The sequence below is a fragment of the Bos indicus genome, chromosome X (assembly GCF_029378745.1).
Source record: "Bos indicus isolate NIAB-ARS_2022 breed Sahiwal x Tharparkar chromosome X, NIAB-ARS_B.indTharparkar_mat_pri_1.0, whole genome shotgun sequence".
Classification (NCBI taxonomy): domain Eukaryota; kingdom Metazoa; phylum Chordata; class Mammalia; order Artiodactyla; family Bovidae; genus Bos; species Bos indicus.
Window position 1 is genome coordinate 96,270,280 of NC_091789.1, and position 72,089 is coordinate 96,342,368.

The 72,089-nt window shown below is 45.0% G+C and overlaps 1 protein-coding gene and 1 long non-coding RNA gene across 3 annotated transcripts; one reads left to right on the forward strand and one right to left on the reverse strand.

Moving 5' to 3' along the window:
* Positions 1-24,692: 24,692 nt before the first annotated feature.
* Positions 24,693-34,408, forward strand: LOC139180983 (uncharacterized). The gene is made up of 4 exons (XR_011565144.1): positions 24,693-24,779; positions 26,083-26,132; positions 28,434-28,673; positions 33,802-34,408. It is a non-coding gene; the product is annotated as an uncharacterized lncRNA (long non-coding RNA).
* Positions 34,409-52,747: 18,339 nt separating this feature from the next.
* On the reverse strand, positions 52,748-58,045 carry LOC139181440 (X antigen family member 5-like). 2 transcript variants are annotated; one of them, XR_011565397.1, is made up of 5 exons: positions 57,941-58,045; positions 56,958-57,037; positions 56,361-56,526; positions 55,834-55,959; positions 52,748-52,860 (listed from the first exon to the last, which is right to left on the reverse strand). XR_011565397.1 is itself a non-coding variant. In XM_070784898.1 (5 exons), exons 2-5 carry the CDS (start codon positions 57,027-57,029, stop codon positions 52,838-52,840), a joined length of 354 nt encoding a protein of 117 aa, XP_070640999.1. In that variant the 5' UTR covers positions 57,030-57,037; positions 57,941-58,045; the 3' UTR covers positions 52,748-52,837. The 2 variants fall into 2 exon arrangements, 1 of the variants encoding a protein (XP_070640999.1); XM_070784898.1 differs by having other exon boundaries at positions 56,361-56,493.
* Between the last annotated feature and the right edge of the window lie 14,044 nt (positions 58,046-72,089).

Genomic DNA, 72,089 nt, shown 5'->3' on the forward strand with positions numbered 1-72,089 from the left:
TTGCCAGCATTAGGGTCTTTTCAAATGAGGCAGTTCTTCACACCAGGTGGCCAAAGTATTGGAGTTTCAGCTTCAACATCAGCCCTTGCAATGAACACCCAGGACTGATCTCCCTTAGGAGGGACTGCTTCCACTTACCCCCCTTCTATTTGCCATGAAGTGATAGGACCAGATGCCATGATCTTAGTGTTTTAATAGTTGAGTTTTAAGCCAGTTTTTTCACTCTCCTCTTTCACCCGTATCCAACGGTTCTTTAGTCGCTCTTCACTTTCTGCTTTAGAGTGGTATCATCTGTGTATCTGAGCTTGTCGAGATTTCTCCCAGCAATCTTTATTCCAGCTTTTGAGTCATCCAGTCCAGCGTTTTGCATGATGTACTCTGCGTATAAGTTAAATAAGCAGCATGACAATACACGGCCTTGCCGTTCTCCTTCCCCAATTATGAAGCAGTCATTTGTTCCAACTCTGGTTCTAACGGGTGCTTCTTGGCCCCCATACAGGTTTCTGAGGAGACAGGTCGAGTAGTCTGGCACTGCCCTCTGTTTAAGAATTTTCTCTATTTGTTGTGTTCCACGCAGTCAGAGGTCTTAGTGTAGTGAATGACACAGAAGTAGATGTTTTAGAAAAAGTAGATGCATTAGATGTTTACGAAGTAAAATGGACAGACCTCAGCAAGAATTTGGACTTGAGGTGAGGGAAAGGGAATTGTAAACATGGTTAAGACTAAGTTTCCTGTCATAAAGTACAAAACTGTCATGGTGAATTCTGGAAGTTGTCCAGGTCTGGGAAGAATTCCAAATTAGATTTTTATGTTTTTGAGCTCATGGTCTACATGGATACAATAACCAGTATTTAAATACTTAAAATTTCCTTTTCCTTTAAAAAAAGTGTTGTGGTATAATTTATATACAATAAAAGCCAACACTTTAACGTATTACCGTTTGTAGATTTTTGACAAATGTATACCGTGGTGTAAATGCTACCACAATAAAAACGTATAAAACATCTCAATGTTCAAAAATGCTCCCTTGGGGTATTTGCCGTCTGACTCCTTCCTCCACTCCTGTACCCTGGCAACCACAGATACATTTCTGTGCCAACAGTGTGCCGTTTCCAGAAATCCATTGACATGAAATCATATAATATGTAGCCTTCTGTGTCTGGTTTCTCTCATTTGCACAGTTGAGATGCATCCTTGCTCTTACATGCATTAGTTACTTTTTTTTTTTTACTATCGTGTAGTATTCCTTTGTACAGGTATACTCTTTTGTTTTTCTTTCATCTGTATACCAGTTGTTGAATAACTGGGTTGTTTCTACATTTGGCTCTTAGGAATACACGTGTGGAATATTTGAGTGCAGCCCACTGTGTGAGCATGTTTTCATTTCTCTTGGGAAAACTGCCAAGAGTAGAATTGCTGGGTCATATAAGGCTTCCCAGGTGGCACTAGTGGTAAAGAACACATCTGCCAATGCAGGAGACTCAGGTTCAATCCCTTGCTCTGGAAGATCCCCTGGAGTAGGAAATAGCAACCCGCTCCAGTATTCTTGCCTAGAAAATTCCGTGAAGAGGGGTCCTGGCAGGTTACAGTCCATGGGGCCCCAGAGAGTTAAACACGACTGAGCGACTGAACACACACACACATACATGGTAATTTGTGTATCTTAGAATCTAAACTGTGTCCTCTGTAGACCACATACACATGGATGTTTTTTTAACTGTTCTCTTAATGTCTGCCTTTTGGTTGGATTGTTTTATCTATTTACATTTAATGTTGATACAGACTTACATCTGCCAATGTATATTTCTGTCTCATGTCATTTTGTTCTATGGTCCTCATTTTACTGCTTTCTTTTCCATTCAATGGATATTTTCTAATGTAGCATTTTAAACCCTTTACTGATTTTCCACTACTTTTAAGTTGTTTCCTAGCTGTATGCCACCGTAAACATCTTACTTTATCACAATCAGCTGGAAATTTACACAAATTCTAATGAGATACAGAAAATTATTCCTATATCGCTCTATTCAGGTTTCCATCTTTTCCTCATATTGTCACATATATAATAAATCTATAAAGGGTAAGCCCATTAATACATTCTTCTTATTATTACATTATATATAACGTTATGTGATGAAAAGCTGATATACGGCAGGATATCAGGTATCTGTAACTTCTGTTATATTCACCCTCTTTGTCATGATTTCTGATACTTTGCATGTGTTTGTATGGATTTGACACCATCCAGATTTGTTTCCTTACCTAATACAACTTTGCTCCAAACCACCTCCTTTGTGCTGCTACTGCAAATATATTACATTCCATATGTTCTTGGCCCAACGATAATTGGGCTTCTCTGGTGGCTCAGACAGTAAAGAATGTGCCTGCAATATAGGAGATGCGGGTTCAATCCCTTGGTCAGGAAGATCCCCTGGAGAAGAGAATGGCTAACCTCTCCGGTATTCTTGCCTGGAGAATCCCATGGACAGAGGAGCCTAGCAGGCTACAGTCATGGGGTTGCCAAGAGTCAGACATGACTGAGCAACTACTGCTTTCACAACAATAAATTATGTGATATTGTTTTAGACAGTTGCTTTTTAAATACAGGAAGAAAGGAGGGAAATATGTGTCCATAAAGAATTTTTCTTCATATAATTACCTTTACCTGTGCTCTTTGCTTTTTCACATGGATTCAGATTAACATCTGAATTCACTTATTATAGCATGAAGAACTTTCTTTAGTTTTTCTTGTAAGCCAGTTCTACCAACACATTCCCTAAATTTTTTTTTTAATTTGGGCATACCTTTACTTTGTTTTCATTTTTATTTTCTTAAACCTCTTTATTGTGGTATGTGTGACATGTAAAAAGCTGTGTATGCACCTGTGAAATCATCACCAGCTTCAATATACAAAACTCAACTGTATTTCCATACTAGTGGTGAATACTCCTAATAAGTAAGAAAATTCCAGTTACAATATAAAAAGAACTTAGGAATTAGTTTAACCAAGGAGGTGTAAGTTTTGTACATTGAAAATGACAAAACCAGTTGAACGAAATTAATGAAAATTTCAGTAAATAGTCGCTGACTATCAATGGGCACTAGAGTTTCCCCTAGAAATTTGCTGTCATTGTACACACATCTCTGAGCATGTGGGAATATTTCCTTACGGCACATTCACAGCAGGGACACCGCTGGATCAAAGACTTCCTTGGCTAAACACACATCTGTGGAGTACCTACTATGTGCATGTGCCTGACACTGTTCTAAACCCCAAGGAGGCATCACAAAATAGGACTGACACTTGTCCCTCTTTCATGAAGGCAAATGGTGCCGAGGGTGAGGGCAGGATGCAATGTAAATTCTGATGGGTGCTGCCACATACCCCTGCAAAGGTGTTTCACCAGTTCACACTGGCCTCAGTGGGGCAGGGGAGTGAATGTGCCTTTACTGGCATCTGGGTACCATTTGGAGGGTGGGAGGTCTTGGCAGGAGGCTGGACACCTTGTGTCCAGTTCCTTAGAAGAGCTTTAGGTCCACAACTAGGATTGATCCACGTACGGATTTCAGGGGATGTGAATATCCTAGGTGTCCATACCCTTGGTTGTGACATCACAAAGTGTATTTGTCAAAGCATGGGAGGGATCTGACCCATCGGTGGCTCTGCACCGTGAGTGTGCCATCTCTGACCTGGAGATAAGTCTGTGAACCAGGGATTGAGGGTGGTGAACCCTTGAGGGGTTTACTACGTCTTGGGCTATGAACTTTGGGGTTTGTAGGATGCGGGGTACCATGGTCTGAGTTCTCTTTGTGGTGGCTGCATGGAACAAACACTGTGAAAGGGCTGTATGCATTCACCATACCAGTGCTCTGTGCAATTGGATTTCTCCATGGCAGCTTATGAAGTTGCTAAAATGCATGTCGGCCTGTATTCGAATTTCATCTCAGCTGATTTCATGTGTCTTGCCTCATTTACTGAGTCTCTAGAGTTTCAGTTTGGTGGATTGTTTGGTGTTGGGTGTCCAGTGCAGTGAGGTCTGCCAGCTGCTATTTCCTTGGTCCATATCTGGTCGAGTGTATCATTGATATTTGGGTTTTATGACCCATAGTGTGAGGTCCTTTCCTTTCCCTTCCCTAGCCTTTCCCTTCTCCAGGGGAATCTTCCCAACCCAGGGATCGGACCCAGGTCTCCCGTTGCAGGCAGATTCTTTACCAGGTGAGCCATAAGGGAAGCCCAAGATACTGGAGTGGGTAGCCCATCCCCTCTCCAGCGGATCTTCCCAACCCAGGAATCGGACCATGGTCTCCTGCATTGCAGGAGGATTCTTTCACAGCTGAGCTATCAGGGATTGAAACATTTCACATTGTTGTTCAGTGGCTCAGTCGTGTCCAACTCTTTAAAACCCTGTGGACTGCAGCATGCCAGGCTTTCCTGTCCTTCACTATATCCCAGAGTTTGCTCAAACCCGTGTCCATTGAGGCAATGATGCCATCCAACCATCTCATCCTCTGTTGGTCCCTTTTCCTCCTGCCCTCAATCTTCCCCAGCAGCAGGGTCTTTTCCAATGAGTCGGCTCTTCACATCAGGTAGCCACAATATTGGAGTTTCAGCTTCAACATCAGTCCTTCCAATGAACACCCAGGAATGATTTCCTTTAGGATGGACTAGTTGGATCTCCTTGCAGTCCCAGGGACTCTCAAGAGTCTTCTTCAACACCACAGCTCAAATGAACCAATTCTTTGGCACTCAGCTTTCTTTATAGTCCAACTCTCATATCCATACATGACCACTGGAAAAACCATAGCCTTGACTAGATGGACCTTTGTTGACAAAGTAATGTCTCTGCTTTTTAAGATGCTGTCTAGTTTGGTCAAAACTTTCCTTCCAAGGAGTAAGCATCTTTTACTTTCATGGCTGCAGTCACCATCTGCAGTGATTTTGGAGCCCAAAAAAATAAAGTCTGTCACTGTTTCCACTGATTCCCCATCTATTTCCCAGGAGGTGATGGGATCAGATGCCATCATCTTAGTTTTCTGAATGTTGAGCTTTGAGCCAAATTTTTCACTCTCCTCTTTCACTTTCATCAAGAGGCTCTTTAGTTCTTCTTCACCTTCTGCAATAAGGGTGGTGTAATCTGCATATCTAGGTTTATTGATATTTCTCCTGGCAATCTTGATTCCAGCTTGTGCTTCCTCCAGCCCATTGTTTCTCATGATGTACTCTGCATATAAGTCAAATAAGCAGGATGACAATATACAGCCTTGATGTACTCCTTTTCCTATTTGGAACAAGTCTGTTGTTCCATGTCCAGTTCTAACCGTTGCTTCCTGACCTGCATGCACGTTTCTCAAGAGGCAGGTCAGGTGGTCAGGTATTCCCATCTCTCTCAGAATTTTCTACAGTTTATTGTGATCCACACAGTCAAAGGCTTTGGCATAGTCAATAAAGCAGAAATAGATGTTTTTTCTGGAACTCTCTTGCTTGTTCCATGATCCAGTGGATGTTGGCAATTTGATCTCTGGTTCCTCTGCCTTTTCTAAAACCAGCTTGTACATCTGGAAGTTCGCAGTTCACGTATTGCTCAAACCTGGCTTGGAGAATTTTGAGCATTATTTTACTAGCATGTGGGATGAGTGTGATTGTGCGGTAGTTTGAGCATTCTTTAACATTGCCTTTCTTTGGGATTGGAATGAAAACTGGCCTTTTCCAGTCCTGTGGCCACGGCTGAGATTTCCAAATTTGCTTACATATTGAGAGCAGCACTTTCACATCATCATTTTTAGGATTTGAAATAGCTCAACTGGAATTCCATCAACTCCACTAGTTTTGTTCATAGTGATGCTTTCTAAGGTCCACTTGACTTCACATTCCAGGATGTCTGGCTCTAGGTGAGTGATCACACCATCGTAATTATCTAGGTCGTGAAGCATAGTTAATGAATTTTTTCCTGGAATTCCTTTGCGGTTTCTGTGATCCAATGGATGTTGGCAGTTGGATCTCTGGTTCCTCTGCCTTTTCTGAATCCACGTTGTACATCTGGTACTTGTTTGTTCACATACTGTAGAATCCTAACATGATGGATTTTGAGAATGACCTGGCTAGCATCTGAAATGGGTGCAGTTGTGCAGTAGTTTGAACATTCCTTGGCATGACCCTTCTTTGGCATTGGAATGAAAACTGACCTTTCTAGTCCTGTGGCCACTGCAGAGTTTTCCAAATTTGGTGGCATATTAAGTGCAGCACTTTAACAGCGTCATCTTTTAGCATTTGAAATAGCCAGGATTCCGTCAACTCCACCAGCTTTGTTCACAGTAATGTTTCCTAAGGCCCACTTGACTTCACACTCCAGTATGTTTCACGTTGTTTCACATTGGCACAACCAAATTCATCAAAAATTGTGACCTCGTGTTTCAGAAGCCACAACAATTCGTACTCAATGTGGGTGCCAAAAAACTTGAGGCCCAAAGTAAAGTCTAAACATTGAAAATATCTACATTCCTTTAAAGACAGGCGTTTACACTTTGAAGGGAAGCCAGGTGACTCCTGAGTCCCAGGTCACGGAGCTGCTGGGCTGGAGGTGTGGCTGAAACTGAGGAAGCCACACCTTGAGGCCCTCTCCCTGTCTGGAGGGAGGGCCTGCCCCGAGGATGAGAAGAACAGGACCCTCAGGGGTCTCACAGTCTAGCAAGGAGGCAGGCACATTGCTTCAGGCAGCACATATTCATCGAGGCTTTTCCTGGCTCTCTGTGGTGGATACAAGTGGCCAGCCCACATAAAACCCTGTGCTGGACTTACTGTCCCCAAAGGGGAAGGTGTAGGGGTAGGAGGCACCCTACCTCATAACAACCCAGGACATTCTAGAGTGTGTTAGAAGGGGGTGGTGCTGTGATCAGATACATGTAAGTCCTGTAAGGGACTGGTACTGTGGGCAGCAAGGGGGAAAGCTGCAAGTCTCAGTATTGAACAGAGCAACCAGGGCGGGCTTCACTGAGGAGCTGATATTTTAACAAAGAATTGAAGGGGGAAAGAGCACAGCAGACATCTGGGGTCAGGATATTGCAGAAGAGGGAACAGTGAGGTTAAATGCGGGGGCAGACACTGCCAGGAGGCCAGGGCAGCTGGGAGCAGGGAGTGAGAGTTGAACAGAAAGCGGGGACTAGATACCACAGCACTGGGTAAGCGTCTGCTCTGTTGGCGAACCAACAGGGACAAGCAGGGGTCATAGGTGCTGATGGACATGCCTGTGCCAGGCCTGTGAGGGAGGCAGAGGCAGGATAGGGGGAAAGAGCAGAGACAGCTGAGGTGGGGCAAGCAAGGAGTGAGGAGGATGCACGAGGTGCAGCTCCGAGTGAGGCTGACGGCCTCCCCTGGACTCGACAGGCCATTCCTACCTGTACTGGTGTCCCCAACTCCATAGACGCCTGTGCTCCAGGCACAGTGTCAGAGACTTCACTAGCAGCCTGAGTTCATTCAACAGTCCATCGTCTGGACACATAGTTGCGGGGCCTACATTTCCACTTGGTCCTTGGGAAACATACAGTGACCTGAATTGTGCTCTCAGGATCTTGACCCCAGTTCCACTGTGAGGCTACAACTGTGGCTGATGGGGCAACAGAGTGACCCACACGTGTGTAATGAACCTTCAAGCTGCTTTGATCAGGAGTTTCCAGAATTAGGGGTCATATGAAACATGCACTCCAATCCCCACCCCAAAAGGGAAGATAATCTGATTCCACAGATGTCCTGCTTACTCCATTCTCCTGTGTCATTATTAACACAAAAGTAACTGGTCCACGAAGAGCTACGCTTTATTGACTGAGAATTTACCTTGAGTCCCGGTCCTTCATTCATTCAGGAAGTCGTTCAAAGCAGGGACCAGACACTATGTCTCCTCCTACTGTGGCTAGATTGGTTAGGGATGATCGGGACTGTCCCCTGCAAGGAGATGACTGCCACGTGCTGTGTGAGAAAAGCGATGGCAGGATTTAAATTATAGAATTCTGGGAACACAGAAGAGAGCATCTGAACCCTGCCATATGTCCGGGGGTGGGATGTGGTGTGGATCCCTAGTCAGGACACATTCTCGGGGGGACGGGGAGATTTCTTGAGGTGGCACTTTGACCTTCCACAGTTTACACACACACGAGCAGAAGAGCACAGACCTGGACACAGGTGATGCCAGACAGACTTTCATTCCCAGTTGTCTCCAGAGCACCATGGCAGCTGGGTCGTCTCCAGTGCTGTCTTACAGCCACTAAAAACACTTCCTGTGCTTTGGCGTGCCTCCTGATTCCTTATATCTGATAAATAGAGTGAGACTGGTGGAGACATAACTGGGGTGGGGGCTGGTTGCAAAGCCTCTCTGATATGGCAGAGTGCCTCCCCACCAGGGAAGTTAAAGTCCTGCTTGGTGTTGCCTCTGGAGCAACCCTTTCCTACCAGCGGACTCCAGTTTCTTGGCTGCAAGGCAGCTCCACCTAAGGCGCACACAAAGGGGCTTAGGACCTTTCAGGGTGGCTTTGCCCTACTGGGTACGCAGGTTTCACAAGCGGACAGGAGATTGAGACACTGATGGCTCTCCTCTCATGGAACAACATCTGCATCTTGGTAACTGAAACACAAGCCACGTGTGTTGTTGTGACTGCAGAGAAGACTGGCTTTGCACTCAAGAGAAACTAGGGCGTGACTCCCAGATTCAGCTTTTACTGCATCAGCCACCTAAGCTCTTTCAGCTTGCTTCCTTGTCTATGAGATGGCCTGGGTTCATCCATACCCCTCTGGGTCTGAGGGGAATAAAACCCCACATACCTGGCTCCCACAAGCTCCATAAGTAGGCTCCAGGTGAGCCATTTACACTGCCCCCCCTCCCCGATACGGACACGTCAGTGGGGAGGGTGGCATGCCAGAGCCCCTGAGAGTCTACTCCATCCTCTGGCTGGGGTGGGGGCTTGGGGTGAGGTGGTGGAACTGGTGCCGTGTCCAACTATTGAATTGGCTTTACATACCACAGGCACACACTTCATTTCATATTTAGGTGTGTTCTGCTCAGAGGAGTTGTAGTGAAGGAAGTCAGTCGTCACAGTTGAATCTGTAGCAGGTAGAAGCAGCAGTGGGGTCGCTCCCTCCACTGGGCATCACAGGAACTGGCAGTTCCCTCCGTGGGTTGATGGCACCAGGTGGAGACACCTGAGGAGTTGCAAGAAGGTGCTGTGACATTCCCTAGGAGGGTCCCCATACTGAGCTGGCAGCTCGTCCTTGCCTCCCTGATGACCACAGGGACTAGTAAATCAAACCCCCGCATAGGGAGGACGTGTCAATATACTTCATCTTGTCCTAACAGGAACTCAACACTATAGAGTGAAAAACAGTGAAAATCTCATCAACACACAGTGTGTGGGTAGGGCAGCTCAAGTCCTGTTCCGTGTACTGGGTCACAGAGACCGTAAAGTGACATTTTGAAATTTCCATGCTTCGGCTTATCCCTCCTCACTGTGAAGCAGGTGGTCACCCTGGATCTCTTTATGCTTCCAACGCTGTGACCAAATTCAAAAGGCCATATTCAAAGACAACAATGGGCCCATATAAAGCAAGAGGAGAGCTTTTCTGTCTGTATCCTATTCTTAGCAAGGAAGCCTTTCGCAGACAAACTCTGCCATCAGATTGCGTTTCTTATCAGTTCATCATGCACCGGGGATTCATAGTGAAATCTCCACCACCTTCCATTTGGTAAAAATATCAAAACTGTTAACTGTGACTTTTCTCCCAGGTACTCCCCAGGAAAAACGGAAACTGATCTACCCAGCCTGACAGCTGAACCTAAGAAGGAATCAGGCAGATGAGGAGGGAGGAAGGGCATGTAAGATGGAGGCAAAGGTAGGAGTGAGATTGTGAAATGGGTTGGTGGGGAGGAGGAGAGAGGGGGCGGAGGGGCTCGCTAGGGAGTAGGAGTGTGAGCACACCGGCCATCTGATGAACAGAGAGAGGACTGGGTGGCTGGAATATCAAGTGGGGGGTGGAGCAGAAGGAGGGTGTCTGGTGAAGATAGGGCATTTGGGGGAAGACAAGACCTGCTGTGCCTAGTCCAGGAGGCTGGACAGTATCCTAAGAGCAGCAGGCAGCCCGTGCAGAGTTTTGAGCAGGGGTGTCATGTCCAGATTGCACTGAAGAAAGCTTCCCTTCCTCAGGCAGCAGGACAGACCATTTGTTGGAAAGCATCAGGGTTGCTGGTGCTTGTCAAGGAGAGAGACGGGGGTGACCTGGCCTAGGGAACTCACTGTGTTGATGGAGAGAAGGAATAGGATTTTACTTAGACTTAGGAGGCCGAGAGGTGAGGGTTGATGATTGAGAGTGTGGTGAGAGAGAGGCAGCAGGCAAGGATGGCTTTAAGCATCTCTGGCCTAAGCAGCTGGGGAGAAGGCTGCCTTGCACTGAGTCAGGGGACAGTAAAGGAGGTGCAGCTGTGTGGGGCGCGGGGGTTGGGGGGGATGGGTGCAGTTTGGACATGTTGAATATTCCTTGCCTGGGGGACTCAAACACGTACTATCAGAACAACTTGGGGGAGCTGACCTAAGTTCTCTGTGCCCATGATGCCTCATCTGTGATGGGAGAATGAGGCTAAGTATAAGAAAAAAGACTAATTTCCTGTTTCATTGCTTTAGTCTAGGAGAATGTTCTCCTTTTACAGAGAAGTGCTGTCTTACTGTCAGGTATTCCGTCAGTAAAATGGGAATGTATCTGCTTATCCATATATCCGCTTGGTTTTACATATCTGCTTTGTGTATTTTCACCATGTGGTATGTATTGTCAACCATAAAGAGAAATAAACTCAAAGGAACAAGTGTTTCTTGTCACATGCATGCAGAACGGCAGTCCATCAGCCTGTCTCTGAGAGAAACAGCCCCCTTTAGAACCTCCTGTAGCTCCTCACTCCCCCCAGGGGGTGGGTAGAGGCCTGTGGGACCCAGCGTGTCTTTCACTTCTCTTCCCTGTGAAGGCATCTCCAGTGTCCCAGAAGTTGCCCAGCACTTGTTGAGTGCACTCTCCCTGCAGCCCTGTCAGTTGACTAGGGGAGTCTGTAGTCAGGAAGAGAGTGCTGAGCCTGAAGTGTGGATCTGGAAACCATCACCCTGTGGTGCCGAGCTGGGAGGTGATGAAGCCACAGATACCTAGATTTGAATCAAGGTCCCACCACTTATTCCTTCTGTGACAGTGGGCAAGTTACTTACACTCTACGTGAGTTAGTTTCCTGAATTGAAGAGGATGATGATCCTACTCTGCGATAATGACTCCTTTTTGCTGCCTTCATTTAGATTACCAAAAAAAAAAAAAAACTTTTGAGAACTATACAGTGATGTTCAAGTGTCGATTATTTCCAGAGTAAAAACGGAACCTGTCAACAAAGATATGAAAAGATGCTCAACCTCACTCATCGTCAGAAAAATGCAAATCAGAGCCACAATTAGGTATCTTGTCACAGCGGTCAGAATGATCATCATTGGAAAGCTACGCACAATAAATGTTGGAGTGGATGTGTAGAAAAGGGAATCCTCCTATACTGTTTGTGAGAATGAAAGCTGATACAGCCACTATGGAGAACAGTATGGAGATTTCCTTTAAAACTGGGAATAAAACTACCACGTGCTGTGCTGTGCTTAGTTGCTCAGCTGTGTCCGTCTCTTTGCAACCCCATGGACTGTAGCCCACAAGGCTACTCTGCCCATGGGGATTCCCCAGGCAAGAATACCGAGGTGGGTTGTCATGCCCTCCTCCAGGGGATCTTCCCATCCCAGGGACCGAAGCCGGTCTCCCGCAGTGCCAGCAGATCCATTACTGTCTGAGCCACCAGGGAAGCCCATAAATACTGGAGTGGCTAGCCTATCCCTTCTCCAGGGGGTCTTCCCGACCCAGGATTTGAACTGGGTTCTCCCACACTGCACATGGATTCTCTACCAGCTGAGCTACCATGGAAGCCCATAAAACTACCATATGACCCAGAAATCACACTCTTGGGTATACGTCCTGAGAAAACTATAATTCAGAAAGACACATGTACCCAACAGTTCCTTGAACCAGTATCTACAATATCCATGACATGGAAGAAACATAGATGTCTGTCAATGAATGGAGAAAGATGTTGTGGTACATGTATACAATGGACTGTTTTTCAGTTACAAAAGGGAACGAATCTGAGTCATTTCTAGTGAATTGGATGAAGCTAGAGCCTGTTATACAGCGTGAAATAAATCAGAAAAACAAATATCCTACATCAACACACATATGTGAAATTTAGAAAAACGGCACTGATGAACCTATTTGCAGGGCAAGATTAGAGTCTCAGTCATGGACAAGAGAATTATGGACACAGCAGGCAAGGAGAGGATGGATTGAATTGAGAGTATAGCACTGAAATATACAGATTACCATGTGTAAAATAGATAGCTAGTGGCAAGCTTCTGTATAGCACAGGAAGCTTAATTTGGTGCTCTGTAATGATCTAGAGGGGTGGGGTTCAGGGGTGGAAGAGAAGTTCAAGAGGGAGGGGATATATGTATACACTTATAGCTGATTCACCCTTGTCCTACAGCAAAAATTAGCACAACATTTAAAGCAATTATAATCCAATTTAAAAAGGTGAGGGTGTTCGAACCTCTCTGCCTTTATACTTCTCTACCGCGACCGGCATGAAAGATGCTCATATTTACCATGCTGACAAAGTTCAACTTCACCTGAGCTGTTAAGAAAAGCCACAGTAAAGAAATCTCTGCAGACTTTCATGTCCCCAAAATGACTTAATGCAAAGCACCACCCTTCCCCGTCTGAATTCGGTAAGACTCATCCAAAGTACCCAGTGACTCCTGGGTTTACCTACCACAAGGTCAAGTACAGACCTTCCTCCTTGTCATTAAAGGGCAGACACAGACCATCCAACTCCTTGTTTTCTGTCTCATGACTAGCAATGGAGATTAAAAGTCAGTTCTCCTGAAACTAGCTAATCACAAAGATAATCATTTCCTCTTCTGTCGACGGGATTTGCCCCTAAATGTTTTCCCCCCTGCAAAGGTCCCCACTGTCACTTCTCTACTACTCTCTGTGGAATGAAGTACAGTGCAAAACCACCTTGCTGGCAGTCTGTTCTTCAGGGCTGTGGTGCTCTCCCATTTTCAATCGGTAGAAATACAGCCAGTGTCTCTAATAGTTTGCTTTTACTCTTTCCTAGTGTGTTACTAGTAACAATTGGTAGAAAAACATGCAAATAACAGGAGCTGCTCCTCACGTGGACAGGCGACAACACAAATTACCAGGCATCAGGGAGAAGCCCCCGCTTTCCGACCCCAAGAGCCGACCATCACCAGCTGTCATCTGTGTGGAAGGAAACTTCTTGCGACTCTGGCAAGGATGGTCCCTCCTAGCCTCCAAGCTGCTGGGAGAGGACCTCCGGGCACGCGGTCGAGAGGACCCGGCACTAACTCCTCTTCTCCGAATGCCCCTTGCCCTACTGCCATCGTCCCCGTGGAGGAACCTACTTGTCTTCAGGCCATTCCAGGCTCCCTCTCAATCCACTACAACCCAGGGAATACGCAGGAAGATCCTTCTATAAGGAAGGGAGGGGTAAATGTCCCATCTTTGTGACGTCAAAACCACGCCTGCCAACTCCTCACCCCTGAAGGCGGGTTGGCTCTATAGGATGCTGGAGGTCTCCTCTTGGTGGTCTTTACCCTTCTATTCCACACACACTATGGATGGTAGGCCGACCGCTGCCCACTCCTGGCTTCTTCCACGGGCGGAGGATGGGAGGCACTGCATTGGCATCCTGCTGTTGAGAACCTGATCCTGAGAAGGAATGTGTGACCTCGAGGGGTAGAGAGAGGGACAGACACGCAGAGGAAGACATCTATCTCTCTAGGACCAACCAGGTGTGCCTTAGTGTCACAGGACCAGAATCCTCTTTAGCCAAGGGGGATCCGTGTTCTCTCAGAACAGTTATTTTACCCAGATGCCCCACCTCTTCAGTATCAGATGGCGGTTGGACAGTCTTCAGTTGAGTTCAGTTGCTCAATTGTATCCGACTCTTGGTGACCCCATGGACGGCAGCACCCCAGGCTTCCCTGTCCGTTACCAACTCGAGGATCCTACTCAAACTCATGTCCATCCCATCGGTGACTCCATCCAACCATCTCATCCTCTGTTTTCCCCTTCTCCTCCTGCCTTCAATCTTTCCCAGCATCAGGGTCTTTTCCAATGAGCTGGTTCTTCTCATCAGGTGGCCCAAAGTACTGCAGTTTCAGTTTTAGCATCAGGCCTTCCAATGAATATTCAGGACTGATTTGCTCTAGAATGGACTGCCTGGATCTCCCTGCAGTCCAAGGGACTCTCAAGTTTTTTCCAACACCACAGCTCAAAAGCATCAATTCTTCAGCATTCAGCTTTCTTTATAGTCCACCTCTCACATCCATACATGACTACTGGAAAAAACCAAAGCTTTGACCAGATGGATCTTTGTTGGTAAAGTAATGTCTCTGCTTTTTAATATGCAGTCTAAGTTAGTCATAGCTTTTCTTCCGAGGAGAAAGCGTCTTTTAATTTCATGGCTGCAGTCAACATCTGCAGTGATTTTCAAGTCCAAAAAATAAAGTCTCTCACTGTTTCCATTGTCTCCCTATCTGTTTTCCATGAAATGATGGGACTGGATGCCATGATCGTAGTTTTCTGAATGTTGAGTTTTAAGCCAACATTTTCACTCTCTTCTTTTACTTTCATCAAGAGGCTCTTTAGTTCTTCTTCACTTTCTGCCATAAGGGTGCTGTATTTTTCACTCTCCTCTTTCAAGTTCATCAAGGGGCTCTTTAGTTCTTCTTCACTTTCTGTCACAAGGGTGGTGTCATCTTCATATCCGAGGTTATTGATATTTCTCTCAGCAATCTTGATTCCAGCTTGTGGTTCATGCAACCAGGCATTTCCCATGATGTACTCTGCATATAAGTTACATAAGCAGGGTGACAATATATAGCCTTGATGTACTTGAGAACCCCATGAACAGTATGGGCAGTCTGTATGTGACTTATTTCTCTTTCTCTCTTTGCAAATTGCCATTTTAAACTGATATCGAAACATCCTATGGACATTAGTCGATGACCAGGATACCTGGGCTCAAATCGGTGTTCACCAGGTTCAGAAGTAGGCTCTTTCCTTGGCATCAGCTTCCTCCTCGTCTCCTGTCCCACGTCACAAAATGAGACAAAATAATGAAGTATTTTCAAGGGAAATGATTTTCCCATATTGAAATCATCACAGGTGTTCTTTCTCAAGAGTGTGTGAGTTAGAGCTTGATGTGACATAGGAATAAGTACATACTTGTAATAGGCTCCTTGAGTCCTGCCTTGCTGTGCAATGCCTTTGAAAACTTTTATCTCCTGAATCGACCAGTAGCAGTGCATAGTAATTTAAAAAGGAAGGCATCTTTGGTTGTCTGGTTTCCTGGAGCACAGCTGATCCTGGGCAGTAGACCTCTGCTGAGGTCAGAAATTTGGATATATGATTAGTTAGGGGTTTCCATTTGTATTTCCATTGTTGTTGATTAGTCCCTAAGTCATGTCCCATTCTTTTGTGATCCCACGGACTGTACCCACCAGGCTTCTCTGTCCATCGGATTCCCCAGGCCAGAATACTGGAGTGGGTTTCCATTTCCTTTGTCAGGGGATCTTCATGACCCAGGGATCAAACCCCAGTCTCCTGCATTAGCAGGTGGATTCTTTACCGCTGAGCCACCAGGGAAGCCCTTGTATTTCCGATACCATTGCCTTATATTTGAAACACCTCTATTGGCTGTATTACATACGTCTATGCGCCTGTGTGTTAAGGTTGCTTTGCTTGTTTGTTTTGTCAGAAACAGAAAAGTGAAGTGGCATTGCTTGCTTAAGTCTCTCAGGGAACCAGCAACAGTAAAAATGTATTTAAAAAATATTTCCATATCTTAAGGAGATGAATTTCCACAACTCCCTATGGAGGGGTTTAGTCTCCTGCCTAGAACATACTGACATTGAATGAACTCTTTTATGAATGGTCATTTTAGGAAAGAAGTGGTTCTACTCTTTTTAAGTGATTATTGGCTACATTTAAAATTATGCTTGAGATTGTGTGAAATAGGTAAGTAAAACTGCAGATCCCAGTGATCCATTTTCTTTACCCTGCATGTGGATGCAATACAAACTCAGTGTAAACCATCAGTTTCGGTAGAGCCAACATGCCCTGCATGGACATTTTGTTTATAAAGTGGACAGACTGGATGTGCTAACAGGAAAGCTACACTTTGTCCAGAAGATTATTTATCTAATAAAGGAGGACCTAGAGCCAAGGGAATGTGTAACGTGGTGATTGTGAGCTAAAATAGGTGACAACATTGAGAGAGTGGTATTATGAATAGCGCAGAAACCTTCACATTTCAAACCACACAGATGAAAAATGGTCAGGACCACTACCAAGCAGTGTGACCTTGAGTAAGATGCTCACCCTCTCTGATCCTCGGTTCCCATGTCTGCAAGTGGGGACAATAATATTATATGTTATCCCACCCCCAGGTGAAGCCCATTCCTGATGCTCTGATCCCAGCCTCCGCTGGCTCCTGAAGCCAAGGCTCTCATCACACTTGTTTCACCATTTGTCGGACAGGAGTGTCTAGTGTCCATCCCTTCCCACTTGGCTTCCCATTTATTCTATATCTTGGACAATCCATTACCTCCTGAGACTGAGTTCTGTCCTAGGCTATGGCTGTTTTCAGCACTGTGCTGAGGGCACTGATGACTAGGTGGGCGCTGGGGGGATACTTGTTGGATGAATACAGCTCGGAGAGCCAGGCTACTTTATTTCACAGGTGAAAGGGGCAACTTCCACTCACCCTGCCATTAGCAGGATGGACGCTTTGCTCCTGCTGATCAGTGTCCTGGGCAAGTCCACAGGAGCCCTGTCACCCTGCTCTCCTCTCTTCCTCTTGCTTCCATAGCTTCTTCTACTCCGTACCTTTCCTGTCCTCCTCTGTGCTCCCACTGCTCTCCGTGTACATGTACACTGTGCTTGAGCCCATCCATTCCCCTGATTTCATGTTGTGTGCTGTCAGTTACCTTTCTGATTAGGTTCTTTGAGCAGTTTTCTCTTTACTCACAGTCCAAGGTAGATGCCACAATACAGTAAGCATCATGGGTCTCCTTTTATTCTTTTTCTTTCATTTTCTCCTTTTTTTTTCTTCCTTTTTTCCCTTTTATGAGGAAACAATACAGTGTGTGGGTACGGACACTAGCTCTGATTCTAGACAACCTTCCTTGCACCCAGTTCACCCACTTGTTATCATCACACCTTGAGAAATTAAATTGGCTCACTGTGCCATAGCAGCCTCACCTGAAAACGGGTGAATTATTCTGAATAATGACATGAACTGAGCAGATTGTATTTGTGAGTATGGAATGAGGTTAGTAGCGATGTGCTGGAATATTCCCTGGTGTAACAACTACTGAGCTTCAAGGTCACATTAAACATCTGTGTCCAGCCCTAGAGGCTCCTTCCTTCTCAGCCACAGTCCTCGAGCTTTTTCTTCACAGCTAGACGAACACTCACCAGGAGGCTGGCTTTTCTGCTACACCTGTTCCACCTGGAAACCACTCACAGACTTTATCTTCTGTTGCGTGCATCATTCTGTTCCTGGTAATGTTGTCCTCAGATGGATTGAGGCTCCTCCTACTGCAAGGGGATGCCCAGTGTTCTTGCCTGGAGAATCTCAGGGTCAGGGGAGCCTGGTGGGCTTCCGTCTATGGGGTCACACGGAGTCGGACACGACTGAAGCGACTTAGCAGCAGCAGCCCAGGACTGAAAATAAGGGTGTGATGTTTCCATGCTCCCCCATGGCATGGAAACTCTCTGGGACCTGTGCCCAAACTCCTCTCTCTCCCCATGTGGTCTCCCTCCATACCAGAGTTCACAGTTTACACTCAAGCTGGGTTCCAGTGCAGGACCTACCAGCCCAGGCACTCTCCTTCAGCCTCAAATTCCTTATCTTTAAAATGGATATAGGTCCACTTGTTGGTGAGGTTTCTTGGGAAACCTGCTGGGGATCACAGATGTAAAACCCCTCGCGCCCATGACCTGGCAGGTGGAAGGCACTAAATAAACGGCTGTGTCCTCTATCTGTCAGCTTCTTTAATGCACAGCATCTGGTGTGGAATAATACTGTGTCTCAGCCAATGTTTTTGGATTGGACAGAGAAAGATGTGACATATTGGGGGTATATTAGGCTTCTCCAGAGTAACACAGCCAATAGGGAGAGACTTATTTTAGGGAATTGGATCATGGGCTTGTGGGTGCTGACAGTTCTGATGTTCTTTGGGCAGGTCGGCTGACTGGAAATGCAGGTTGCACTCTAGAGACCCAAATCTGCAGAGCAGGCCAGCAATGTCAAGTCTCATGCAGGGTTTCTCAGGCTGTAGTCTTGAGGCTAAATTGTTTCATCCTCAGGAAGCCTCAGTCCCTGCTCTTAAGCTTTTTCAACTGATTGGATGAAGAAACTGCCCTCCCCCCTCCCCCGCTTCCCCATTATGCCAGGTAATATAATTCCCTTAAAGTCTACTTGGAGAAAAGTTATGACCAACCTAGACTGCATATTAAAAAGCAGAGACATTACGTTGCCAACAAAGGCCTGTCAAATCAAAGCTATGGTTTTTCCAGTAGTCATGTATGGATGTGAGAGTTGGACTATAAAGAAAGCTGAGTGCCAAAGAATTGATGCTTTTGAACTGTGGTGTTGGAGAAGACTCTTAAGAGTCCCTTGGACAGCAAAGAGATTCAACCAGTCCATCCCAAAGGAAATCAGTCTTGAATATTCATTAGATGGACTAATACTGAAGCTGAAACTCCAATACTTTGAATACCTGATGTGAAGAAAAGATTCATTGGAAAAGACCCTGATGCTGGGAAAGATTGAAGGTGGGAGGAGAAGGGGACAACAGAGGATGAGATGGTTGGACGGTATCACCAATTCAATGCACATGAGTTTGAGTAAGCTCCGGGAGGTGGTGATGCACAGGGAGGCCTGGCGTGCTGCAGTCCATGGGGTTACAAAGAGCTGGACATGACTGAGCAACTGAACTGAACTGAACTGAAAGTCTACTGATCAAGTATCCAAGTACCTTACTAGCCCGCCATCAAGTAGCTAACATCTGAAGAAAGGGGCACCAGATCCAAGCCAAGATGATTTGTACTTTATTCATCACAGTGGGGAAGCAGTACACTGAGACATCACCTCCCAAACAGAATCTCTGGCCAATGGGTTGTCTCTCTAGCTTTACTCATCTCAGCTAAAATCTGTTCCCTGGCCTCAGAAGCCATGTAAGATAACGAAGGAAACTTGAGGCAGTGGTGATTTAGGGAGAGATTTGGTATGATATCTTTTTTCATTTGGGCCCAGTGACTGCAGGGAATGAAATGGGGTGGGGTGGTGAAGGAAATGAGATGATGAATTCATTGCCCCAGCCACCTCCCTGCCCCCAGGTAGCAGACTTCAATAGGTCTAACTGGTATTAATGCCTTTGTGTATAGGCTCACTATTAACACCACGTGTGTGGTATGAGAAACTTGGTGGGCAAAGCAGATAGCATGGCCAAATATTCACTTCTCAGAGTGGATAGAGGGAGAAGAGAGAAAAGAATGTTGATCCATGGGTTACTTGTGAGTCAGTTTCTAAAATCTTACTATTTCTTCACAAGGTGTGTGTGAATTCTTTTCTTTATCTGAGAATTGGCTTTCTAGGTGAAGAAATATCATTGTGAGAGACTCCTTGTGACATGTGAAAAGTGGTTGGGAGTGAATTGGGTTGAGGTCATTTTCCAAATGTTTCACACCAAGTGTTTGTTTAAGGGGAGAGCAGTGGTCCTGAAGAACTGAACTAAGTGGTTGAAATACAGGATGAGTTACTGAAATGTGAAGAGACTCTTTCTGGGATGTGTGTTCATCCTAGCATGTGGTCACAGGCAACTCACAGGATTTTAACCATGTCTTCCTAATGAGTTTTGTTTCCTACCCTTGAATGTGCTGGAGGCTGCAGTTGTTACTAAAGTTCTGAATTAAGTTCTCTGACAAAAGTAGTTTCTAGAAACAAGCAGTGCCTGGGAAGCTGCTCTAAAGTTCTAATATAGCCTGTGATGTAATTTTTGTTAGCTGTACCCAGGATATGATTATTCAAAGAATATAGCGATGCACCTACTTCAGTATCTACCACTGGATTTGTCAAATGAACATACAGTAAGATCGGCCTCGTTTTCTTTCTTTTTCTTTCTGTATTGTGGCTGCACTGAGTCTTTGTTGCTGCACAAGGGCTTTCTCTAGCTGTGGAGAAGGAGCACTACTCTCTAGGGGTGGTGCACGGGCTTCTCATTGCAGAGACTGCTCTTGTTGCAGAGCATGAGGTCTAGGCTCGTGGCTCCAGTAGTTGGAGAAGGCAGGTTCAGGAGTTGTGACACACAGTCTTAGCTGCTCTGTGGCACGTGGAAACTGCCTGGACCAGGGACTGAATGCCTGCCCGTTTCATTGGCAGGTGGATTCTTTTATTTTTAATCATTAGTTTATTTTAATTGGAGAATAATTCTTTACAATATTCTGATGGGTTTTGCCATATATCAACATGAATTGGCCACAGTTATATATGTCCCCCTATTCCTGAACTGGGGGTCCCACCTCCATCCCCATGCCCTGCTTCATGTGTTGAACTTGTTCTGGTCATCTGTTTTACATATGGTAATGTAAATGTTTCAACGCTATTCACTCAAATCATCCCACCCTCCCCTTCCCCCACTGAGTTGAAAAGTCTCTTGTATAGGTCTCTGTCTTCTTTGCTACCATGCATGTAGAATCGTTGCTACCGCCTTTCTAAATTCCATATAGACGCATTAATATAAGTATTTGTCTTTCTCTTTCTGACTTACTTCTGTCTGTATACAGGCTCCAGGTTCATCCACCTCATTAGAACTGATTCAGGCGTGTTCCTTTTCAATAGCAGGGTAATATTCCATTGTGTATATTTACCACAACTTCCTTATCCATTCATCTGCTCATAGACATCTAGGGTGCTTCAACATCCTAACTATTGTAAATAGTGCTGCAGTAAACATTGGGGTACATATGTCTCTTTCAAATCTGGTTTCCTTGGGGTGTATGCCCTGCAGTGGGTCGTATGGCAGTTCCATTCCCAGTTTTTTAAGGAATCTGCACACTCTTCTCCATAGTAGCTATACCAGTTTGCATTCCCACCAACCATGGAATAATGTTCCCTTTCCTCCCTACCCTCTCCAGCATTTCTTGTTTGTAACATTTTGATGATGGCCATTCTGACCTGTGTGAGATGATACCTCATTGTGGTTTTGATTTGCATTTTTCTAATAATCTGTGATACTGAACATCTTTTCATGTGTTTATTAGCCATCTGTATATCTTTGGAGAAATGTCTGTTTAGGTCACTTGCCCACTTTTTATTGGGTTGATCATTTTTTTGATATCGTGCTACATGAGCTTCTTGTACATTTTGGAGATTCATTCATTGTCAGTTGTTTCATTTGCTATTATTTTCTCCTGTTCTGAGGGCTGCCTTTTCACCTTACTTATAGAATCCTTCACTGTTCAAAAGCTTTTAAGGATAATTAGGTCCCATTTGTTTATTTTTGTTTTTATTTCCATTACTCTGGGACGTAGATCCTAGAGGATTTTGCTGTGATTTATGTCACAGAGTGTTCTGCCTATGTTTGCCTCTTAAGAGTTTTATAGTTTCTGGTCTTACATTTAGGTCTTTAATCCATGTTGAGTTTCTTTTTGTGTATGGTGTTGGAAGGTCTTCCAGTTTCTTCTTTTACACATAGGTGACCAATTTCCCCAGCATCATGCGTTGAACGGACTGTGTTTTAGCTCTTGCATATTTGTGCATCCTTTGTGAAAGACAAGGTGTTCATAGGTGCAGGGATTTATCACTGAGATTTTTGTTTTGTTTCATTGATCTATATTTCTGTCTTTGTGCCCGTACCATACCATCTTGATGACTGTGGCTTTGTAATATAGTGTGAGTCAGGAATGTTGATTCCTACATTACACTCTTCTCTCTCAACATTGCTTTGGGAATTCGGAGTCTTTGGTGTTTCCATACAAACTGTGAAATTATTTCTTGTAGTTCTGAGAAAAATACCATTGGTAGTTCGGGATTGTGATGAATCTACAGATTGCTTTGGGTAGTAGAATCATTGTCAGTATATTGATTCTTCAATCCAAGAACATGATACATTTCTCCATCTATTTGTGTTATCTTTGATTTCTTTCACCAGTTTTTTTTTTTATATTTTTCTGTATACAGGTCTTTTGTTTCTTTACGTAAATTTAGTCCTAAGTATTTTATTATTTTTGTTGCAATGGTGAATGGGTTTGTTTCTTTAATTTCTCTTTCTGATTTTTCATTGTTAGTGTATAGGAATGCAGGGGATTTCTGTGTATTAATTTTATATATGGCAGTCGGATGCTTAACCACTGGACCACCAGGGAAGTCCTGGCCTGCTTGTCTTTGGGTGTGAAGCTTTCTGAGCTCTGACACATGGCAAATTCCAGTGATCACCACCATGACCAGGAACAGGCCACGCCCATCACCTTGAAAATGCCCAGGAGCTGCCACTTTCTTGTTTATCCTTCCACACCTGAATTCCTGACAAAAGGATCTGTTTGCCTTCACTACATTTTGTCCTTTGCAATTTTCCAATTCCTTATGTATTCTGAATATAAGACCTTTCTCATACTTGTGATTCACAAACATCTTTCCCCTAATAACAATAGCTTCCCTTTTCATTACAGGAGACATGAGTGATGAAATCTACTTTTCCTCCCCACCCTCAGAGCTCAGTGTTGTGGACCCAGCAAATGCCCATGAGATTCTTCAGAAGTGAAAATGAATTCTGCTGTCTGTCCATCTGTCTCTCAGGTAGTCCCCAGAGCTATAGTTCTCATCTCTGATCCCCTACCTGAATGGGAAATATAATAGAACTGTCTAAGGACAGGTGCTGTACCTTTGGCTGTGTATTTCCTCACACTAGTATTTCCATTATCAACCAAGAAATGACCCGCAGTCTGTTCTCAATATAAATCTGGTCAAATATAGACCAAATGAAAAGTACCTGATTTGTTCCAGGTGCTTTACTTTATCATTGTGTTGTGCCATGATACTGATACAGTACATGAATTGTTTTCTATGTGGCACCCTCCCTTTTCATTTAGCATCTTATTGTAATAACTATGTTATTATACATTTTAAAAAGTTTTGCAGGCTTTTTACATTCATTTGGGCTTCCCAGAGGCTCAAATGGTAAAGAATCTGCCAGCAATGAGGGAGGCCTCGGTGCAATCCCTGTGAGACCGAGGGTCAATCCCTGGGTCAGGAAGATCCGCTGGAGAAGGGAATGGCAACCAACTCCAATATTCTTGCCTGGAGAATCCCCATGGACAGAGGAGCCTGGTGGGCTACAGTCCAGGGGGTCTCAAAGAGTCAGACAGGGCTGAGCGACTAACACTTTCACTTTACCCTCATTCCCGTTGTTTTATTTCATCCTTCTCTTGGGGATAGGAAAGCATCCTGCAAACCAGTGTGCAAAATACAATCTGACAGACTTGAGAGCTGAACATAGGGACACTCTTGGAGGAACCTGGAGAACCTTGGCAGCTGATTCTTCCTCTGTGTGCCACAGTTCTCAAAGGCAAAATGACAGAAGTAATACCACCTGCTTCCTGGGTGGTGTCCAGAATCAATTACCCAGCAGGATGTTAGCTTCGCACGTGTCCCTGACATGTTATTATTGTAGGTGGCTTGGATCCTAAGGAGTCAGCCTGCAATGCAGGAGACCCAGGTTCAGTCCCTGGGTTAGAAAGCTCCGCTGCAGAAGGAAATTACAATCTATTCCAATATTCTTGAATGAAGAATCCCATGGGTAGAGGAGCCTGGCAGCCTACACAGTCCAAGGGGTCTTAAAGAATCTGACAGGACTGAGCAACTTTCATTTCCACTTCACATAAACATTTTCAAGTCAAAACTCACTGTCATAATAAAGTTCTTTTTAAATATAGCATTTCCTCTAGGATCAGAAGCAAGATAAGGGAGCTCACTCCCTCCCCAATTATTCAGTCGATCAGCTTATATTATTTTATTGTAATTTTAAGTGTCAATGGGTTTGTTCAAAGTTTCCACAAAGGGCTGTCTGAAGGGCTCAGCTGCAGTTTGAACCAGCCAACCCCTGCAAGCAGAGAAAAATATACAACACTTCTTGTGGCAAAAGGCTTCGTCGCGTTTTTTCAACGGCGAAGGGCGGGGGAGAAACAGAATGTCGATACTTGGAGCAACACTGCCACCTGCAGGTCACAGAAACCAGAACGCCACAAGGCCGAAAGAAAACCCATCCTTTCTGTTGGGTTTTCGCGCAGACAGCGCGGATGCGGAAGTTGAGGGGAATGCCCATTAGGACCAGAGAAAGGAAGGTGCCTTCTCGAAGGGGCCCGGCCAAACCACCCGTGGACCGCCCGCGAAACCAAGGCAACACAGGCAGGAGGTCAGGGAATCCCGGAAATCCGGAGCTTGGTGGGCCCAGCTGCGCTCCAATTGGCTGGTTCTGGGCCTGCGCGCAGGAACCCAGTGAACCCTGCGCCAGTCTCCTGGCCCGGGTTGGTTGGGAGTTTTCTCCTGGACCCTGTATGAAAGTCTTCATTCACTGAGCAACCTGACCGGGTATGTCCGGGTCCTGTCGCCCACTGCTGAAGCCCCCAAAGTGCGGGACCGGTAAAAGTCCCCTGTATTTCTCCTCCCGCCCACCCCAGGCCTGTGAACGTGTTCCTACCGTGGTACACTCACTGTTCTCTCAGCCCTCACTCTTCTGATCCGTCCTCAGTGCCCACGAGGCTCACCCGGTCATCCTGGAGACTCTCCGTTCTCTTCGATGTTCCCCTCCTCCTCACCTGAGCATCCCCCTGCCCATGGTCCCGCCCGGGGCATCAGGAACGACCGCGCCCCTCATGGTGTCCTGTTTCTAGCCTTCCTCCCTCTCATCACCCTCAACATGATGTCCTGTCCTCCAGCTCCCTTGCTCTAGTGCCAGTGCACTGATACCAGAACCTCCTGGAAACCCCCACCTCACTTACCACACGTCCTTCAACACTACCTTCCAGGCCCCTCCTGGATCCCCTGAGCCAGGGCTGGAAGCTGTCCCCTGCAAACACATCTCTTGTGCTCCCTGCACCCTCCTGCCTACCCATGCCCTGCCTGTGTCTGAGCACCAGAGCGTTGAGAAGCAAACTTTACAACTTTACAGAAGTGTTTTATCTTAAATCCGTGGCCAGAGAGGAACTGCTGTTCGTTTTCACTCTCACCTACCTACACTACTACACTACACAGTAGTGACCTTCCTCCATCCTAATGACCACCAGCCCCACCTGGCAATAATTCCTGGAGAAGAAACCTTCCTCCATCCTAATGACCACCAACCCCACAGGCCAATAATTCTTGGAGAAGGAAGAAGCAATCCCGTGGGATTTCTCAAGGTTCCCAGTCCCAAACTCCATGTTTCTGCCCTGGCAGTCAGCTGCCCCTCTGCATGTGTGCTCCTGACTACACCCAGCCCCTCACCTCTGCTCGGGATCCCATGCCTTGCACCTTCCCAGGGACTTTGCACCTGCAGTTATCACTCCTCTGTCCTGAACCAGAACCTGTTCCCTCTTCATCCCAGCATTCCACAGCACAGGGGGAAACCCACCATCTTCCACCCTGTTCTGCAGCTACTGGCACATTACCGGTTGCCCTTCAAAGTAAAACTGCTTCAAATTTTGCAGAGATATTGTCTCCTCAGCCCACTTCCGTGGAGCTTTTGTCCCAGTCACTCCGCTGTAACTGGTCTCGTCATGGCCATCGTTAATATCCTGATATTAATACTTCCTGATCCCACAGACACTCTTCAGTGCTCATCTAAGCCAACATCTCAGGCATCTTTGGCATATTTGACTCTTATATTCTTTATCCCTCTGTTTTTATATTTCAGGGGGCGTGGGGCTGATGTGACACCAAAGTATCCTAACTGAACTCCACAAGGTACACATTCTACACTGTGCCCCCTATGACCTGGGTATTGTTTGGGAAGTCTTGGGTCAAATGAAAGACAAGCCAAAGGAAAGAGCGTCCCAGTCACAATGGGGAATGGCCCACAGAGGCAGGTGGCAGGCAGAGGTGAGAGAGCTCAGACAAGGGAGGTGTGACAAGAAATGAACACCAGGGACAGGAGGGTTCCATCCCATTCACACTTGGGACTCCAGGAGCACACTGTACAATGACCAAACGGAGTCTGGGCAGAAGGGTGGCTGCAGTTTAGGAATTTCTTTTTCTGGAGCTGATCTTGGTTCCTGCTGTGGTGCAGGTGAGATCCAAGGGAGGGATCTTTATCACTTTAGGGAGAAATGTGGAAAGGGACTGAATCCAGTTGAAGCCTAAGCAGGCAATGGGCTAGGGGACCTGGTGGCCGAGGAGTGGACATCCCTGCCTGTTGATGGGCTGGACGATGATACCCAGATTCAGAGGAGTCTGCTGATGCCAGCAGGGGGGCTGAGGCTCAGCCAGGGAGCACTGGGTCCACAGCAAGAGGAGGGAGACAAAAATGCAAGTTTCACCACCCCCACCCATGGGCGGTACAGGTCAGCATCAACAGCTGGAGCCAGGAGAGGACAGTCATTTTTCCCTCAGGGAGCACTGAGGCCTCTGTGAGGAACAAACCTATGCCGTGTTATAGACTCCCTCTCCCACATGACTGCGAGCCTTGTAAGTGACATATATCCTTGGTCCATCGCTGAAAGAAGTAGAGAGCATTTTCACCAGAATAGACTGTGTATTTGTATCTGTGGATATTCAGTTGGTTGCATGCAACCACACTTTCAAGTCAGAAGCAACTTCAGTGGGGGTTTTCCCGTTACTAACCATTATGAAGGGTGAACACTCATGAGGAAGATCAGATCATCCAGGGAGAAAAAATACATTAAAGTGTCTGTGGAGTCTAAGGAGCATACATTGAGATGTGATCTCAGCAACCCATGTCCCCCACCACCACCCTGGCTCTTCCTGTGACTATGGGTTGCAGAGGCAGAGTGGGGTCCAGAGGGAGAGGAAGGAGGTCTTCCTGGAACTCCACTGCTGCTTTGAAAATACCACACTCCCCCCTCAACATGAATACTCACCTGTGAAGGTCATTCCAATTCCCCACTCTGTCTTCTAGTCAAGAGTCCTGATGAGCTTTTGGAACTGGCTTCCTGGTCTCTTTGGTTGGGGAATAGAAAATAGCATACCCTGCAAGCACACAGGCCTCTACTTCCAATACCCTGAGTCTGTGATTCCCTTCAAGCCATGCTTCTTGAAAGTATAGACTCCAGGAGCATCCTTATCTGGTTACCTCTTGATTCCTCCACTGAGTGCCCATCCACAGAACATCCCCTTGCTAATGTATCCCAAGAGCTCCATGGGCCAAACCATAGTACGCAGTGCTGTATTGTCCACAGGCACATTCTGTCTTCAAAAACACTTTCTTTGGTCAGAGTCTGTGACAGCAACCATCCTGGTTTTCCTCCTCCCTCTCAGTTCATTACTTCGAAGTCTCCTTATTGTCCATTTACTTTGCTGCTGCTACTGCTGCTAAGTCGCTTCAGTTGTGTCCGACTCTGTGCGACCCTGTAGACGTCAGCCCACCAGGCTCCCCTGTCCCTGGGATTCTCCAGGCAAGAACGAACATTGGAGTGGGTTGCCATTTCGTTCTCCAATGCATGAAAGTAAAAAGTGAAAGTGAAGTCGCTCAGTCGTGTCCGACTCCTAGCGACCCCATTGACCTCAGTGCACCAGGCTCCTCCATCCATGGGATTTTCCAGGCAAGAGTACTGGAGTGGGGTGCCATTGCCTTCTCCCCCATTTACTTTGATCCCCTCCTAAATCTTGATTTTGCTTTCCTCTGGTTTTCAACCTGTGCCCTGTGCTCTTCCATTCTATACATGATCCTTGGGTGACCACGTCACCCCCCAGAGCTTTTACCCATCTGACTTGTTTTCATCTGTATCCCTCTGTATGCTGATGGCTTTCCAAATCACCAAATCTACCTAAGATGTCTCAACTGGGCCCCACTTCCCCCACAGGCTGAGACGTATGGGCTATCTGCACTCAGATGTCCCATAAGCCCTGCAGACCTGCTAGTAGCCCCAGGCCAATGTTCCCTGGGGTGTCTCATGGATGGGCACCGCCATCCACCCAGTTCCTTAAACCACAATCCAGGACATGCTGCTGGGTGTGATCTTCACTGTGCCGTAACTCCCTTGGAGCAGCTCTGGAAAAGGCTGACCTGAGATCTTCCTGTTGCCACAGGTGGGGATCCGTTCCTCTCAGAGGCCCTGTTCCTACAGACACACTGTGAAGGTGTCTTGAGCACAGGTCATCACCCTCTTTTGGATCTTCGAGAGAACCTGGCCACTGTAATGCACCTGAGAGGTTGAAAGCCCTGTCTTTAACAGGACGGTGAGTCAGGGCACAGCAGTGTAAGCCCGTCATTGGGGAACATGCCAAAGAATATCCAGAAGAGATCCCTAAAGCAGAATATTTCAAGAGGTGAGTTTTCATGGGTGTGCTTCAAACAAGGGATTCCTTAACTGTATTTTTCCAGTAAACATCCTGTTCTTATTTGGTCTTCATCTGAGCGCGGGAGTTAATTTGATATCACAGGAAACAGTTTAAAACTGCAGCTGAGCACAGGCAGCAGATACACTGACAGCCGATTCTTCTACATCAACATCAACAGCTACAATTCTCAGCCATCTTTGATCTCTGAAGCACTATTCTGATCTGTCGAATGAAGTTATCTCCACAGTGTTTTAGAAATATATTCAACTAGGCACAAGGGGTCCTGACAAGAACTAAAACGTACTGAGTTTCACTGACAACAGCAGGGTTTTAACTGTAAAATTTGGATTCAGGAACACACAGCAGGGCAAGCACAAGGTGAGTATTCAAACTAGTATTAATTTGGGCAAGTCGACCCTTTGCTCAGCCTAAGATAGCTGTAAAGTAAGTATGGCGAGTCATGATGAAAACCTGCTTTGCTTGTAGTGAGGAGTCGCAAGTTTTCGATGTTGAATTTCTTCCTGTAAGAATGGGTTTTGTTTCCACAGCTACAGTCTTGGCTTTCATAAGAGAACTTTTTCAGATAATGCTCAGGCCAGGGCCGCATTCAAGAGCTACTACTTCAGATTCTCTGGGGCTGTCCTGCCAGCATCAGCTCTTCTAAAGCCTCTCCAGGGGAGAATTGATGCACAGTTAAGATTGAGAAGCACAATCGCATGATGCTTCACCTTTCATGGTTTTAAACAGATTCCTGAAATGAAGAGCCATGTTTGCTACTAATGAAATTTCAAAAAATTTGTAATTACATGTCTTCCGTTCTGAGACGGATTTTGACATATTTATTCACAGCCATATTTAGAATACTTTCAATAACTCAGTGGTGTATTATGCTGCCAAGTCCCCTTCCTTACCGGACACTCAGGCAGACGGAGGGGAGGGAATGCACCTCAGCCCTGGCGGCAGAAGGAGGATGGATGGAGTTCCGTTGTCCTGGTTACTGCTCTGCTGAGCATGCCTCCCGGGTTGCTGAGCTCAGGCAGGGGGCCTCACACCAGGATAACAGGTACTCCTGTGACCAGAGGTTGGAGCTAAGGGCTGAAACCCGTTACTGAATCTGGGAAACAGAAGCTGGGTCCACGTGATTTGAGAAGAATGGGAAAACAACTAAGTAGAATTTCAGTTGCAGGGTGGGTTCTGGGAGCCTGTCCAGAGCCACTGACTTGTGGTCACCCAATGGGCGCCTGTGCGTAAACACAGAGACACACTAGACGTGTGCTCACTGGGGATTCTGTCCTGACGTGCACAGCGACTGTCTCTGGAGGGAGCATCTAGCACATGTGGAGGAGGCCGGACCCAGAACGTGGAAGGAGCAGGGGCACTCCTCGCTGTTACAAAAGCAATGGCATATCTTTCCCCCCATGTCTCACTTGGACATCTGCATTACCTTCCTAAACTGCTTCACTGAGGTATAGTTACACACCACAAATCACAGCCATTCAATGCATCCAGTGCACTGTCTTTTAGTAACTTCACAAAGTGGTTCAACCACCACCACAGTGCACTTGTGGAACACTGCCAGCACCACAAGAAGCGTCCATGTACCCATCAGCTGTCAGCCCCCAATAGGACCTGCAGGCCCAAGCATCCTCTCATCTAATTTCTGTCTCTGTAGATTTGCCCTTTGTGGGCATTTCATATCAACGGACTCCTGCAGGAAGTGGCCTTTTGTGTCTGGGTTCTTTCACTGAGCATAATGCTTTGGAGGCTCACCCATGTGGCAGCAGAAAGCAGAAGTTCATCACTTTTCATCCATCTATGCTGTTCCACTGAATGGCTACAGAATACTCTGTTTACCACTCTCCAGCTGACAGACTTTTAGGCTGCTCCACTATTTGGAGATTACAGACAATGCTGCTGTGAAAGACATGTAAAGGACGAGTATTTGTGTGGACATAGGTTTCATTTCTTTCTTTCTTATTATTCCACAATTTCATTTCTTGTTTTGCCCCTTGCACAGGCTAGACCCTTCAGTCCAAAGACATCGACTGAGTCACAGTATTATCCCACACCAGATGCTGTGCATTACAGGAGCTGATAGAGGACACAGCCGTTTATTTAGTGCCTTCCACCTGCCAGGTCATGGGCGCTAGGTGTTTTACATCTGTTATCCCCAGCAGGTCTCCCAATAAACCTGACCAACAGGTAGAGTTATTGCCACTTTACAGATAAGGAATTTGAGGCTGAAGCAGAGTGCCTGGGCTGTTAGGGCCTGCACTGGAACCCAGCTTGAGTGTAAACTGTGAACTGTGGGATGGAGGGAGACGACATGGGGAGAAAGAGGAGTTTGGGCACAGGTCCAAGAGACTTTCCATACCATGGGGGAGCAGGGAAACATCACACCCTTGGTATCAGTCCTAGGTATCCACTTGCAATAGGAGGAGCCTCAATCCATCTGAGGACAACATTACCAGGAAGAGAATGATGCACACAACAGAGATGAAGTCTGTGAGTGGTTTCCAGGTGGGAGAGGTGTAACAGAAAAGCCAGCCTCCTGGTCAGGGTTCGTCTAGCTCTGAGGAAAAAGCTCGAGGACTGTGGCTGAGAAGGAAGGAGCCTCTAGGGCTGGACACAGATGTCTAATGTGACCTTGAAGTGCTTCGTGAAGCTTGAGGGTAAGGCCTGACCTGCAACCTGCCCTGCTGCAGCTCAGTATTTGTTACAACAGGGAACATGCCAACACATTCCTATGAACCTCATTCAATACAAAACCCACCTGCTCAGTTCATGTCGTTATTAAGAATATTTCACCCATTTTCAGGCGACTCTGGTGTGGCCCAGTGGGCCAATTTAATTTCTCAAGATTATGTGTTAATAAGTGGCAGAACTAGGTGGAAAGGAAGGTTATCTGAATCAGAGCTAGTGTCCTTACAATACCATATTGATTCCTCAAAAAAGGAAAAAAAAAAAAGGTTGGGGGAAGGGTAAAACAAAGGAAAAAGAATAAAAGGAGACCCATGATGCTTACTGTATTGGGGTGTCCACCATGGACTGTGAGCAAACAGAAAACTCCTCAAAGTGGTCTAATTAGAAAGGGAACTGACAATCACACAACATGAAGCTGGGAGACAGGGTGGTCTCTGGCACGGTGTACATGTACACGGAGAGCAGAGGGAGCACAAAGGAGGGCACGGGGAAGGTACGGAGTAGAAGAAGCTATGGAAGCAAGAGGAAGAGGGGAGAGCAGGGTGACAGGGCTCCGGTGGACTTGCCCAAGGACACTGATCAGCAGGCTCAAACCGTCCATCCTGCTGATGGCAGCCTGTGTGGAAGTTACACTTCTCACCCGTGAAATAAAGTAGCCTGGCTCTCTGAGCTCTATTCAACCAACAAGTATCTCCCCAGGGCCTACCTCAGCACAGTGCCTTCAGCACAGTGCTGAAAGCAGCCATAGCCTAGGACAGACCTCAGTCTCAGGAGGTAAAGGAGTGTCCAAGATGCAGAATAAACGGGAAGCCAAGTGGGGAGAAACGGACATTAGACACTCCTGTCAGAGTGGGGAGAGACGACAGGATTCCCCTCACCAGCTCAAAGGAACCAAAATTTGAGCTGAGGACTTTCAGGGTTCACTCACTGACAATTCAGTTGAGAAACGGCTGTTATAATTACTATGCACTAGGAAGGGGAAAGGAGGGCGTTTCCCTCATACAATAAGCTTCTGGACGATGTGGGGATAAAAAAACACAAACGGCCCTGGAGCAACAGAAACCTGAGTGGAGAGGTTTACTCCAGCCACTCGTTTCCTATGGGATGTTTGCAACGAATTGACAGCATAACAGCAGCTGCACTGCTCTGTGTACCTGACTTTATCATCACTCATAAGATGGTAAACGTGTTCTGAGCCCCTGTGGTTAAAAGGTCCTCAAGGAGCTCATGGTGGGGTGGGCAGGAAGCCAGTCTGAAGACCATGGTGAAACAAGTGTGATGAGAGCCTTGGCCACAGGAGCCAGTGGAGGCTGGGATCAGGCCGTGAGGAATGGCTTTGCCTGGGGGTGGGGTAATATATAATATTATTGTCCCCGTTTGCAGGCAAGGGAACTGAGGATCAGAGATGGTGACCATCTTACTCAAGGTCACACTGCTTGGTAGTGGTCCTAACCATCTTTCATGTACATCTGTTAAAATGTGAAGGTCTCTGCACCATTCATTACACCACTCTCTGTCTCTCTCAATGTTGTCACCTATTTTCACTCACAATCACCACCTTATACATTCCCTTGGCTCTAAGTCCTTGTTTACTAGATAAATAATCTGCTGAGCAAAGTATAGATTTCCCGTTAGCACATCCAGTGTGTCTACTTTATAAAAAATATTTCCTTGCAGGGCACATCGTACTCATCCAATCTGATGGTTTTCATTGAGCTTGTACTGCACCCATATGCAGGGTAAAGCCAATGAATCACTGGGATCTGTAGTTTTACTTATCTATTTCACACAATCTCAAGCATAATTTTAAATGTAGCCAATATTCAAGTAAAAACAGTAGAACAATTGCTTTCCTAAAATGAGCAGTCAAGAAAGTTTTCATTGAATATTAATAGGTTCTAGTCAGGAGACTAAACCCCTTTCATGGGGAGTTGTGGAAATTCTTTTCCTTAAGTTAAGGAAACCCTTTCTCTTTATACATTTTGTCTATTGCTGGTACCCTGAAAGACTTAAGCAAAGCAAAGCCACTTCACTTTACTCTTTCTGACAAAACAAACAAGCAAAGCAATCCTACACACAGGCACATAGACGTATGTAATACACCCAATAGAGGTAGGTCAAATATAAGGCAATGGTATCGGAAATACAAGGGCTTCCATGGTGGCTCAGTGATAAAGAATTCACCTGGTAATGCAGGAGACTGGGGTTTGATCCCTGGGTCATGAAGACCCCCTGAAAAAGGAAATGGCAACCCACTCCAGTATTCTGTCCTGGGAAATCCCATGGACAGAGAAGCCTGGTGGGTACAGTCCATGGGGTCCCAAAAGAATGGGACACAACTTAAGGACTAATGAACAATTGAAATATAAATGGAAACCCGTAACTAATCATATATCCAAATTTCTGACCACAGCACAGGTCTACTATCCAGGATCAGCTGTACTCCAGGAATCCAGACAACGAAAGATACCTTCCTTTTAGAATTACTATGCACCGCTACTGCGCGATTCAGGAGATAAAAGTTTTCAAAAGCATTGCAAACCAAGGCAGGACTCAAGGAGCCTTTTAAAAGTATGTTCTTATTTCTATGTCACATCAGGGCCTAACTCACACACTCTTGAGAAAGAACACCTGCTGAGATGATTTCAATACGGGAAATGCATCTCCCCTGAAAATACTTCATTATATTGTCTCATTTTGTGAAGTGGGGCATGAGGTGGGGAGGGAGGTGATGCCAAGGAAAGAGCCTACTTCTGAACCTGGTGAACACCGATTTGAGCCCAATTATTCCGGATCGACCAATATCCATAGGAAGATTCAGTATCGGCTTAAGAGTGTCAATCCCCATCGAGAGAAAGAGAAATAAGTCATATAGACTGTCCAACTGCCTTCTGATCCTGAAGAGGTGGGGGTGTTTGTGGAAAACAACAGTTCTGAGAGAGCTGGGATCCCACTTGACGGAAGAGAATTGTGGTCCTGTGGCAGTAACGCACACCTGGTCAGTCCTAGAGCGATAGATGTCTCCCTCTGTCTGCGTGTCTGTGCCTCTCTCTCTCTCTCTCGCTCTCACGCGTTCTTTCTCAGGATCAGGTTCTCACTAGCGGAATGCCAATGCAGTGCTTCCCATCCTCAGGCCAGTCGAGAAGCCTGGAGTGGTGGGTCAGCCTCCCATCCTGTGTGTGTGGAAGAGAAGGGTAAAGACCACCGAGAGGAGGAGTCGTCCAGGGTCCTGTAGCGGCTACCTGCCCTTCACAGGGGAGGAGTCTGTGGGCCTGGCTTTGACAGCACAAAGATGGGACATTTACCCCTCCCCTCCTCATAGAAGGACCTTCCTGAGTATTCCCTTGGTTGTGGTGGATTGAGAGGGAGCCCGGAGTAGCCTGAAGAAAAGTAGGTTGTCCCCTGGGATGGTGGCACTAGGGCGGGGGTGATTCGGAGGTGAGAAGGTAGTGCCGGGCCCTCTGGACGGTGTGCCCCGAGGGCCTCTCACAGCAGCTTGGAGGCTAGGAGGGAATGATAACATCCGGGGTCACAAGAAGAGTTTTCGGGTACTGGAGTTGCCCTCACAGATGACACCTTGTGATGGTCAGCTCTTGGGGTTGGAGGTCCGGGGCGTCTCCCTGATTGCCTGGTAATTTGTGTTGTCATCTGTCTACGTTAGGAGCAGGTGGTGTTACTTAACATTTTTTTTTTTAATTAATTGATTTTAATTAGAGGCTAACTGGAGAAGGCAATGGCAACCCACTCCAGTACTCTTGCCTGGAAAATCCCATGGATGGAGGAGCCTTGTAGGCTGCAGTCCATGGGGTCGCTAAGAGTCGGACATGACTGAATGACTTCACTTTCACTTTTCATTTTCATGCATTGCAGAAGGAAATGGCAACCCACTCCAGTGTTCTTGCCTGCAGAATCCCAGGGACGGGGAAGCCTGGTGGGCTGCCATCTATGAGGTTGCACAGAGTCGGACATGACTAAAGTGACTTAGTAAGCAGCAGCAACAGCAGCAGCAGCAGAGGCTAATTACTTTACAGTATTCTGGTGGTTTTTGCCATATATTCACATGAATCAGCCACGGGTGTACATGTGTCCCCCATTCCGAACTCTCTCCTACCTCCCTCCCATCCCATCCCATCCCTCTGGGTTGTCCCAGTTCACCAGCTTTGAGTGCCTTGTTTCATGCATGGAACTTGGACTGGTCATCTATTGCATATATGGTAAAATACATGTTTCAATGCTGTTCTCTCATATCATCCCACCCTCGCCTTCTCCCACAGAGTCCAAAAGCCTGTTCTTTATATCTGTGTCTCTTTTGCTGTCTCGCATATACGGTCATCATTACCATCTTTCTAAATTCCATGTATGTAGGTTAGGATACTGTATTGGTGTTTTTCTGTCTGACTTCACTCGTACAAAAGGCTCCAGTTCCATCCACCTAGTTAGAACTGATTCACATGCATTTTTAATAGCTGAATAATATTCCATGGTGTATATGTAACACAGCTCTCTTATCCATTTGTCTGCCAATGAACATCTAGGTTGCTTCCATGTCCTGGCTATTGTAAACAGTGCTGCGATGAACATTGGGGTGCAGGTGTCTCTTTCAATTCTGGTTTCCTCGGTGTTTGTCCAGCAGTGGGATTGCTGGGTCATACTGGAGCTTTATTTCCAGTTTTTTAAGGAATCTCCAAACTGGTCTCCATAGTGGCTGTATTAGTTTGCATTCCCACCAACAGTGTAAGAGAGTTCCCTTTACTCCACACTCTCTCCAGCATTTATTGTTAGTAGACTTTCTGAGAGCAGCCATTCTGACCAGCATGAGATGATAGCTCATTGTGGTTTTCATTTGCATTTCTCTGATAATGAGTGACGTTGAGCATCTTTTCATGTGTTTGTTAGGCATCTGTATGTATTTTTTGGAGAAATATCCATTAATTTCTTTGGCCAATTTTTAATTGGGTCATTTATTGTTTTGTTATTGAGCTGCATGAGCTGTTTATATATTTTTGAGATTAAATCTTTGTGATTTTTTTTCTACCAATGATTACCAGTAAGACAAAGGGAAAGAGTAAAAGCAAACGAATAAAGACACTGACTGTATTTCTACCAATTGCAGTTGGAACAGCACCACAGACCTGATGATCAGACTGTCAGCAAGGTGGTTTTGCACTGTACTTTATTCCACAGAGAGTAGTAGAGAAGTGACAGTGGGGACCTTTGCAGGGGGGAAAACATTTAGGGGCAAATCCCGTCGACAGAAGAGGAAATGATTATCTTTGTGACTAGCTAGTTTCAGGAGAACGGACTTTTAATCACCGTTCCTAATCATGAGACAGAAAACAAGGAGTTGGATGGTCTGTGTCTGCCCTTTAATGACAAGGAGGAAGGTCTATACTTGACCTTGTGGTAGGTAAACCCAGGAGTCACTGGAAACTTTGGATGAGTCTACCGAATTCAGACGGGCAAGGGTGGTGCTTTACATTAAGTCATTTTGGGGACATGAAAGTCTGCAGAGATTTCTTTACTGTGGCTTTTCTTAACAGCTCAGGTGAAGTTGAACTTTGTCAGCATGGTAAATATGAGCATCTTTCATGCCGGTCCCAGTAGATAAGTATAAAGGCAGAGAGGTTCGAACACCCCTCACCTTTTAAAATTGGATTATGATTGCTTTAAATGTTGTGCTAATTTTTGCTGTAGGACAAGGGTGAATCAGCTATAAGTGTATACATATATCCCCTCCCTCTTGAACTTCTCTTCCACCCCCGAACCCCACCCCTCTAGGTCATTACAGAGCACCAAACTAAGCTTCCTGTGCTATATAGAAGCTTGCCACTAGCTATCTATTTTACACATGGTAATCTGTATATTTCAGTGCTACTCTCTCAATTCAATCCATCTTCTCCTTGCCTGCTGTGTCCATAATTCTCTTGTCCATGTCTGAGACTCTAATCTTGCCCTGCAAATAGGTTCATCAGTACAGTTTTTCTAAATTTCACATATATGTGTTGATGTAGGATATTTGTTTTTCTCTTTCTGATTTCACTCTGTATAAAAGGTTCTAGCTTCATTCAATTCACTAGAAATGACTCAAATTCATTCCCTTTTATAACTGATGAATATTCCATTGTATACATGTACCACAACATCTTTATCCATTCATTGACAGACATCTACGTTTCTTCGATGTCATGGATATTGTAGATATTGGTGCAAGGAACACTTGGGTACATGTGTCTTTCTGAACTATAGTTTTCTCAGGGCGTATGCCCAAGAGTGTGATTTCTGGGTCATGTGGTAGTTTTATGGACTTCCGTGGTAGCTCAGCTGGTAGAGAATCCATGTACAGTGTGGGAGAACCCAGTCCAAATCCTGGGTCGGGAAGACCCCCTGGAGAAGGGATAGGCTAGCCACTCCAGTATTTATGGGCTTCCCTGGTGGCTCAGACAGTAATGGATCTGCTGGCACTGCGGGAGACCGGCTTTGGTCCCTGGGTTGGGAAGATCCCCTGGAGGAGGGCATGACATCCCACCTCGGTATTCTTGCCTGGGGAATCCCCATGGGCAGAGTAGCCTGGTGGGCTACTCTGGGGTTGCAAAGAGTCAGACACAGCTGAGAAACTAAGCACAGCACAGCACGTGGTAGTTTTATTCCCAGTTTTTAAAGAAATCGCCATACTGTTCTCCATACTGGCTGTATTATTTTCATTCTCACAAAGAGTATAAGACGATGCCCTTTTCTCCACGTCCACTCCAATATTTATTTTGTGTAGACTTCTGATGATGGCCATTCTGACTGCTGTGACAAGATAGCTAATTGTGGTTCTGATTTTCATTTCTCATGATGAGCGAGGCTGAGCATCTTTTCATGTCTTTGTTGACAGGTTCCGTTTTCACTCTGGATGCAATCGACACTAAAACATCACTGTATAGTTCTCAAAAGGTTTTTTTTTTTTTTTTGGTAATCTAAATGAAGGCAACAAAAAGGAGTCATTATCGCAGAGTAGGATCATCATCCTCTTCAATTCAGGAAACTAACTCACGGAGAGTGTAAGTAACTTGCCCACGGTCACAGAAGGAATAAGTGGTGGGACCTTGATTCAGATCTAGGTATCTATGGCTTCATCACCTCCCAGCTCGGCACCACAGGGTGATGGTTTCCAGATCCACACTTCAGGCTCAGCACTCTCTTCCTGACTACAGACTCCCCTAGTCAACTGACAGGGCTGCAGGGAGACTGCACTCAACAAGTGCTGGGCAAATTCTGGGACACCGGAGATGCCTTCACAGGGAAGAGAAGTGAAAGACACACTGGGTCCCACAGGTCTCTACCCACCCCCTGGAGGGAGTGAGGAGCTACAGGAGGTTGTAAAGCGGGCTGTTTCTCTGAGAGACAGGCTGATGGACTGCCGTTCTGCATGCATGTGACAAGAAACACTTGTTCCTTTGAGTTTATTTCTCTTTATGGTTGACAATACATACCACATGGTGAAAATACACAAAGCAGATATGTAAAACCAAGCGGATATATGGATAAGCAGATACATTCCCATTTTACTGACGGAATACCTGACAGTAAGACAGCACTTCTCTGTAAAAGGAGAACATTCTCCTAGACTAAAGCAATGAAACAGGAAATTAGTCTTTTTCTTAATTCTTAGCCTCATTCCCCCATCACAGATGAGGCATCATGGGCACAGAGAAGTTAGGTCAGCTCCCCCAAGCCGTTTTGATAGTACGTGTTTGAGTCCCCCAGGCAAGGAATATTCAACATGTCCAAACTGCACCCATCCCCCCAACCCCCACGCCCCACACAGCTGCACCTCCTTTACTGTCCCCTGACTCAGTGCAAGGCAGCCTTCTCCCCAGCTGCTTAGGCCAGAGATGCTTAAAGCCATCCTTGCCTGCTTCCACTCTTTCACCACACTTTCAATCATCAACCCTCACCTCTCGACCTCCTAAGTCTAAGTAAGATCCTGTTCCTTCTCTCCATCAGCACAGTGAGTTCTCTAGGCCAGTTCACACTCGTCTCTCTCCTTGACAAGCACTAGCAATCCTGATGCTTTCCAACACATGGTCTGTCCTGCTGCCTGAGGAACGGAAGCTTTCTTCAGTGCAATCTGGGCATGACACCCCTGCTCAAAACTCTGCACAGGCTGCCTGCTGCTCTTAGGATACTGTCCAGCCTCCTGGACTAGGCACAGCAGGTCTTGTCTGCCCTCAAATGCCCGATCTTCACCAGACACCCTCCATCTGCTCCATGCCCCACTTGATATTCCAGCCACCCAGACCTCTCTCTGTTCATCAGATGGCGGTGTGCTCACACTCCTACTCCCTAGCCACCCCCCGCCCCCTCTCTCCCCCTCCCCACCCACCAATTTCACAATCTCACTCCTGCCTTTGCCTCCATCTTAACATGCCCTTCCTCCCTCCTCATCTGCCTGATTCCTTCTTAGGTTCAGCTGTCAGGCTCAGTAGAGCAATTTCCATTTTTCCTGGGGAGAACCTGGGAGAAAAGTCACAGTTAACAGATTTGATATTTTTACCAAATGGAAGGTGGTGGAGATTTCACTATGAATCCCTGCTGCACGATGAGCTGATGCGAAATGCAATCTAATGGCAGAGTTTGTCTTTGAAAGGCTTCCGTGCTAAGCAAAGGATACAGACAGAAAAGCTCTCCTCTTGCTTTATATGGCCCGTTGTTGTCTTTGAATATGGCCTTTTGAACTTGGTCACAGAGTTGGAAGCATAAAGGGATCCAGGGTGACCACCTGCTTCAGAGTGAGCAGGGATAAACCAGAGCATGGAAATTTCAAAATGTCACTTTACACTGTCTATGACCCAGTACACGGAACAGGACTTGAGCTGCCCTACCCATGCACTGTGCGTTGATGAGATTTTCACTCTTTTTCACTTTATAGTGTTGAGTTCCTGTTAGGACAAGATGAAGTATATTGACACGTCCTCCCTGTGCAGGGTGTGATTTACTAGTATGTGTGGTCATCAGGGAGGCAAGGATGAGCTGCCAGCTCAGTATGGGGACCCTCCTAGGGAATGTCACAGCACCTTCTTGCAACTCCTCAGGTGTCTCCACCTGGTGCCATCAACCCATGGAGGGAACTGCCAGTTCCTGTGATGGCCAGTGGAGGGAGCGACCCCACTGCTGCTTCTACTTGCTACAGATTCAACTGTGACGACTGACTTCCTTCACTACAACTCCTCTGAGCAGAACACACCTAAATATGAAAAGAAGTGTGTGCCTGTGGTATGTAAAGCCAATTAAATAGTTGGACACGGCACCAGTTCCACCACCCCACCCCAACCCCCACCCCAACCAGAGGATGGAGTAGACTCTCAGGGGCTCTGAATGCCTCCCTCACCACTGATGTGTCCGTACCAGGGGGGTCAGTGTAAATGACGAACCTGGAGCCTACTTATGGAGTTTGTGGGAGCCAGGTATATGGGGTTTTATTCCCCACAGTCCCAGAAGGGTAAGGATGAACCCCAGCCTTCTCAGAGACAAGGAAGCAAGCTGAAAGAGCTTAGGTGGCTGATGCAGTAAAAGCTGGATCTGGGAGTCACGCCCTAGTTTCTCTTGAGTGCAAAGCCAGTCTTCTCTGCAGTCACAGCAACACGGGTGGCTTGTGTGTCAGTTACCGAGATGCAGATGTTGTTCCATGAGAGGAGAGCCATCAGTGTCCCAATCTCCTGTCCGCGTGTGAAACACGGGTACCCAGTAGGGCAAAGCCACCCTGAAAGGTTCTAACCCCCTTTGTGTGCCCCTTAGGAGGATCAGCTTTGCAGCCAAGAAACTGGAGTCCACTGGTAGGAAAGGGTTGCTCCAGAGGCAACACCAAGCAGGACTTTAACTTCCCTGGTGTGAAGGCACTCTGCCATATCAGAGAGGCTTTTCAACCAGCCCCCACCCCAGTTATGTCTCCACCAGTCTCACTCTATTTATCAGATATAAGGAATCAGGAGGCACGCCAAAGCACAGGAAGTGATTTTAGTGGCTATAAGACGGCACTGGAGACGACCTAGCTGCCATGGTGCTCTGGAGACAACTGGGAATGAAAGTCTGTCTGGCTCCACCTGTGTCCAGGTCTGTGCTCTTCTGCTCGTGTGTGTGTGTAAACTGTGGAAGGTCAAAGTGCCACCTCAAGAAATCTCCCCGTCCCCCCGAGAATGTGTCCTGACTAGGGACCCAAACTGCATCCCACCCCCAGACATATGGCAGGGGTCAGATGCTCTCTTCTGTGTTCCCAGAGTTCTATAATTGAAATCCTGCCATCGCTTTTCTCACACAGCACGTGGCAGTCATCTGCTTGCAGGGGACAGTCCCCATCATCCCTAACCAATCCAGCCGCAGTAGGAGGAGACATAGCATCTGGTCCCTGCTTAGAACTAATTCCTCAATGAATGAAGGACAGGGACTCAAGGTAAATTCTCAGTCAATAAAGCGTAGCTCTTCATGGACCAGTTACTTTTGTGTTAATAATGACACAGGAGAATGGAGTAAGCAGGACATCTGTAAAATCAGATTCTCTTCCCTTTGGGGACGGGGATAGGAGTGCATGTTTCATATGACCCTTAATTCTGGCAACTCCTGATCAAAGAGGCTGCAAGGTTCATTACACACGTGTTGGTCACTCTGTTGCCCCATCAGCCACAGTTGTAGCCTCACAGTGGAACTGGGGTCAAGATCCTGAGAGCACCATTCAGGTCACTGAACGTTTCCCAAGGACCAAGTGGCAATGTAGGCCTCGCAACTATGTGTCCAGATGATGGACAGTTGAATGACATCAGGCTGCTAGTGGAGTCTCTGACACTGTGCCCGGAGCCCAGGTGTCTATGGAGTCGGGGACACCAGTACAGGTAGGAAAGGCGTGTCGAGTCCAGGGGAGGCCGTCAGCCTCACTCGGAGCTTCCCCTCGTGCATCCTCCTCACTCCTTGCTTGCCCCACCTCAGCTGTCTCTGCTCTTTCCCCCTGTCCTGCTTCTGCCTCCCTCACAGGCCTGGCACAGGCATGTCCATCAGCACCTATGACCCCTGCTTGTCCCTGTTCGTTCACCGACAGAGCAGACACTTACCCAGTGCCGTGGTATTTAGTCCCCGCTTTTTGTTCAACTCTCACTCCCTGCTCCCAGCTGCCCTGGCCTCCTGGCAGTGTCTGCCCCCCGCATTTATCCCCACTGTTCCCTCTTCTGCAATATCCTGACCCCAGATGTCTGCTGTGCTGACTCCTTTCCCCCTTCAAGTCTTTGTTAAAATATCAGCTCCTCAATGAAGCCCACCCTGGTTGCTCTGTTCAGTACTGTGACTTGCAGCTTTCCCCCTTGCTGCCCACAGTACCAGTCCCTTACAGGACTTACATGTATCTGATCACAGCACCACCCCCTTCTAACACACTCTAGAATGTCCTGGGTTGTTATGAGGTAGGGTGCCTCCTACCCCTACCCCTTCCCCTTTGGGGACAGTAAGTCCAGCACAGGGATTTCTGTGGGCTGGCCACTTGTATCCACCACAGAGAGCCAGGAAAAGCCTCAATGCATATGTGCTGCCTGAAGCAATGTGCCTGCCGCCCTGATAGACTGTGAGACCCCTGAGGGTCCTGTTCTTCTTGTCCTTGGGGTAGGCCCTCCCTCCACACAGGGAGAAGGCCTCAAGGTGTGGCTGCCTCAGTTTCAGCCACACCTCCAGCCCAGCAGCTCCGTGACCTGGGACTCAGGAGTCACCTGGCTTCACTTCAAAATGTAAACGCCTGTCTTTAAAGGAATGTAGGTATTTTCAATGTTTAGACTTTACTTTCGGCCTCAAGTTTTTTGGTACCCACATTGAGTACGAATTGTTGTAGCCTCTGAAATATGAGTTCACAATTTTTGATGAATTTGGTTGTGCCAATGTGAAACAACGTGAAACATACTGGAGTGTGACATCAAGTGGGCCTTAGGAAGCATTACTAGGAACAAAGCTGGTGGAGTTGACGGAATCCTGGCTATTTCAAATGCTAATGGGTGATGCTGTTAAAGTGCTGCACTCAATATGCAAGCAAATTTGGAAAACTCCACAGTGGCCACAGGACTGGAAAGGTCAGTTTTTATTCCAATCCCAAAGAAGGGTGATGCACTGGACACCCAACACCAAACAATCCACCAAACTGAAACACTAGAGACTCAATAAATGAGGCAAGACACAAGAAATCAGCTGAGATGAAATTCGAATACAGGCCGACATGCATTTAGCAACTTCATAAGCTGCCATGGAGAAACCCAACTGCACAGAGCACTGGTATGGTGAACGCATACAGCTCTTTCACAATGTTCCATGCAGCCACCACAAAGAGAACTCAGACCATGGTACCCCACATCCTACAACCCCCAAAATTCACAGCCCAAGACATATAAACCCCTCAAGGTTTAAGCACCCTCAATCCCTGGTTCACAGACTTATCTCCAGGTCAGAGATGGCACACTCAGGGTGCAGAGCCACCGATGGGTCAGATCCCTCCCATGCTTTGTCAAACACACTTTGTGATGTCACAATCAAGGGTATGGACACCTAGGGTATTCACGTTCCCTGAAATCCCTACGTGGATCAATCCTAGTTGTGGACTTGAAGCTCTTCTAAGGAACTGGACACAAGCAGTCCAGCCTCCTGCCAAGACCTCCCACCCTCCAAATGGTACCCAGATGCCAGTAAAGGCACATTCACTCCCCTGCCCCACTGAGGCCAGTGTGAACTGGTGAAACACCTTTGCAGGGGTCTGTGGCAGCACCCATCAGAATTTACATTCCATCCTGCCCTCACCCTCGGCACCATTTGCCTTCATGAAAGAGGGACAAGTGTCAGTCCTATTCTGTGATGCCTCCTTGGCGTTTAGAACAGCGTCAGGCACATGCACATAGTAGGTACTTCACAGATGTGTGTTTAGCCAAGGAAGTCTTTGATCCAGCGGTCTCCCTGCTGTGAATGTGCCTTAAGGAAATATTCCCACATGCTCAGAGATGTGTGTACAATGACAGCAAATTTCTAAGGGAAACTCTAGTGCCCATTGATAGTCAGTTACCATTTACTTATATTTTCATTAATTTCTTTCAATTGGTTTTGTGATTTTCAATGTACAAATCTTACACCTCCTTGTTTAAACTAATTCCTAAGTCCTTTTTATATTGTAACTGGAATTTTCTTACTTATTAGGAGTATTCACCACTAGTATAGAAATACAGTTGAGTTTTGTATATTGAAGTTGGTGATGATTTCACGGGTGCGTACACAGCTTTTTACATGTCACACATACCACAATAAAGTGGTTTAAGAAAATAAAAATGAAAGCAAAGTAAAGGTATGTCCAAATTATAAACAAACAAAAAAAAAAACTCAGGGAATGTGTTGGTAGAACTGGCTTACAAGAAAAACTAAAGGAAGTTCTTCATGCTATAATAAGTGAATTCAGAGTTAATCTGAATCCATGTGAAAAAGCAAAGAACACAGGTAAAGGTAATTATATGAAGAAAAATTCTTTATGGATACATATTTCCCTCCTTTTTTCCTGTATTTAAAAAGCAACTGTCTAAATCAATATCACATAATTTATTGTTGTGAAAGCAGTAGTTGCTCAGTCACATCTGACTCTTGGCAGCCCCATGACTGTAGCCTGCTAGGCTCCTCTTTCCATGGGAATCTCCAAGCAAGAATACTGGAGTGGTTAGCCATTCCCTTCTCCAGGGGATCTTCCTGACTAAGGGATTGAACCCGGGTCTCCTGCATTGCAGGCAGATTCTTTACTGTCTGAGCCACCAGAGACGCCCAATTATTGTTGGGCCAACAATATATGGAATGTAATATATTTGCAGTAGCAGCACAAAGGAGGTGGTTGGGAGCAAAGCTGTATTAGGGAAGGAAACAACTCTGATGGTGTCAAATCCATACAAACATATGCAAAGTATCAGAAATCATGACAAAGAGGGTGAATATAACAGAAGCTATAAATAGATACCTGATATCCTGTTGTATGGGAGAAGGCAATGGCACCCCACTCCAGTACTCTTGCCTGGAAAATCCCATGGATGGAGCAGCCTAGTAGGCTGCATTCCATGGGGTCTGAAGAGTCAGACACGACTGAGCGACTTCACTTTCACTTTTCACTTTTATGCGTTGGAGAAGGAAATGGCAACCCACTCCAGTGTTCTTGCTTGGAGAATCCCAGGGATGGGGGAGCCTAGTGGGCTGCCGTCTATGGGGTCACACAGAGTCAGACACGACTGAAGTGACTTAGCAGCAGCAGCAGCATCCTGTCGTATATCAGCTTTTCAACATATAACGTTATATATAATACAATAATGATAAGAGTATATTAATGAGCTTACCCTTTATAGATTTATTATATATGTGACAATATGAGGAAAAGAGGGAAACCCGAATAGAGTGATATAGGAATAATGTTTCTGTATCTCATTAGAATTTGTGTAAATTTCAAGCTAATTGTGATAAAGTAAGATGTTTACAGTGGCATACAGCTAAGGAAACAACTTAAAAGTAGTGGAAAATCAGTAAAGAGTTTAAAATGCTACATTAGAAAATATCCATTGAATGGAAAAGAAAGCAGTAAAATGAGGACCATAGAACAAAATGACATGAGACAGAAATATACATTGGCAGATGTAAGTCTGTATCAACATTAAATGTAAATAGATAAAACAATCCAACCAGAAGGCAGACACTGAGAGAACAGTTAAAGAAAAAAAAAACATCCATGTGTATGTTGTCTACAGAGGACACAGTTTAGATTCTAAGATACATAAATTACCATGTATATGTGTGTGTGTTGTGTCGCTCAGTCGTGTTTAACTCTCTGGGGCCCCATGGACTGTAACCTGCCAGGACCCCTCTTCATGGAATTTTCCAGGCAAGAATACTGGAGCGGGTTGCTATTTCCTACCCCAGGGGATCTTCCAGAGCAAGGGATTGAACCTGAGTCTCCGCATTGGCAGATGGGTTCTTTACCACTAGCGCCCCCTGGGAAGCTTTATATGACCCAGCATTTCTACTCCTAGACAGTTTTCCCAAGAGAAATGAAAATATGCTCACACAGTGGGCTGCACTCAAATATTCCACACATGTATTCCTAATAGCCAAATGTAGAAACAACCCAGTTATTCAACAACTGGTATACAGATGAAAGAAAAACAAAAGAGTATACCTGTACAAAGGAATACTACACGATAGTAAAAAAAAAAAAAAGTAACTAGTGCATGTAAGAGCAAGGATGCATCTCAACTGTGCAAATGAGAGAAACCAGACACAGAAGGCTACATATTATATGATTTCATGTCAATGGATTTCTGGAAATGGCACAACTATTGGCATAGAAATGTATCTGTGGTTGCCAGGGTACAGGAGTGGAGGAAGGAGTCTGATAGCAGATACCCCAAGGGAGCATTTTTGAACATTGAGACGTTTTATACCTTTTTATTGTGGTAGCATTTACACCACAGTATACATTTGTAAAAAATCTACAAACACTAATATGTTAAAGTGTTGGCTTTTATTGTATATAAATTATACCACAACACTTTATTAAAGGAAAAGGAAATTTTAAGTATTTAAATACTGGTTATTGTATCCATGTAGACCATGAGCTCAAAAACATAAAAATCTAATTTGGAATTCTTCCCAGACCTGGACAACTTCCAGAATTCACCATGACAGTTTTGTACTTTATGACAAGAAACTTAGTCTTAACTATGTTTATGATTCCCTTTCCCTCACCTCAAGTCCAAATTCTTGCTGAGTTCTGTCCGTTTTACTTCGTAAACGTCTAATGCATCTACTTTTTCTAAAACATCTATTTCTGTGTCATTGACTACGCTAAGACCTCTGACTGCGTGGATCACAACAAATAGAGAAAATGCTTAAACAGAGGGCAGTGCCAGACTACTCGACCTGTCTCCTCAGAAACCTGTATGGGGGCCAAGAAGCACCCGTTAGAACCAGAGTAGGAACAAATGACTGCTTCATAATTGGGGAAGGAGAACGGCAAGGCTCTACATTCTCATGCTGCTTATTTAACTTATACACAGAGTACATCATGCAAAACGCTGGACTGGTTGATTCAAAAGCTGGAATGAAGATTGCTGGGAGAAATCTCGACAAGCTCAGATACACAGATGATACCACTCTAATGGCAGAAATTGAAGAGCGACTAAAGAACCTTTGGATACAGGTGAAAGAGGAGAGGGAAAAACCTGGCTTAAAACTCAATTAAAACACTAAGATCAGGGCATCTGGTCCTATCACTTCATGGCAAATAGAAGGGGGATAAGTGGAGGCAGTCCATCCTAAAGGAGATCAGTCCTGGGTGTTCATTGGAAGGGCTGATGATGAAGCTGAAACTCCAATACTTTGGGCACCTGATGCAAAGAACTGACTCATTTGAAAAGACCCTAATGCTGGCAAAGATTGAGGGCAGGAGGAGAAGGGGACAACAGAGGATGAGATGGTTGGATGGCATCACCGACTCAAGGGACATGAGTTTGGGTGAACTCCGGGAGTTGGTGATGGACAGGGAGGCCTGGCGTGCTGTGGTTCGAGGGGTCACAAAGAGTCGGACATGGGTGAGCGACTGAAGTGAAATGAAGTGGAAGCAGTGACACATTTCATTTTCTTGGGCTCGAAAATGACTGCAAATGGTGATTGCAGCCATGAAATTAAAAGACGCTTGGTCCTTGGAAGGAAAGCTATAACAAACCTAGCTTGCATGAATTCTCAGGCACTTCAGTAGCGTCTGGCTCTTTATGACCCCATGGACAGAGGCCCACCAGACTCCTCTGTCCAGGGGATTCTCCAGATGAGAATACTGCAGTGGGTTGCCATTCCCTCTTCCAGGGGATCTTCCCGACACAGGGATTGAACCCATATCTCCTAAGTGTGCTGCATAACAGACAGATTCCCCACTGAGCCCCCGGGGAAGCCCATGACAAACCTAGACAACATTAAAAAGCAGAGACATCACTTTGCTGACAAAAGTTTGTAGAGTGAAAACTATGGTTTTTCCAGTAGTGATGTACAGATGTGTGAGTTGGATCATTAAGAAGGCTGAGTGCCAAAGAACTGATGCTTTCGAATTGTGGTGCTAGTGATGAGCCTTGAGAATCCCTTGGACAGCAAGGAGAACAAACCCGCCAATCCTAAAGGAAATGAACTCTGAATATTCACTGGAAGGACTGATGCTGAAGCTGCAATACTTTGGCCACCTGAAGCGAATAGCTGACTCTTGGAAAGGACCCTGATGCAAAAAGATTGAAGGCAGGAGGAGAAGGGGGCGACAGAGGGTGAGATGATTAGATAGCATCACCAACCCAATGGACATTAATTTGATCAAACTCAGGGAGATAGTGGAGGACAGAGGAGCCTGGCATGGTGCAGGCCATGGGTAGTAAATAGTTGGACACGACTGAGCAACTGAACAACCACCACCACCTCCACCTTACCTGTGAGCTTCCCTAAGCTTCCAGAGCCCCACTCTCAGCAGGACGAAGAAGCTTTCTGTGTCTGTCAGTGGTAAAGGCTGAGACTTAAGTCTTCACACACTCAGTGCCCCCTGCTTAGGTGATGATGGGTCCTTAGAATGCTCATCACTGCCTCCCAGAGCTCAGACCAGGGAGCCTTCTCACAACAAGAATGGAGCACCTACCCAGGTACAGAAATGGGAGTTGGAGCTGTTTACCCACTCTCCAAGTGCTTTCTCCCTTTACATTCATTTGCACATTTCTTCTTGAGTCACCAAATCCAACTCAACTCATCCCCACCTGATAACTGTAACAAGCTGCACCTGCATCTCTATCAGGGTGGGTGCACGTGCCCCCTGCACTATGAATTTTCTTTCTCTCTCTTCAGAATCTCTAGACTCCCAGACACCACCCTCAAAAGGGGCAGTGATGCAGGGGAGGTTGTGACTCTCATCCACAGCCTGGGTCAAAGTACGGCTGTGTTATATATAACCTCTTTCCCTCTTAGAATGAACCTTATCTTCTAGCTTTCCTCCTGCTTCTTGGCCACCCTGCTCACCGTTTGGCTTTGCTTTTCCCTTAGGTCCATTCCCTGTGTTTCTCCTTTGCACTTCTTTTCTGTTTATGTGTCTGTCTGGTCCACCAGTGTGATATTCCCATCATCCACCACACATCACTGGTCTTGTTATTTCAAGCACTGCAGACACGTCCTGAAACATGCTAGTAATCAATGTGTGTGTACTCAACGAAGGAATATTTTTAATGACTGACAGGAAAAGCATCTCCTCCATGTAGGAGTCAGTATATATGTGTCATATTTATAGCACCATACATAAAGCCTTGTGTCTTTTTCCAGACACTGTAGGGGTGTGGCTCTGTCTTCATGCCCTGGTGCCCTTGCATGTCCCCACTTAGGCTACGTAGACAAGGCTAAACTGTAGGCTGACTTGAATCTTGGCAGAGAACCCCCTGATTGCTCTTGCAGCAAGGGGAGATAAGCAGCCTGATGAAGAGCTGCTATGAGGCCATTTCTCACCTGCCTCCTCATCCAGCTGGAGGTGACACAAAGTTGTTACTCATCCACCTCTGGTTTCAGTTGAACATAGGATGGTCTCCCTAGCCCCAGCTTGAGATACAGCTGTGGACTACAGAGCTGCTCAGTGCCATAGGGCACAACTGCGGGCTCCTTCCTGGCAGAGACCCACCACCTGTAGTGCCTTTACTGAGGCCTTCCAATTCAGTGGCAAACCGCGGGACTAGGGACAAGGCAAGTGACACCAGGGTCATATTGCTTCTGCACTGTCTGTAAGGTAGAATCTGAATCCATTCGGGTTCATTGTCTCCTTACTGGCCAAGCCCGTAGAAGGTGACAAGCCAAACTAACAACTGCAGTGGTGCCCGAGGCCCTGTAGCTCCTGCGCTGTGACTTAGGGACTGGCTGCCTCACTATGTGACAGAGTCTGGTGTTGTGTGACCAGAATATTGGCTTATTTTCTTTGTCATCACACAAAGCAAGGAGCACAGTTTTCACTACATACTATGACTTAGGGTAGCTTTGTCAGTCCTCATTAACAAACCCACCTTAGAATGGATGCCATATCTGATACCAGCTATTTAATCTGCTAATATAAATAAACGTATTGTCTAAATCAATATTTATTTAGACAAAATATGTTTCTGAAGTCCAATTCATTTTAAAAGTTAACCTTATAGTCTACTTGAAATTCAAAATCTGTATCACTTGTGAGAGAACTGTTAATTGTAAAGGTAAATGTTTAAATGAAAAAATGGAGTAGAATAAGCCAAATCCATTTGCAGTGTAATGCCTACTTCACGTTATCTTGTTTATTCTTCATAACAAATATTTAGTGTAAAATTGTAATTTCCATTTTAGAAATGGGGAAACAGATCCAAAGGATGTAAATACCTTTCTCACCTTCACACAGTTATGTGTCAGAACCAGTACTGATACTCTTAGTTATGTCAAGTGCTGTGCTTAGTCGCTCAGCCTTGTCCAACTCTTTGCGACCCCATGGACTGTAGTCCGTCAGGCACCTCTATCCATGGGGATTCTTCAGACAAGAATACTGGAGTGGGTTGCCGTGGCCTCCTCCAGGAGATCTTCCCAACACAGGGATCAAACCCAGGTCTCCAGCACTGCAGGCAGATTCTTTACCGTCTGAGCCACTGGGGAAGCCCAGTTATGTCATGTCATAGCCAATAAGGAGACAGAGCAGATAAAATTCAAGTTATTTTGTCTCACGAAGTTCCCCTCATTCCTTTCCCTTTTCTTCTAGCTAGGATCTAATCTTGTCAGGGAGCTCCATGACCTAGGGGCTTTTTCACATCTTTTTGGTAAGATAGGATACTCTAATTTAAGTCTCAATTTGTCTTAAATTTGAGGTAGGTTTGAACCTCCCATTTTCAGTCCTTTTGGACCTGGATTTTCATACCTCTGTAAGGGCACAACAGCTGCTATTTATAATCCCCTGTTATTCGCTAAGCAGAGTGAAGTCTGAATAGGTCCTTTGTTGCAGAAATATATTTTTTTGGTGCGTGAGGATGCAGATAGGGGCTCAGAGATGTAAGCGTTTTGTTATTATGTTAATAATAAGGATATAAGGGAGGAATCAGACAGCTGGAGGTCTTCCCTGTAGCTCAAACGGTAAAGAATCTGCAGGAGACCAGAGTTCGATCCCTGGGCTGGGAAGATCCTCTGGAGAAGGGAATGGCAATCCACTCCAGTATTCTTGCCTGGAGAATTCCATGGACAGAGAAGCCTGGTGGCCTACAGTTCGTGGGGTCGCAAAGAGTCAGACATGACTGAGTGATTCACACACACACACACACACACACAGACAACTGGAGGGCTTCTGAGATCTGCTATCAAGCCAGTGGAGGACATCATGGAGAAGAAAAGATGTTTGTGGCTGCTCTCTCCCTGCACCCAAAAAAACTTGGAAGGCAAGTCAGAAGTGTGTGAAAGATATGCTGTGCCATTTGCCATGGAATTTGAAAGCAGTTTTTTTTCCTGTCTCCCTACAACCTTTAACAATGGCTTTGGCATTCCATTTCTCTATAGGGCAGTACAAACATATTACATTTTAAAAAATGTTTCTCTGTCAATGCTTTCATCAGGGACACCGTATGAGATATGGGTGGCATATTTTGTAAACCCATTTATTCAAGAGAAGACCAAAGGCTTTTATGAATTTTTTATGTGTGGGTATATATATGTATGTATATGCATTAACATGTAGATTACACCTAAAGAATATGTTATGACCAATTTTTTTAACCCTAGAAGTGCAAGGGTGGTTTAAATGTATAAGGTTACAAGTGCAATTCACCACATTAATAGAAAAATGGAGGGAAAACAATTCTATGATCATCATAATTGATGCAGTATAAGTGTTTGATGAAAATTAATCTATATTCAAGACAGCAAACTAGGAATAGAATGGAACTTACTGTGATAAAGTATATCTACAAAAAAGCAATGTAAACAGGTTGAAATGGAGAAGATTTTTCATTTCCTATTTGGATAGATGCCGATTATCATCTACTTTAGTCAAGAATATTCTGGCCAGGTTTGTTCAAAGCTGCAAAATGAGGATGGGTTTAAGATTTAAGCCAGTAGAAACTGTTGATATTCAAATATAATTGTATCTTTTGAAAAGCAAAAATAATCTACATCTAAATTTGTGGAATTAATATGCATATTTAGAGGTACTGTTGGACAGAAAATCTATATGCAGACATTCTCTCTCTACATACATCCTCAACTAGACAACAAAAATCACAAACCATGAATTTTCAATAACATTAAATACCCAGGGATAAATTTAACAAAAAATGTGCAATTAGAAAAGGAAACTTTATTGACAGAACTTTAACAGTCAAATACACAACATAAGAACAGCATAGATGGTTTCAGTTTATCTTCTTTCAAGCAAATGGCTGCCCTTCACCTATAATAAACATTTAAAAAGTCACTTAGCAGAAGTTTAGTTCGATGACGGGAGAGGTATACAAAGTTCACTGCAGTTGTAGTTTTATAAAATGGACTAAAACAGGAACACTAAGGGTGACCTTTGGCTTACCTTCAGTTAATCCTCTCTAGAGATTTTATAGACTTTTCAAGCATATTACCAGTATTTTTAAAAACACACTACTCTTCCTAGTCATACAAGAAAATAAGGACACTGAGTTCAGAACAAATGAAATCAATGGAACCTATCAGAAGGTAGTTTTCAGTAGAAGACAAAAGTGTGTACACATTCAGTAAAATATCTAACAACAAAAAACACCCTAAGGAAAACAAAATACACAAAAACTGAAACAAAATATCCCAAAAAAGTATCATTTAAATGCACTGGTTTGAAATAATATTCCGAATATAGGATAGCTAAACAGTTGTTCTGTTACTCCTTATGTGAAGTAAATAAAATGGCCAGCATTACATTTGTTTCTTCTCTACTGTGGAAAAGTGTAGACATTTTCATTTGTTCTAAATGGTTGATATGGTTGTTTTAAGTTGGTTAAACATTTGTCCCCCTTTTTACTTGTGGCCCTCATGTAATTCTAAATGTTTCTTTTCACCCTGGAAATCATTCCAGTTGGTATAATACATTATATGGTGACACTAATTTTAAGTCATTACTATCACTGGTGACATGGTGACATCAAAATGTGAAGCAGAAATAGGCCTGTTTCTCACAGCCACACCAAAAAAAAAGAAAGAAAGAAAGAAAGGAGAGAAGAAAGGGGAGAGCAAGAGGGAGTATGAGTGAGAGAGAAAAGCAAGTAGGAAGAGAGAAAGAAAATCTGGAAAAGCAGATTTTTTGGTTTCTAAATGATAATGGCTTTTGAGAGAAAATTCTGACCAATTTCAAAAGTTCATCCACGGTATTTGTGATGTTTAGTTATTTAGTTACTGTGGGGTATGTTAAATATTTGTTTTTCTACCCTACTATTTCATCAATATTCTGAAAATATTTGAGTGCCAGATTATACCCTGTTTTAATTCTGTAATATACTAACTGTTAGTGTCTTGTTCATATTTCTAATTATGTGTACTTGGGCTTTGTCCATTTTCTTCACAATTATGTAAACTGAGAGGAATCGACTGGCAGTCTGGGGTTGGCAGATACAAACTATTACATTCAGAATGGATAAACAACAAGGTCCTATTATATAGCACAGGGAACTAATGTCCAATCTCTTGTGATCAATCACAATGGAAAAGAATATTAAAAAATATGTGTGTGTATATATATATTAAAAAATTACGTAAACTAACACATTGTCTTTATTTATTAGTTGAGTTTATTTTCCTCTTCCTAACAATTCATACCTGTCTTTTACTGAGTATCTTTTTCTTTTTCCCTTAGGTTTATTCTGTTGCTCTTTTTCTTACCTTTTATGTTGGATGTAGGATTTTATATTTATGTACCTTGTAATTTATGTATTTTCTTTTTAAATACACACATATTTAGACTAAGATTTTTCTATGAGAACATTTTAATCATGTTCTGTAGTTACTTGAAAGTAGTCTAAAAGTTGTATTTTCATCTAATTTTTCTAATGGATTGGGAAAAAAATGTAAAGTTAAAATATTTAGAAGGCTAATACACAGTAAATTCTTCCCTAACTATGAAGTTCTTCCTTTAAAATCAGAACCATGCAATTCATTGTCAGCAATTTGGAAAACACATATGTGAAAGATACTAAGTTGATTATGCGGGAAGAACTAGAGTTATAATCTTTGGCCTTCAAAACTTTTTAAACTTATGTATCAAAGAAGAAAAATAACATACTTGATATGGTTAGAGACGATTATATCATGAGGCTCAGATTTTTATTAGTTCTTTAAGAGCGAGAGTGGTGTGTATGGCAAAACCATCATAGTATTATAAAGTAATGATCCTCCAATTGAAATAAGCAACCTCCTTCCCCAAGAAAAGACCAAACCTGGGGGCAGTTAGTGTGCTTAGCATACGTATCTTACTCACACCTGCCTTGAATATCACTGACTAAATGCACTCTCTCAACTTGATCAGCCACAGAAATAGGAAACTGGACTGTCTTTGGCCATTTTATTATTCAGTCATTTCATGATTCCCTGGGGAAAGGATTTAAAATGCAACTGTTTTTTTAAAAGCTAGAGAATTCAGAATTTGAGAGAATTTAACTAACATCAAGCAGAATGTTGGCTCATTTTCTTTTTTAAAAAATTAATTAATTGATTTTAATTGGAGACTAATTACAATATTCTGGTGGGTTTTGCCATACATTGACATGAATCAGCCACAGGTGTACATGTGTCCCCCGTCAGAAAATGAAATCTCAATCCCCCTGTTATAATTTGACTCAAGATGATATTTTATGATAAATACATCATACAAAACAGAGTATTCTTGTATGCATTCCATCAAAGAGAATCAGAGAATGCAAAAATTAGCATTGAAAAATCAGCACCTGCGTGTATCTGTTCTGAATTCACAACTTACATGAGTAAAGTTGAGTTTAGAAGTTAAGGGATTTCATAGAATCACACACATTATGCTAAAGCTGGTACTAGAACCTACTTGGATGCTTAAGCATATTTCAAATAAACTGATATTTATTACAAATGCATTCCATATTTGCTACAAGCAGAAATTATAAAAGAACCTGAAAATTATTAGCTGTTGCTTAAAGTACTTATACTCAAGAGAAGAAAATGGTTTCCTTGTTTCATTTTGATATGGCTTTGATCCTGTCCGTTTCTTTATTTGAAAGTCTATAAGTCAGGCACTCAGGCATCTGGGGTCTGAACTATCTTTCAAAGAATATGTGAACTCTATTATTAAAATAATAGTAATGTTCCCTCTATATTAGTAAAGATATAATATTCTGAAAAACAGAAACCACATAAATTACTTTCTGAATGGATGACATACCTGCTTCTGGCATTTCAACAGGCTCTATATTTGATGCAAACTCCTCCCTGACATCGGGACCATCTCCACCTTCACCCCCAGTCTTTGCCAGAGCCAATTGCTGGAGATCAGCTTCCAGGCCAGAATCTTTAAAAAAATGCATCAATTCAGCTGTAAAGCATACAATATAGACAAGGGAATGATGATATTCATTCCCTCGGTGTTATGAATTAAAAGCCTTAGGTTAGTATGCTAAAAATGTGATGAATAAGAACCTCAGGAGCATTCTTCCGGGAATGTTTTGCTGGAGAAAAAGGAAAGCAGAATTTTCCGAATGTTATTACCATTTTCCTTTTCCAGGGTTGTCCTCAGACACCTTAGTTGCCCCCTTCTCTTTGTCTTGAAAATAAGGGAAAATTTGAGCGACCACACTGACCTGCAAACTATACTTCTCAGTTTTTTAGGAACTGTCTGAAATCCTTTTCTAATGTTTCCTTTCCTCTTCTTACTGATTATGTCTAAAGGCATGACTCATAGATACACTTTACCTTCAAAGGGATCCTTCTCCTCTTCTTCATCACGATTCACTGGATCCTCTCCATGTACTTCCTCCTTTCTAGGTGTGATATCCTGAATCTCAGCTGGCGGTTCCTCTTGTTGAGGTTGCTCAACACTGGGTTGCTGGTCCAAGTAGAGTGTGCATGCAAATAAAACCTTTTTGTTGTTAATACATCTAATAGCATAAATATACAATATCTGAGCATAAGTAAACCTAACAACATTTTCCCAACACAATTCTATGTACTTAATTTTAATAATGTTACTCTTCACACAGAGATGAGTTAGCTCCCATAAGAGTTACCCAGAAAGACTTTGGAAGTTATTTAAATCTATGTTGGGATGGAAGCATGCAGTCTGTTGTTAATAAGCAGGAGGAGGGAGTCACTGGGCACATTTCCAGGGAATTTAACAGTATACTCATCCAGGCAATGCCAGACTATATCTGGATCAATGTTCCTTCCTAAGACAAATTCTCACCCTTTATCAGCATGGAAGACCTTTATCACTGCATCTGTACTACTTAACATCATTTTCTCAAAAATAAACTTGTGCTAGTAGAAAACATCAAATGGCAAGGTACTCACAACCACAGGTTCATCCACCTGGGCGCAATCTTGATTTGTAGGTCCCAATTTTGATGCCACTTGCCCACTCATATTTCTCCCTGAAAGCAGAATATGGTGATTTAGAAAATGTATTTAAGAGTACAGCTATATTTGATCACTTTATGACCATATGTTGACTTATTTTTTTTAATGTGAGAATACTTTCAAAAGAAAACTCTGGTTAAGTATGAGTGTACATGCATTTCAATTACACCAAATACAGTCGCTTGCAAAGCCATTTGTGTCTTTGCAAAGCCAGCAGAGAAATCACCTTAAGGTACAGAAGAAGGCTGAATTTTCGGTAGGACATTTGATTTCACAACAGAATTCTCCATCATGAAGATCCTTAGTGAAATACTGCTAGGAATTTAAAAGCTCAGGACTACTGCTCATGTCACACTCCTATTCACCAGACCTATTTTCCCCAACTCCCTTGGAATTCAGTTGGAACACGAAGAAAGGCTCAGTCTTTACAGCCTGACTATGGCGATTTTCTCAGTGTCTGGGGCTGAGATGAGGCTGCATACAGAGCAACCGGTCCACTTCTCTCTTGGCACCTTACCACAAAACCCGCAATACAGTCACAACCCCACTGCGGTCCGGTTTCCAGGCCTTTCCTTAATCACCCACCCTGCCCCCTGCCCAGGTCCCACTGCCGGCCCCAGATTCTGTGCTCTGTCGTCAGTTCCAGGGCCCCATTGAACCAAATATCTCAAATAGCACCCCCAAGTCTCCCCCCACCATCATCCTACCGCCTGCCCTCCTCTGCCCACTGCCCTTCCTCTCCGGCCACCAAGGCAAGAAGTATGGCGTCGCAACACTTGTGAGGAGAAAGATGACTACCTTGAGGGCCTTCCTCCTCAAAGGCCCTAGATGGCACTGCCCGACCAGCGCGAAACTCACTGGCTACCCTCACACGCACACACACTTAAATTCCAGACAGGACAGACCTGTGAACCTACCTGGTGAGTCTCAAGTAGTGAGAAAGAACCGGGACTGAATAAACAGACCCGTCTCACGCCCAACGCTCCTCACAGATCACTCAGGAAGGCGTATGCGCACCAAGGCGCATGCGCAGCAACGGATGCGCCCGCACACACTGCATATGCTCACTGAGTTGGGTGTGTGCAGTGTAGGTTGCCGGAGAAGGCAATGGCACCCCACTCTAGTACTCTTGCCTGGAAAATCCCATGGATGGAGGAGCCTGGTGGGCTAAACAGTCCATGGGGTCGCTAAGAGTCGGACACGACTGAGCAACTTCACTTTCATTTTTCACTCTCATGCATTGGAGAAGGAAATGGCAACCCACTCCAGTGTTCTTGCCTGGAGAATCCCAGGGACAGGGGAGCCTGGTGGGCTGCCGTCTATGGGGTCGCACAGAGTCGGGCACGACTGAAGTGACTTAGCAGCAGCAGTGCAGGTTGCGGTTTTCCCGCCATTGAGGTGGAGTCCTGGAACCGCAGCGTCTCTGGTGGATGAGAAAGGGGCTTGAAGACTATATTTTTTTCCTTCCAGTGCAGTCTTTCTTATGCATCCACAACCTGTGGTGATAGGTAGTCCCAGGTTACCCTTAGTGGAGAATGTGTCTCAGAAAGACAGTCATGACAGAAATACATATTACGTTTTTTAATACCTATTTTTATACATGCTCTGATGAACCATTTCCTTCGTTGCTTCTGGGTTTTCCGTCATACTCCCAATGGCTTTACTCACTTCCATGGAATAAGTACATAAATAGATGCCTCTGTTTCCACTTTTTGCTTGGTGCACTGCACATTTAAATCTCTGAACTGGTAACTAGTTTCTCTGAATATACCTCTGGTTCCTATACAGTATTGTTCCTTTAGCATCGGACTTCACTTTCACCACCAGACACATCCACAGCTCGGTGTTGTTTCCACTTTGGCTTAGCCGTTTCATTCCTTCTGTAGCTATTTCTGCATTCTTCTCCAGTACCACATTCTTCTTTTTCTATTATCGCAGGAATTTTCGTACTTACTAGGAGTTTTAATTTTACCCAATTTTACCCAAGAGAAAGGAAAACATGTACACACAAGGACCTTTACTCAAATATTCTACTCATGTACTCCTAATAGCCAAAACTAGAAACAGCCCAACTATTCAACAACTGGTATAAACATGAAAGAAAAACAAAAGAGAATACTCGTACAAAAGAACACTACATGGTATTTAAAAAGGAACTACTAATGCATGTAACAGCAAGGATGCATCTCAGCTGTGCCAATGACAGATGTCAGACACAGAAAGCTATGTATTATATGATTTCATGTCAATGGATTTCTGGAAAAGCACAACTATAGGCAGAGAAAGATATCTGTGGTTGCCAGGGTATAGGAGTGGAGGAAGGAATCTGAATGCAAATAACCCAAGGGAGCATTTTCAAACCAATGGGACGTTTTCTACATTTTTTGTGGTAGCATTTACACAATGGTATGCATATGTCAAAACTTGACAAACGGTAATGCTTTAAAGCACTGACTTTTATTGTATACAAATTATATCTCAATACTTCTCACTTTTTAAAAAAAGGATCTTTTAAGTATGTAAATACTGGTTATTGTATCCATCTAGACCTTGAGCTCATAAATATAAAAATCTTATTTGAAATTCTTCCCAGACCTGGCCAACTTCCAGGATTCCCCATGACACCTTTGTACCCTTATGATAGGACAAAGAAACCTGGTCTTAACCAGGTTAACAATTCCACCTCCTTCACCTCAAGTCAACGTTCTTGCTGAGTTCTGTCCATTTTACTTTGAAAATGTCTAATGCATCTTCTTTTTCCCATGTCCAACACATCTGCTCTAGTCCAAAGCTCCCCTCCATTTAATTGTCAACCCCCTTCTAAGGGGTCTCTCACATCCACTCAGGGTGACTGTCTCCCACTCACCACCCTCTCCCTCCCTCTCTTACAGTTCCAGAACTGTTTATGACTTTCTAGATAAAGGCTACTGTCCTACACAAGAACTGGAAAGTATGGTCTAGCCCTTGCCCATCTTGCTAACATCATGGAAAGTAGAGAATCCTCTTCTTGTCTCTCTTATTGGGCTTCATTCATGCCCTCCACTTTCTCAAGCTTAGATTGTCCCATATTTCTGAAGCCTCCAGTTAGTAGACTCCTTCAAGCTAGGCTTCAACAGTATATGGAACGAGAACTTCCAGATATACAAGCTGGTTTTGAAGAGGCAGAGAAACAAGAGATTAAATTGCAACCTTCATTAGATCATGGGGAAAGCAAGGGAATTCCAGAAACACATCTACTTCTCCTTCATTGACTAGACTACCTCAAGGCCTCTGACTGTGTGGATCACAACAAACTGTGGAAAATTCTTAGAGATGGGACTACCAGACAAGCTGACCTGTCTCCTGAGAAACCTGTATGAGGGTTAAGAAGTAACAGTTAGAATAAAACATGGAACAACGGACTGGTTCAAAATTGCGAAAGGAGTAAGACAAGGTTGTATAGAGTCACCCTGCTTATTCAACTTACATGCAGAGCACATCATGGGAAATGATGGGCTGGATGACTCACAAGCTGGAATCAAGGTTGCTGGCAGAAATATCAAGAAGCTCAGACATGCAGATCATAGCAGTTTAATGGCAGGAACTGAAGAGGATCTAAAGAACCTCTTGATGAGGGTGAAAGAGGAGAGTGAAAAGGCTGGCTTAAAACTCAACATTCAAAAATATAAGATTATGGCATCCAGTCCTATCATTTCACGGAAAACAGAAGGGGCGCAGTGGATACACGGACAAATTTAATTTTGGAGGCTCTAAAATCACCGTGCATGGTGATTGCTGCCATGAAATTAAGACACTTGATCCTTGGAAGAACAACCATGACAAAGCTAGTATGCATGCATGCTCATTGCTTCATCGTGTCTGACTCTTTATGACCCCATGGACCGTAGCCTGCCAGGTGCCACTGTCCATGGGATTCTCCAGGCGAGAATACTTTAGTGGATTGCCATGCCCTCCTCCCATGGGGCATGGCAGGGCATCTTCCCAACCCAGGGGTGAAACCCTTGACTCCTGCATCCCATGCATTGCAGGGAGATTCTTTTTTTTTTTTCTTGTCACTTCATTTTTTAATTAAAGGATAATTGCTCTACAGAATTTTGTTGTTGTCTGTCAAACATCAACAAGAATCAGCCATAGGTACACCCATGAGGCGAATTCCTTACCACTGAGCCACCAAGGAAGCCCATGTCAAAGCTAGACAGCATAGTATAAAGCAGAGACATCACTTTACAGACAAAGGTCCGTATAGTCAAAACTATGGCTTTTTCAGTAGTCATGTACAGATGTGTGAGTTCGATCATTAAGAAGGCTGAGTGACAAAGAATTGATGCTTTTGGTTTGTGGTGCTGGAGAAGACACTTGAGAATCCGTCGGACATGAATTTGAACAAACTATGGCAGATAGTGGAGGACAGAGGAGCCTGGGGTGCTACAGTCCATGGGGTCTCGTGCAAAGAGTGGTACACGACCAAGCGACTGAAAACGAACAACCACCACCACCTTACCTTTGCGTTTCCCTGCGCCAAAGAATTGATGCTTTTGAACTGTGGTGTTGGAGAAGACTCTTGAGAGTCCCTTGGACTGCAAGGAGATGCAACCAGTCCATTCTGAAGGAGATCAGCCCTGGGATTTCTTTGGAAGGAATGATGCTAAAGCTGAAACTCCAGTACTTTGGCCACCTCATGAGAAGAGTTGACACATTGAAAAAGACTCTGATGCTGGGAGGGATTGGGGGCAGGAGGAGAAGGGGAAGGCAGAGGATGAGATGGCTGAATGGCATCACTGATTCGATGGACGTGAGTCTGGGTGAACTCCGGGAGTTGGTGATGGACAGGGAGGCCTGGCGTGCTGCGATTCATGGGGTCGCAAAGAGTCGGACATGACTGAGGGACTGAACTGAACTCAACTGAACTGAACGTGCCACAGCCCCACTTTCAACAGGGCTAAGAAGTTTCTGTGTCTGTCAGTGCTGAAGGCTGAGACTTATGTCTTTACAGACTCAGCGCCCCCTGCTTAGGGTTGATGGTGGGTCCTTAGAACACTCATCACTCCCTCCCAGAGCTCAGAGCACGGAGCCTTCTCACAACAGTAATGGAGCACCCTGCCTGCTACAGAAATGGGAATCGTAGCTGTTTAGCCTCTCTTAATATGTTTTCTCCCTTTGCGTTGAGTTCACTTCCACATTTCTTCTTTGAGTCACCAAATCAAACTCTTCTCATCCCCAACTGGTTACTGTAACAAGCTGCAGCTGCATCTTTATCAAGGACGGTGCATGTACCCCCTGCGCTATGTATTTTCTTCCTCATTTCCCATCAGAATCTGTCGACTCCCAGACATCACAAAAAGGACTCCAGATCACCCACAAAAGGGGCGGTGCTGCAGGGGAGGCTGTGACTCTCGTCCACAGCCTGAGTCAAAGCAGGACTGTGTTATAAGTGTCACCAGCTGCCCCAATGCATCATGGGAGCCAAAAGAGCAATGGTCTGAAAGTCCTAACACAGACACTTATGTGGAAGGAACACCAGTGTCTTCCTAGGGACCTGTGAGTTGTTGTTTGGTTTGGGCCTTTAGAGTCAGTGACCGTTTTCACATCACTTGCAGGCTTAGCTAACCTTCCATCAGGACCTCTCTCCTCCCCTACAGCCCCCTACCTACTGTACCAAAAATCATACTTCTGACTTCAGTGTGCCGATTGGGTTTTCACCTGGCACAGATACCAATACAATTTTTTATGCTGAAACCTCAAGATACCTGAAGAAAATGAGTTTTCAGAAAGTCCATCTTTCAATTATAATAGGAAAACTGCCTATGTAACAATGAAGATACAACAAATTAAAATATTAATAAAATGTTATTTGGAAATTATCTAGAATGCCACACTTAAGAGAAAAAAAATTTAATACATGGTCTATTGCCTTTCAGGTCGAATCTGCATTTAAGAAAATTAGGAGATGGGCGAGGTAATGTCTTCATGATATTGTATTTGTTGTTCTGTTTATCATTACATTATTTCTATGGTTATGCTACTTTCCAGAATGATGAGGGTGCTCCACTAATGTCTGTCTCGGCAAATACATGTTTAGAGCTTGATATGGACTAGGAACTGTTCTCTGTGATCTTTACATGTTGACATGACACCCCATGGACTTTCGTGCACTTAGGAGGAACTGTGTTCAATCCATATGCAGATCCATCGTAGTGTTTCATGTGGATGGACATGTTGATCTGCCTTCTGACCCACAGTAGACTAGACACTGCACTGTATTCCAGACTGGGAGTCAGATACCACGCCTGTCTGTTTCTTTCTGGCCTGGGCACCAATCTGACTCAGCTCTTGCCAGCTAGGTGACTTTTTGCAAATTCATTCACCCATTAACGTCTGTGTGTCTCCACTCCTCAACTGCAGAAAGGGATGATAGCATTAAAAATGCTCACCTTACAGTGTTGTTATGAGTACTCAAAGACTTTTGAGTACATATGGAGTACATATGCACATTGTGTACATATGGAGAGCTAAGCACGATCCAGAAGGGTGAGCTTTTCTTCTGGTCTCTCTTCACTTCCGTTTCTGCTTCTACTCATATGCCCCTGTCCCTGCCCCCATGCTTTTACCTCCCCAATCCCAACTGATCTGTGTCGTCTCTGATCTGTGCCCCTGTCTTCAGACTCTGCATCCCAAAACACAGCTGAACATCTCCTCATGATTTACCTTGGAAAATATCCATATCATCACCCTTGGATTAAACAATCATGAGTATTAGTGGAAGAAATAAGAAACACAACAAAACTGGAAATGTGAAAACTACACAAGAAATAAAGCATTACTGATGATCATTTGACTACTAACATTTTCATATCTTCATCAGATTCAGATCTTCAGATTTGATTGAGAATTAGACTTGATAAAAGGCCTTTTAATTTCCCTGGGCAATGTTTTTAAAAATTTATATACTAATGTTCTATAACTGTCCAGTGACCACTTGCTTTCCCGTCATGATGCAAATCCTATGAAGAGGTCATTAGACATCTAACTTCACATAGAATATTCACTAAACTTTTTCATACGAGCACATGATGAAACCCAAATATTTCCTCTAAGCTTCACAATATCCCCATAAGAAGAGGGGGATACTCATTGTGCTAAAAAAACAAAACAAAACCAAAACCCCCCCCTCATACCTCATACACTCCATTCTTGAGGCCCTGAAAGGCCTGAAATGATAGTCCAAGGTCCGTGCAGTGTGTCAAAGGTGGTCTTGACATTGTGTCTCTGGGACGATTTCCAGGGAAATGTGGAACAGCAATAATATTAACAACAGTGATAACAACAGTTAGAATTGACTTGGAACGTGCCATATGGCACGTACTGTCCTGACAATTTCTCATGTCTTAACACGGTCAGTGGTCTACACTGCCCCATGAAGTAGTTAAATTTACTCGAAGCTAGTGTTTCCATGTGGTTAAAAGAGGAATGAGGCACAGAGGCACTACGTAACTTGTTCAGTGTCGCCCAGCAGTAAGGGAGCCACAGGTCTGGACGCACCGTGGAAAACTCTGGGTGTATTTATTTATTCAGTCAAGGGTAAGATCCAACAGCTACAGCAAAATATGTACAATAACAGCTACCACATAAAAAAATTGATCTTACATCATAGAAATGCACACTAAATGGAAATCTGATTTCTTCAGAAATCTTTCAAATGGAGTCTTGACAAGACTGGCATCAGGATGTTTTGTAGAAATGGTGGTCTACAAACAAGAGCCTCCTCAGAACAGCAGACAGCATGTCAGTGAGTCTCCTAGACTGGAGGTCTTGGGTTTGTGCATCAGAGAAGGCAGGAAACCCCTGTCACATGCTCTCAATAGAAACAGAGCCTGGCCGCAGGCAAAATAAGACCATGCCTCTGCTCCGGTAGTGCCTAGACAAGTTGTCCATGTCAATCAGAATTGAGGAATTCTTTTAAAAAGTGCAGATTCCATGATCTACACTCAGTGACTCTCACTCAGTGCATCTACAACAGTGCCCTAGAATCTGTGAGATTTCACTACACTTGGGAAACTCAGGGACTTTATTAAACCCCTTTGGTAGTGAGACTGTCAGCAAAATAAGGAAAATAGAGATCGGAACAGATATTAGAAAAAACATATAGATAATCAACAAAACCCAAAGCTGGCTCTTTCAAAAGGTCAATATGAATTCATAAGTTTCCACCCATAAGAATTTTAAAAAAAAGATAACTAAAGACAAAATTTACCAATATCAGGAAAGAAATAGGTTACAGATTCCACATTTCCTAATCCAATCATTTCATCAAGGTGAATTGGGCCAAATCCAAGCAATGTGATGAAACCACTCGTTTTCTTTCTCATTGTCCTCCAGCTTCCCCTTCCTGCCTCTCTCCTTTGCCCCATTTCCTTTCTCCTTCTTAAGTCCTGCCCTCCATCAAGAGGAGCAATATTATGAGGCGTGATTCCCATGCCTCATAATCCCATGATTATAACTGATGTCCGCTGCTTGGCTGACATTCAGCGTGGATGCTATCATCCCGGTAGCTGGTACACTGAAGCTCTCTGTCTCTCATGATGGACCAGAAGGTTTCACTCTAATTTCAAGTATAGGTAGGAGAGAAGGTGCAGGGCACATGTTGGAGCCTTGAGTCCTTCATCTAAGAAATGCAGAAGACCACAAACTGTGGGAGAAACAGAAATAGCAGCACCAGGCCCCTTTCAAGGAGAGCTATGTGCCAAACACAGCACATCACAGGATTCCTTGACATTCAGGAGCATGCCAAGTAGATTTCCATGCCAGGACTGTTGCATTTATTGTTCCTTCTGCGTGGAATGCTCTTCTCTTAGGTAACCCCACAGCCTGCTCCCTTACTTCCTCCAGATCTCTACTTACTTGTAATCTTTCAGGGAGTCTTTCCCTCATTATCTCAAATAAAATAATAACATCATACCTACATACACCCTTTCCCCTGATCTAGAAATATCTTTCTTCATAGTGCCTGCCACCCTTGATTATTTACTGACCGCCAAGTCTATGAAATGAGAGACTTGGTTGGTTTTGTCCTGTCACAAACTCCTCCAATAGTGTGCAGGTCTATGGCAGGCGCTCAGAAAACATTTGCTGAAGGACAGTCTGGAGCCAGGCCCTTACACACATTGCTAACATGCACAGGTAGCCTCCAAGATGGGCACTGGCCCCATTGTATTAATTATGATACAAACTGAGATTTCAGGAGACAAGTGATACACTCAACAACACACAGTCAGCATGTCAGGTTCCAGGCTTCAGAATCATATCTGCCAGCTTCCAAATCCTCAGTTCCCGGACAGAGACCTCACAGCCAAGAATATAAGAGGTTTTATATCTAACACAAAGACTCCAAACAGCTCAGATAGATACCCAGAGACACCAAAAAGAGCTCACTGAATCTCTGCACAGAGAGTGCACAACTCATCTCAGACCTTCAAACACAACAGAGACCATAACCATACACACTGTGACAAAGACCCTCCAAACAGACCAAAGTCTTCCAGACAGAAACAAACGAGAACTGCACAGATACTTCACATCATGGAGACTGACTCCCAAACCACTGAGACACTTACCGACCTAACACAAAACCCCCTAAACAGAAAGACAGAAGTTTTAATAACTCAAGAACATCATATAACCTTAAGATAAAGTTCCCAGGCAAATGAAAAACTTGCCACCTGTGCATAGATCCCCAAGCAGCTGATAGTTTACACCTTTACACTGACCCATCCTTAAAGCAGCACAGAGGCATCACAACTTCGGACCCAGAATCAAAAGCTCAGTGATCTCACATTCTGGGGTGCAGATGCCTACACAGAGATCTCACACCCAGGGACTGAAAGGCCAGCAAGCTCCAAAGATGCACATCCTGGTATACAGGCACACATCCTAGAGGCTTTGTATTATGGCTCGAAAAATCCACTCAGATCAAATATCCCATCACTCACAACCCCGCCCAAAGGCTCAAGGGGATCAAATGTACCCAAGCAGCACCTGTGTTGTCACACGTAGCAAAACACAATCCCAAGCTGCCAGATCCAGGTTATTCTCCAGGGAGAGACACCAAAATCAGGGACCTCCCCCTGGACATGAGTTGCATGCATTTGTGTGAATGACCGTGCGCTGTCACAGACTGAGCGAGAGCTGAACAAGACTGAAACGCCATCACCATGCACAGCCAGCCAGTGCGCCAAACCTCGCCACTAACCAGGGCACCTATTAGACCCCTTCTGGAAAAGCACTAAAACGCGGAGGAAAATTGCATGCTCTGAAAAGTCGCGCACGCCAACGCAGGCACACGCGTACACAGGCGCCTCTCGCCCTCAGTGCCTGTTCTGTGACCACACTGCCTGCAACCACTCGGTGGCCAATCACTGCCCAGAACGCTTCCCTGACTCCACACCCAAACCGACAGCCAGTCTCTTGCTCCGTAGTGGTCCCACCAACCAAGGGGTGGAGTTGAAAAAGAGACGAAGAAAATTTCCGCTTAATACCTGTGTCCATTCGGATTCAAAAGCAGTGGGAAGACGAAGAGGAGCGAATGGGGATGGACCCAGTGGCGCCGTGAGTGCCTCCGCAGGGAACTGTGGTCCATGCCTGACCCGGTGTAAGGGGACCCTCTCTCTGTTGTCACACGCCCTCTCCCAATGGTACCTTTCAGAGTGGGTGATCTTACTGCTACTCCTCAGTGGTACATCCCAGGACAGAACTGTTTCATCTCGCGTGCCCTTTGCTGGTGGGATTGGGGAACAGCAGATGTAGATGCCTGTGGGCCATTCCAGGAGGATCCGTAAAGGGCAGAAGGGCAAGGTTAGGGGGAAAACCCCACAGATTCCTGCAATTTTGGACTCAGAAAAAAGTCTTCATAAACTGAAGATTACATCTCTATGGGGATCATTGTCTAACAGAGAACACTGAAAGCATTTTATCTATGCTGGGCATTGTGCTTGTTTGTGCTTTCCTGTTCAATACAGAATAGGTCTCATGCGGGAAAGCCAGCCGCTGTCCCCCAAGGGGCAGGATAGATAAAGCTTCCCACTGGGATCTGCAGGCCTGGCGTGGGAAAGCCCTCTGTCGCTGACTGCGAGTAATATGTGGAAGAGACAACAGGACCTTCCATTGTGTTAGGAAAGGGGTCAACTCCGAGGGGACCCAAGGACACCACTACGTAGGTGAGATAAAGACAATGGCTTTGTCACCATCTTGTCATCCCTGAATATGTTCCCTAGCAGGATCCTCAGCCTGTCTAGCTATGCCTCTCTCAGCAAGTTTAAATTTGTGTATTCATTCCATCATTCATTCATTCTCTCCAAAGCATGTGTCAAGCACAACTCTGTGTGTTAGGAAAGAGAAAATCAACCTTTTCCTCATGGAGCTTACATTCTGTTGGGATCATGTGGTCCCCAAATACAAGTAATGTATCAGGTGTTTGTAACTGCCATGATTAACATTAAATCGGGATAGTGAAATAGAGAGAGGGGATGATATCTAGAAAGAGTGGTCAGGGAAGTTCTAAGATTGTGACATTTGAGCAAAAGCCTAGAGGAGATACGCGTATCTGGGAGAAAAGTATCCTAGACAGAGGTAAGGCCAGTGGAAAAGCTGGGGAGTAGAACCCTGTGTAGTGTGTATGAAAACAGTGAGGAGGGCAATGTGACAGGCACAGCATGATGGAGGGAGAATGAGGAGATTGGGTGACAGAAGTGATGAAGGCCAGGTCCCTTGGGCCTTCTGGCCATTGGGAGGATTTTGACTTGAACCACAGGAGGGTTCTTGTCAGAGAAGTCCCCAGGCTTCTTTCCAAGGCCCAGAGCACCACATGATTGTTGAGGAGCTCTTGGTTGATTTGAAGAAAAACCCTTCCCCACCCCTTCTGCAGCTGAGCATGCCTTTCCTGGAATCCCCTACACTCAAGAGGAATGCCTCCTCCTGCTCCGAGTGAACATTCTTGTCAACTGATGATACCCTCAGGAGAGACAGGGCAAAGACCCTCTTGGTGTGAGTGATGTCACATTGAGTCTTGCAAAGGCAAAGAGAGATGATATAAGAGGCACAGAGATGGCAGGGAGAAAGACAAAGATAGAGCATTAGACAGGGACGGAGAGACTACTTCTGGCACTAAACTGTCCTCACTTAGTTAGCCCAAGCCCTGCTACTGGATGATGTACAGTACATTTTCTCTATAGGAGAAAAGAAGCTCCTCCCCTGGGACTCTCTCTAGGGAATGACTCAGTTGCCCATGGCCTGGGCTGCCGGGGTCCAGCCCCAGTGGTCCAGGGAATTCGAAGCGGGGACGGCGTCAGGGTCAGGAAACAATTGCTTAATTAAACGTTAATTAAGGATATAAAGAGTGGTTAAATAAGGATAGCTCAGTGAGGAAATTCAGTGGAGAAAAGAGGCTGAATAATTAAGCCAGAAGGTGAGAGAAAGAACGACATGGGGAGACCAAGTTTCGGTGAACAAGGCTTGCACTTTATTTTCCAAAGTAGTTTTTATAACTTAAGTTATGCACAGAGGATAATGGGGGAAGGGGTAGAGTCATGCAGTAAGCCAGGCTTTCTTCCTGCAAACTTATCATATGCAAAAGTTTAGATGATTTGCATCATCTTCTGGCCCGGAGGCCTGTTAACATTTTAAGACCCTTTGTTCAGAAAACTTATTTTTCTCTAAAAGTGATTAGTCAGGCACCACCCTCGAAAAGCATTAGATAAAGTTGCATTCCTATTGGGCAAAGGTGTGGTGGGCTATAACAAGAAAAAGAATTAACTCAAGGGTCCAAGGTTACAAACATTAAAGCTACTACTTACACCAATGATATTAATCAATACACTGCCAGGGACACAGCAGGTAAGGGATATGGGGACTTAGCAACAAACATTGGCCCAACAAGTGAAAAACCCTTCACCAATACAATTTCTAATCAATCTTTTAACTGCTCAAAGGAATCTGTATTTAGACAGTTTAGAACATCTCATGCCTCTCACAGTTGTGAGGCTTTGAACAATCATATGTGTCCGTAAGAACCTATTCAGGAGAGAGATGGTGGTGGGGGATAGCCCCCCGTAAAGTCAGAGGTGTAGGTGAGAGCACAAAGCAGTAAAGTAGGCAGACTCTGGTTTTGGGGGTAGATGCTCGAGAATTTCCAGGGGGACTCCTGAGGCTTGATCCCGCCTTTGTGTATGCCGAGCCTGCTTCCTCATGACCTTTACCACGGGCAGAGTTCCTTACACTGGCTCCCGGCACTGGGCCTTAATCATGCTCCCTTCATCCACATCAGGGGCCTCTGCCCATCAAGACAAGGACATGCTCCATTCCTGGGGAGGCACATGCTGTACACAGGGTCCCTCAAAACCTATCCTGCCCAGACTGCCCTCCTGCTGATCTCACTGCCAATGACTCCATTAATGGGGGAAAGAGAGGTACGGATCTCTGCATTTGTGGTAGAACCTCATGCAAATTGGTGAATGTGAGATTTCTCCCCAGCTGCTTGGAGGCTCACCTCTGTACCTTCCCATACCATGTCCCCAGGGAATGTGAAGATTACATGCCACACATCAGGTAAGAAGCTAGGTGTGTCATGGGGAGACATAGAGACGTATCCTGACAGTGAGTCAGTCATAGGGTCCTTCCAGCCCTGTGAAAATGCCCCCCTCCTCCACTACCTGGCCAGGGTTGTGCTAATTCTTCTCTGCCTCCTCCAAGGAGCCCAAGCTTACATCCAATTCCTCCCCTCCTCATGACCTGAGACCTTCCATCTGCACAGGGCCTTGGGCTCCCATCTGCTAACGGTGCCCTCCTTGTTGTGGGTTGGGCAGATGGACCGAGGGAGTGTGTGTACACAGTTTCTGTCACAAGGCCCCTATCAAGGGTGGTAGTCATATCAGCAAGTATTGCTCTTAATAGGATTATTACCTGGGCTTCTGTGACCTGTGCATTAGTACCCTCTCTGAGGATGGGGCCCCAAGCTTTTATCTCTGTAGAGAGGCATGGTAGAAATCTTAGCAAATGTGACATCACAGGCCTACTTCTAAGACCCATGATAGTGGGGACCCTACAGTCTTCCTCTTAAAACTATTCTCATATGCAGATACATGAACAGCTGCATGGCCCAATCCTCTGGACAAAGGACCCCGAAATAGTTTTGAGATTTCATGCCCTGGGACAGAGATCTGCAAACAGTTCAGACTGCTCATCCTGGACACCAACCCCAAAAGCTCTAATAGGTCACACCTGAGGACACAGACGCACTCCAGCTCAGAAATGCCAACTGTGGCCTCGGATGAATTAGGATCCCTAAAGAGAAACAGCATTGCTCACAGCCAGTTCTACAAGGTTAACTTGTAACCTCTGTGGTTCCTGAATGACACTGCAATCTGAAGGAATTCTGGGTGACAAACAGGAAGAGGCACACTGTGCTTTGGACAAACTGGCCCTTATTTAGTCACACAGCTTCCTCAGGAAAAGGTTCAGTGACCCCCAGATTCTTGCCCCCCCACACAAAAGCATGAAAATGATTAACTTGCAATGTCTGATCTCTGTGTTTCACAGTAATCTTTTGCCAGTATTCATGCTAGACTTCATGTATTTCCTAGGCAAAACTCATATTGTCTTCACTGTTAAATCCTCAGAGCAGTGTTCTCAGAGCTAACGGAGGAGCTGTGTCCCGGGATATAGTCCCCAGGAGACCAGCAATCCAACCTAAACTCACAACTCTTCTGTTGTATGTGTTTCTTTAAGTGGACACTACTCTAGCTAATAGCTCCCATTTACCTCAGTGGCTGCACACCCCTCCCCCAGAGACTACAGTCTGCACCCTGGGACACAGAGCCCCACATCTTTGCCTCTGGGCGACTGCGTGGGCATTTGCACTGAGTCTCTGTTCAGTCAACCTCAAGGGAGACAGGCCTCCAGTCTTGCAATTCCTGCAGCCCGCAGTCACCAGCATGTCATCCTGAGGAAGGCAGGTTCATTCCAGAGGCATGGTGTACCTTAGAGCTGAGGGGTTCAGAAATTGATTTCCCATGTCTG

What these genes read in the sequence shown, in the direction of transcription:
- LOC139181440 (XM_070784898.1), bottom strand. Translation starts at nt 57,029, where the DNA reads ATGAGTGGGCAAGTGGCATCAAAATTGGGACCTACAAATCAAGATTGC. An exon ending in GGAGAAGGATCCCTTTGAAG is followed by an intron (nt 55,960 to 56,360) that starts GTAAAGTGTATC and finishes ATTTTTTTAAAG; the next exon opens with ATTCTGGCCTGGAAGCTGAT. An exon ending in TGTTGAAATGCCAGAAGCAG is followed by an intron (nt 52,861 to 55,833) that starts GTATGTCATCCA and finishes TGTTTATTATAG; the next exon opens with GTGAAGGGCAGCCATTTGCT.